Here is a 60,948-nt window from a genome sequence, read left to right as displayed (position 1 = left end):
AGCACAGTGTTCTTTCAGTTTAGGAAATGTAATCATTCATTTATTTTCTTATGCGCTTTGTCCAGTTAAGGGTTGTGGGGAAGCTGGAACCTATCCCAGCAATCACTGGGCAGGTCTCCAGTCCATCGCAGGGCCAACACACAGAGACAAAAAACCATTCATGCTCACGCATTCCTAGGGACAATTTCGAGTAACCAGTTAACCCAACATGCATTTCTTTGGACGGTGAAGGAAGCCGGCATACCCAGAGAGAACTCACGCAGATGAAAACTCCACAAAGAAAGAGGATGGTTTGAACCTCCCCCCAGCCAATCCTCAAACCACCTGTTCTTTTACTTATTTACTTCACTCATTGAATGAACTACTTAGAAAATTATATGAAGGGTCTCTGTTCACAATTTGTATTCATATTGCATTGCTATTAATGCACCTTGCACAATCATATGATGTTCCTTCAAGGTTCAAAAAGTATCTGTATTGATATCAGTGAAAAAGTACCATGAACTAATGGGATCATATTGAAAGTAAAAATGTTATTATTGCCCATCCCTAATCCAGACCTTATTGGATCAATGATCACTGATCAGAATTGCAGGAAGAATTAAGACAGCCAGACATAACCACACAATCAGCCATCATTAATGTCATCATGTGCAGAACTGTGGAGGCAACTTCAGACAACAGAACAAATGTTTCTTTTCCAATCAGTCTGAGGAAATATTTATAGTAATTCAAATAATATTAAATAATATTTAAATATTTAAATTTTAAATTTAAATAATATTTAGGAAGAGCAGAAAAAAAAAAAGATATAATTAGGTCAAAGTGTGGTGCATTTGGACACTTTATGCTGCTTTCCCTAAAGATAAAAACTTTTTTTAAAATGGTTCCTCCATGTGATATACTAGATATACTGTTCACGTCTTTAAGCGACAACCTCAATTACACAGTAAAACTCGTGTTTTTATTCTCTCAAAGACCAACAGAAGAAATACAGCTGAACACTAGAAAAGCACAAATAGAAAGAAAATTTATGGAAATAGTGACCAGATAGAGGTAAACCTTTAGACATGCTTATTCTGGATGATACTGAAGTTCTGAGAAACCTAGATCAGCTGAACACTGCCATTTTCTAACACAAAAACCAGGTCCAGAACAGCACAAAAGAGCATTTTAAAGCAATAAAAGTTCTGGTTTATCTGGACTTTTGGAAGAAGGAAATAGCATGAACAAACATGACCGAGTCACAAAATAAACATTAAAGAAATCATCTTTATTGAAAACTATACAGTATAAGCGCTGTTGTGTGGTTCCCTACCGAAGAACTTAAAACTGAGCTGAGAAAACAATGTGAGTGTAAAAAAGTTCTTTTTTTCAGGTAGTTTTTGCAGGAATGCAGCGGGAAAGAATCTCACTGATGTACGTGTTGTTTCTGGCTGCAATCTCCTGCTTCATTCTTCTGAGCTCCACTTTCACCTCCTTCTCAGTCATGCTGCCAATAGGAAGTGACTTTACTCTCTGCAGAAAGTCCTGGATCAGGCTTTCTCCAACCTGCAGAACAGGCAGAACTTCATCTTAAAATGAGCATCCACAACCGCAGGCCACTTTCACAGCAAAACTTTTCTTTAAATAAGTCCTTTAAATCCTGGTAAACACAGAGCACTGCTGCTGTTGTCTGACATCAAATTTAAAACACTGCCATTTTGTTACTATTTTGTGTTTCTGATCTGTTAAACTTCTAGTGAGCGTCTAGTGAGCAGACTGCATGTGAAGTCAGCATTCAGTGTTTATCCTCCTGACTGTGGCAGAAGCATTGTGGAAAACTGAGCCCTACTTGTTTATCTGTTCGACATTTCTTGGCTTCAGGCTCTTCCTCCTGCTCCGACTTCTCCCCTGCAGGTTCCTGGAACTCCTCCAGCTCCTCTGCTTTTTCCTTTGCAACGGCCAGCACTGATGGAGGGAAGCAAGCCAACTCCGCAACATGGATCCCAAAACTCTGGTCGCACACACCTGAAGACAGAGTTGGCTCATTTAGCTGAGAAATTATAGCCACTCACCCCCCCCCCCACTAAAACTCATAATTCAACATCCTGAAAAGTTCATCTTAAGAGAGTAAACCAACATTTGGTATTTTATTTATGTAACTATGGTGCTGCAATAATGATGTGACTCAACTGCTACTGATAGCTTTAACATATGTAACACCACACCATAAAGGATGATAAAAACGGTACACTTTAAAGGGAAAATGCTATGGATAAATTTCACATATCTAAATCAATTATTATAAAATGTGTTGATTAAGAATAATTATATGAACTGCAGAAAAACACTGGTAAATATTCCTGATTTGTTCTTTACAACAGCATTTCTTACTGTGAGATTTACCACTGAAATTTCCACTTTAATGACAAAAAAGTTTGTAATTGATTTTGAGTTGAAGACACATCTCCATCACTTGTTTATTGAATCAAAGCCAATGGATGTACACTCACTGTCCACTTTATTAGGTGTTTTATAACAATTTGTGAAAACAAGCCGTTAATCAGCCAATTATATGGTAGGAACTTAATGCGTTTAGTTATATAGACATAGTCAAGACAACAAAGCACAAACTCAGCATCAGAATGAGGGAGAAAGGCTTGGTTACTAGTACCAGATGGGCTGGTTTGATTATTTCAGGAACTGCGGATCTTCTGAGATTTTTTGAAAAAGAGAAAATATCCATTGAACAGCAGTTATTGGGACCAAAATCTGATGTCAGGGGAGAGTAGGCACACTGGTTGGAGATGAAACAAAAAGAAAGTAACTCAAACAACGAAGAATTCAGAGAGTTTTAAGGCCAAAGAGCTTCCAACCCAGTGCTGGAAAGGTAGACCTGATAAAGTGGTTTATGATTGCATCATGTTTAAAATAATATCATTTGTTTACTTTCAAAAATTGTCTAAAAAAATGGGTTGGATTTTGTTAAGAATCCGATTTATACAGACACTAACTTGTTTACTATCTCAACCGTCTTGTCTCAACGCTTCCTTTCTCCATCTGTTATCTTCTCAAGATTTGACAAGTTGTAGCCAGAAAGAACAGATGCTATAATGACAGTAGTAAGCAGAAATAAAGGGAGAGTAGATGCTGCTCCAATCTGCACAATCAAACGTGAACAGAAGGTTTACCAGACTGTATGATAAGGTAGGTTGGACTGTGGTCCTAAAGTCAGATGATATGGGACATCCCACCGGATGTGTGGTAAAATCATCACTTTCCCTTCAACAATCCCAACTTCCTAACCCTGATAAAACCAGAAAATCTTTAATCTGCACTAAACCTTAAGTGTACCTATAACAAATGACAACATGTGATCTTTAAAGGTGCTACAGGAGGTTAGGTGGAACAGGATTCCTGTCTTCATGTCTGACTTCAGCTCTGCTTTTTATAGTCAGTCCCCAAAACTGGTTCACAAACTCCACAGACTTGGACAAACCTCTTCACTCTGTGCCTGGAAAACTGCCGTGTCCTGTTCATCCTTTTTACCCAGGACTGTGCCCCCACCCACCACTCCAACATCATATTTCTTCAATGACACCACTGTAGTGGGACTCACCACAAATGGCGAGAAGACCCCTTGTAGAGATGAGGTTTAGTTTCTGAGTGGGGTTCAGATAACAGGTCCACATGTCAGGGTGTCGCAGCACGTGGTGTATGCTGGACGCCTACAGAGACAAGCCTTTCCCCCAAAGCAGTGGTCTCCATCAGTCCATGTTTATTTAGAATTGTTGCTGAGCAGAATAATTTTAAAAAATGAACAAATACAGACCTGGACAAAAACAATGGCACCCTTAACTCACTATTTTGTTGCACAACCTTTGTAGGCAATGAATGCATCAAAGAATTTCTATAACTGTCATAACAAGTTTTTGGCCCAGTCCTCATAAGTAACCTGCTCCCGTTGTCTTAGGTTTAAAGCGTTCCTTCCCCAGATGGGATGCTTCAGCTTAGGGGTTGGAGCAAAACTCATAAAAGGGTCCTTCAAAATCTCTTGCTCTGAGCCATTCTTGGGTGATTTGGTTCTTTATCCTGTTGGAAGACCCATGAGTAGCGACAGAGACCGAGTTATCTGACACCAGACACCTCATTTTGCTCCAAAATGCTTTGATAGTCCTGAGACTTGATTGTACCCCGGACAGATGCAAGACAACCTGTCCCAGATGCTCCAAAGCAACCCCAGAGCTAAGTGTCTTCCATGTTTCACAGTAGATCTCTTTTTTGCATCTGTGAACATCGAGCGCATGTGCTTTGTCAAAAAGCTCCAGTTTTTCTAATATGTCCAAAGGACAGTATCCCACAAGCATTGTGGCTTCTCAATACGCAGTTTAGAAATTTCCAAATGAGTTGTTTAAAGATTTGCATCAACAATGGCGTCCTCACTGGCCGTCTCCTATGAAGTCCCCTTTGGTTCAAACAGCTATGAATGGTGCTATCTAACCCAGATATACATGGACCTTGGAGTTCATCTTTAATGTCTATGGAGATTGTTCTGGGCTCTTTGGCTTCCATTCTTATTATCCATGAATTTTTCATCAATTTTCCTCTTGTGACCATGTCCAGAGAGGTTGGTGACAGTCCCACAGATCTTCTTCTGCTTTTGCTCAACTGTAGTCACATAAACATCAGGCTGTGTAGAAATAGCCTTACAGCTTTAACCTTTAGCCTGCTTGTCAGTCACGTTTCTTTCTACTCTCCTGACACAACTCTGTCCTTCGCTTTCTGTGGTCCATGTAAAGCCTGGTACACACCACCATCACTAAACAGCACAGCGACTATCTGTCACCCTTTAAATAAGGAGACTGACTTATTTCAAATTAGATGACACACCGAAGTTTAACATGTCCTTATGGTCCAATTATTTGCAAAATGTTCAAGGGGTGCCGTCATTTTTGTCCAGACATGTTTCATTAGTTAAATAATTGAACTAAAAGAAAATCCTTTAAAAGAAACTATTTTTATTTGCCAGTTCTCAGTTAATTTTCTATTATTAAAGTTAGTAAAATTAAAGTGTTTACAGTTCAGTTCTGTGGGTTTTTGTTCCATAACAAAGTGCCGACAATTTTGTCCACATCTGTACAGTTGTTGTTAATATCATGCTTCCTCCGTTTCCTGCTCATATGCAGTATGTATGCGCGTGTGTGTGCACGCGCGCTTGTGTGTGTGTAAAGGTATATGCAGATAGAAATTAATGTATATATATGCTAATGTAAACTCCTGAGATAGTTTTTTGGATGCGTGCGCCACAATTTACCTTTCAACACTGTTGCTTCTTTTTACCTTGCTTTTAGCATACTCTTAATTGTACATCATGTTCTTACGTCTTAATTACAGCTGCAGCAGTTTGGCTGTAGCCAACAACATTTTGTTGTAAATTTACAATGAGAGTAAAGTCACTTTATCCAAAATCTTAAAAATATCTTTTCCGTTTAAGTGTCAGATAACTGTGGCTTTAGATAGGATCAAATCTGTGTTAATGTTCATATTCAGCTATGAGAAAGAAAGTAAATAAGCTTTCTGTCAGAAAAGGATCAACAAGTTTAAAAAAAAAAAAAACAACAAAAAAAAAAACCCACTTATTTTGCTCAATGAACACACAGGTTTCTGTTTAAAGGCCATTTAAGGGAAGAGTAAATCCAGAAAACAAACTTGTGCTGACCTGGTTTAACTCTGTACAGCATGGTGAGGGTGTTGTGGGACGTCAGGGCCGTGACATGCAGGTTGTGGACGGTGGGCTGCTGTGCTGCCAGCACTGTCAGCTCGTGGAAGTGAGTGGCAAAGAGGCAGAAGCAACCGATTTTGGAGGCGATGTGCTCGCTGATGGCCCAGGCCAGCCCGAAACCATCATATGTGGACGTGCCTCTGCCGAGCTCGTCAATTATGATGAGCGAGTTCTTGGTGGCCGTGCTGTGGAGACAATCCTAAGGATGAGAAAAGCTTTGCGGACGTATTGTGTAAAGAAGACGTGCGTTTACTTACCGCAGGATGGCAGAGGTCTCCAGCATCTCCGACATGAAGGTGGAAACTCCTTTCACCTGACTGTCTCCTGCTCCCACTCTCGCCAGGATGCTGTCAATCACACTTAACTCTGCCTTTTCACATGGCACAAAGCAGCCGATCTGAGCCATCAGAGCGATCACGCCTACCTGCCGGATAAACGTCGACTTCCCACCCATGTTTGGACCTGCAAACAACAGAAACAATTAGTGTGGGGGGGGGGGGGGGGGGGGATCTATCCTCCGTCTCACATCCATTCTCCTTCGCCATCTTTCACCTGTTATGATATAGAAGCTTCTTTCATCTTGGACAAAGGTGATGTCGTTGGGTATGAAGGCGGTGTCTGCATCAGTCTCCATGCAGGGATGTCTGGCCTGCAACAGCTCCATACGCCTGCAGCCGTCGTCTAACAGGCTCGGACGCACGTATGGCACGGGAGCAGAGACGGATGCCACAGCAAAGCTAACCACTGCGTCCAGCTGTGCGATCACATCGCTCAGCGTCTGGAGTGGATCCACGTAACCTGGTGTTGCATAAGCATTAAAAACCTTTAATTGTCACAGGCAGGAGACTGGCAACATGGCAACACGCAGCCTCCAAATTTATGCTTAGTTGATCCTCAGCAGCACCATGTCCTATTTTAAAAGTTCAAAGACTGCACTTTTTACTGACCTTTGTGGGGAAATGTGAAGGAAATGAATTAGTTATGGGCATATAAGGCAACTTCAATGTTAGAATTTATCATGTTACACGTAATTAAGCTTTCACTCATTCTTTCATCGATTAAATCAATGCCATGGTGATGAGACACCATGAGCAGCATGTGATGGGATTCCTCACCTGAGGCAATGTTGATGATCTCTTTGACGATGGCATTCTGAGCCTCCTCGTACTCCTCTCTGCTCTTTGTGTACTCCTCATTCAAAGAGCTCAGCTTACTGCAAACACGTGAAAGGGCACATGAAAGAGGCGGTCGGGCCATCAGCTGACGATTTCTCCAAACGGACTTCAGATGTGGGGAAACAGCAAAGACCGACCTGTTAGTGAAGCGCACGCCGTTCTTCTGAACGTCCAGCATGGTGAATTTCTTGTTGTTCCTTAGACTCTTCTCGTCCTTGCATGTGACTCTCAGGTAGAAACCCAGCACGGCGTTGGACTCCAGCTTCACAGTCTTACCAGCATCCAGACCTGCAAAACAAAAGTTTAGTTTCCTCAAAATGCCACTCAGACAACTTTTTATCATTTTTCATCTGTTTTCTGCCTTTTAGCAGTGTCACTGTAGCACCAGGTACCACATATTCATTAAAAATTTAAACTGAGATAACTTGCGGTATCAAGGCAAATAACTGAAAATAAGAAAAAAAAGATTTTTTAAAGTCATTTCAGTCATGATGACAAAACAACTGTAGCATTAATTAGCTGTTTGTGTAGTTTAATAAAGATGTAATGGTTGTTTTTTTGTTTTTTTTTTAAAAGGTTTTAGGTCAAACAAATAATATCTGCATATCTATTTCCTCCTCAAGATATAATGTACAAGGCCTCAACAATGTGGTAAAAAATCAGTTCAACAAAGACAAATTATTACTTAATATTACTTAAATTAATACTTAATAATTAAGATGAACTTTTATAAAGTTATAAGAATATTCCTAAAACTAAATTCAAACTTAGCACTTTAGCAATAAAGAGAAGTTTTGAAGAAACCATAAATTCAAAACTCTGATTGGGCAAATAGTTTAAAAATTAAAAAATATAAAAGGGATCAGACTGGGCTACAGAGAACTGTCAAGTTTTAATGACCATTTTAACATTAATTTGAAGCTTAAATTCAGGCTACGTATCCCCGACTTCACCACTTTTCTCATTTTATACTTAATAAAAACAACTAAGCTCACACGTTCATGTGATTCAGTACTTTTGACTTCTCTGCTGACTGCTTGGAGACTAATGGTTTTCCACACATAATCACCTAACAAGGTTGTCAGATTCAGGTCCTGACATTTGTTGCCCTTCCACACACACCACACAACAGGATATTGTTGCACTTTCATAACTGAAAAACCTCAGTTTGGTTTCTGTGCTCAGGAGACAACATGTGACACGAGTATGCAAACGAAGAGTTACATGGTGGGCTCTTGTGTGGTTTCCTCCATCTCTATGAACGTGTCTAAAAATGACTTATCCTGTCGGCCTGCACAAGCAGAAGACACCTCTAACTGACCCTTTTCTTTCCCATCGGCTGCTTAAATTCTTTGTAGACTTTATGTAAGGAAGACAGCAGGAGGAAAGTCCATGCAGCGTCCAGTACAACTAATTTGGACATCTGTATTCTCACGTACGGCTCCTGAGATGTCTCCATGAATAAATTACTCAATCTTTGAGTCAGGGAGAGATAAAAACCAGATTTACAGTTTTAAATCCACGTTATAGCACATGGCAACTGTGTTGCAATCAATTTACTGGGGGTTTATTCTTACACAACAGTAAAAAGATGAAACATCAGACAAATTAAACTTAACTTCTCTTCAAAGAATCTACAAATTGTCCTTTTATATGCCCTGTGGTGTGGAAGTGTGTTTATATAATCACCTAGTTCTCTGGCTGCACTGCTCAGCACCGCCTGCATGCTCTTTTCCAGAGCATCCATCTTTTCTCTGAGCTCGCTCAACACCGGATCAAACGATGCCTTAACCAGGAACTCATGGTGGTCGATCTGCATGTAACGCACAACAAACAAGAAAAGATGCGTTAATAACACATTAAACACAACAAGATTCCATTAAAATACAGGCCTGAACACAAATATGGAGGAAAAAATAAGACCTGGTTCATGTCTAATGTGGTTTCAATCATCTCCTGGTATTTGGTGAAGTCTATCTGCAGGTCTTTCAGAGGAGAGCTGAACACTGCCTGCAGCAGAACCAGGTAGCTGCCTGCAGACACAAAGAGACATGGTGATGCAGAAGCTAGCTTTAATAACATTATTTGATTGGTTGCTGATGTATTGACAAAGTTACATGCAGGTTTATTATTTACTCAAGAGTGTAGCATTTAACAGCAACATTTACAGCTTCTTTTTTAACCTGTGATTGAGTTTATTGGTTAGGAGGGTTAGAAAAACAGCAACCTGGGAACTAAATAAATAAATAAAAAGTAGACGGTTCAGATGAAGAGAAAAGCTTTCAGTACTAAAGAACAGCATATGCCCGCATGCAAGGATGCACTCAAACTCACAAGCAGAGTTTTTTTTTGGGTGGAAGTGAGAACATTTGCAAAAAGAAAAATTTAACCTCGAAAGGAGAATTTTTTTTGCAGCCTGCAAAATCTAAATGACTCATTTCTTTTCTTAAGGTGAAATAAAGTAAATGCTATTAGTCTGAATCTTTCCATAGATGGTCCAGAACAATGGCTTACTTAACGCACATTTCAGTAACATGCTCAGGTCTCCAAGTAAAACTGCAGGAATATCGAAGAGGACCACACACAAAAGTAGCAGCTAATATTTGGGAGCGTTTACTGCCTATGTGCTGGTAAGAGCCGCTAAGGAAATGTCCTTCTTATATCCTCCCTAATCTCTTTTCATACCAGATTAAACTAGTGTATAAATGACTGATTAAAATATTTAAGGTTTGCAATTTCTTTCAAGCAGCATATAATCTCGACTCATCCTAATTATCTGATCATTATGACCTGCAATCACTATCAAAGATGCAGGCTAGTGATGAAATCTGCCCCTAGGCCCGAATGAAAAATGCATAATCAGAAAATCATTAATAATTAACCAAAACAATCATCTCTCCAGAAATAACATATATTATTGCTTCTCAAATACAGGACCATCGACCCCTATTTTAACAAGCTGACACCTCAGTCTGGAGACTATGGCAACAGGTTTGTTGGTACCAGAGTATCTCTCCAGGGCTGTGACGAGGGCAAGGATCTGGCTCACAGCCTGGTAGACGCGGTAGCAGTCCTGCAGTGTTGCAGAGTGGCGGTGAAACTTCTTGGCTAGACGATGAAGATCTGGAAAGCGGCGCAGCAAGTCCTCCTGGCAGGTCTGTCTCAGCTCAGAGTCACACACAAAACTCTCCACCAGGTCCAGCCTGTCCTCACACATACATAAGAACGTTAAGACTTGAAAAATCCTTGCAAGTTATTGTTTAATTTTGGGGAAAAAAAAAAAAAAAAAAAAAAGACTTAAGATTACATGAGCCTGAAGTCTGAGCTCTGACCTGCAGACTGAATCAAATCAAGCAAGTCTGACTACATCCTCATCATCACACAGTTACCTCTCTTCAATTTTGGTTTTGTCCATGAGCGGTTGTTTGATCCACTGACTGACCAGTCGCTGACCCTGTGGGGTGCGGCACTTGTTCAACAAACCAGCCAACGAATGAGCTCCGCTTGTGTCGTCGGGTGAACCCTGGAGGAAATAAGTCACACACATCAAAACCTTCAACATGCTAAAATAAACAAACAAAGGAAACCAAAGATCCTCCTTCTACACTTTGCATATGCTCAGCTACGCCTGGGCAATATGACCAAAATCTAATACCCTCATTTTTTTTTATCCCCATAACGATATACATAACGATATCAAATTGTTAGTGTAATTTTGTGTCAGTCATCAGTTATGTGTCAGATGTGCTTGGAAACGGCAGCAGTGATTTCCTTCCATCTGGGGGAACTATGGCCAAATGGCGTTTCACAGGTAAAAGCCTGTTGTGGTGTTACGTCTGGAGTTTATTATGAGCGCTTTCGCCACCACGTGATGCTGCTTTTGCTCATTGACTATTCTTTATTCTTTATCCTGATTCTTGCGCAGGTGATAAAATGAGTTAGTTGTGTCAGAGTCCGTTGTTGGGACTGTGAGCTAGTCTGTTGTCGGTTATACGTCGGTCTTTTTACATCCAAACAACAAAAATTTCCCCTCTTTTATGAACAAGCTCATCAGTTTTGTTTGGCTGGTCATCCTTTAGTGAACTACCCTGCTCTGAAACGCATCTGCTACCGTCTTCCTCCATGTTGGCTTATGTATTGCATCGTGCATGCCGTAAAGCGCATCTTAACATAAAATACTGCAGTAAAGCATCTATCGTCACGTAAACGATAGACCTCATATGAAACTATTGACATTTTCTATCGTCCAAAAGATATATGTTGTCATATCGCCCAGCCCTATGCTTGGCAAAGAATTGCGTTATCTTTGTGTACAGAAAGTCTAATTAAAGGCAAACATCAGAACTCCACAACACATATTGTGATGATGAATCAGTGCTAAATACTAGTTAGTAGAACAGCATGTGTACTTGCTAACACTCACAAATCATTCAGCAACCAATTTACTACATAACTCGCTTATTAATTATTACTTCATTTTAAACAGACATAAACAAATACTCGCATAACAAGCTCTGGATTCATTCATGCCAACTCTTGTACAAAGTTTATTAACTAAATTTATCTTCAATATTAATGAAATATGCAATCAAACCAGTGCTGGCTCAATTTATTAGAGAAAGCTGGGAAATCTTTTTACATGAGTCACTGACCTGAAAGAGGTTAAGAGCTCTGACTGCAGCATTGTCCAGCCTCATGTACTGACCCAGGTCCAGCGTGGCGAGACTAAAGGAGTTGAAGTTGGACTCATCAGAGAGCAGCTCAAGGAAACGCACCACTGCAGCCAAGCATGACATGGCCACCTGTGAAGAATGCCACATTTACAGAGTCAGCTCTTCTACGATGTTGCCACTGTCTGAAAGTACAAACACCCTCAAATAGATATGTTTGATTGAGAATGTAGTTATCAATACAACACATGCAACTGCATACTAAGAGCATTTTTATGTTACCATAAGATCAAACTGAGATTAGAAATAAGTAAACAGTGTTATAATAATCATATTAACTTGACTGCTGGAAGCAGATTTCTCTTTAAAATCAATAATCAATCAACTTTCAGCTGCATTAATAATGTTAAAATGAACAATTCTGGGGAAAAAAAAAGAAAAACAAGGTAGTGCTGCAAACTTCACATTTTGTATTAATATCCTCAGCCGCTTGTTCCTAATGCAAGATAATAACACAAATGAGTGTTTCAAAAACTACACTGGTGAGAATTTCCCATTTTAGACAGATCCAGGAAGTCCAAGATGGGAAGTTGGGGACTTTGCAGATGGAATAAATCCATTGATTTACAAGCAGAAGTTATCAGTTTAAAACTACCAATGTAGTGTTTTCATTGATTGTTATTTTACTTTTTTTTTTTTTAAGAATTTCACTGTCAAAGTTGACGCCTTGCTTGGCATGTATAGCCATGAAAATCACTGTGCCTAGTATGATTTAGCTTAAAAAAAAAAATAAAAAAAATAAAAAAAACTTGGTCAAGGCTTTATGAGACTATAATGTATCTGTAAATAGATGCACTAACAATTTGACACTTATTGATCCTTAAATGGACAAACATAATCAATGTACAACTGTTAAGAGATGATCATGTAAAAATAGTAAAAGTATCCAATTACAGTGAATAAATACTATAAACAACTCAACGTATATTTTAGGTTAAAGTTTTACCATAATATGCTTAAGACAATTTATTATGAAGTTTTAGTAAAACCAGTATTTTATGGCTTGAGATAAGAAAATGTTAAGGCTCTGAATACATGAGATGTAAAAAGCTGGGTCTCATAGTTCTGACAGAGGGAGGTGAGCTGGTGTAAAGAGTTGAGTAACACTGACCAGAACATGCAACTGGTTTGTGAAGCATTTCATCTACTGATGGGGTACAAGGAAGGACTAACTTGTGCATGTTTTGAACCTACAATATTGTTTTGATGGTTTTCACAGGCTGTTGGTGCAAACTTACTGTTGCATTCCTGTCTTGGTGCAGCTGTGGCTTCACATGTAGCTTACCATGAGGAACAATTTCAACAAAAATACATGTTCTTCTTCAGCCTTTTGCCTTTATTGTCATTCAAAACAGTGCCTTTAACAAAGAGCCTCAGACATGGGAAAGTTTTTTTTTTCTTTTTTACTCCATTGGTTACCTGTTTGTCCAGTTCAGGCAGGGTGTTGCTCACAACTGTCTCTCCTCTCTTAGCTCTCAGCAACCTGTTGAGATCCTGAACGATGTCCTTGCTGCTGAACTCTGCTCTCTTTCTGTCAGACACCAGCATGGCACCACGCTGCACCACCTACACAAACAACATAAAACAAAAGAATCAGCACACAATAATGACAACTTACTGTACCTTATTATTGCCTCAAGTTGATGCTCAAAGTAATAAAATGCAAACAGAAACAACACAATCTAGACGGCACCACCAACACATACCTCTCGCAGCTTATTCCCATCAGTGCTGCATTCCCCCTGAGCTAAGAGACACTCTTTAGGGCTGATTTGGACAAGCAGAGACTCTAGATTGGAGAAGATTTCATTGTCTGGAAATTCGCAAACTCCCATCGTCCTCTGGGCTGCATCCACGTAGCCAACCCCAACCACGCGTTGGCCATCAGTTCCTGTGGCAAACCGCACAGCTACGACTCCTGCGCAGCCTTCAGCTCCTGTTCCACTGCCAAACAGAATCTCCTCGAACTGAGTCAAATTCCCAGGGGAGGCCTGAATTTAGAGGAAATGGAAATATAAACATTAAGTTCAGAAAACAATAGGGCTTTGATGATATGCTTTTGCCAAGATTCGATTCAATTACCATTTTTTGGGTGCCGAGTCGATTTAAATTGCGATTCTCACAATTCTTTGATATTGATGAATTTTGTAGATTAAAACCAAAATAAATGTATGAAACTTTTCTTTTTTTTTTTAACTCGTCATTTTCCTTCATTTCAATGAGAAAAAACAACACAGTAGCCAGACCATCATTCTGCTGCTATAAAGACCAAGAAGACAAGTTAAAAGATCAATAAAGACAATAAAAATGGCAAAAAAATTTAGAATGGATTATTTTTATTCATTTGAAAAAAAATCCCAGTTTTTTTAAAACAAAAAATCGATTTTAAAATTGTGAAGCAAAACAAAAAATCCCAATTTTTTATTTTTCGATTCGATTTTCCCACCCCTAGAAAACAAAGTGTTTTCTTTTGTGTAAAAAACATGCATTTCAAACATGCATTTTAGGAATATATAAAAATGGCAACAGGATGGTAGAATCCATTTTTAAGTGTCTTGTGACATCCTAGAAGCATTGCAGGCCCTAACATCTCACAAACAGACCTTGAACTCGATCCTCCAGTCGTGCTCCTTGCTGCTCTTGCTGTGGTTCCTGTAGACTTCCACTCTGTACTGTCTGACCAGGAGCAAGTCTTTCACAAAAGCCTCGAAGTTCAGCTTACTCAGAATAACACTCTCCAGCTTTCGACTCCCTGTTGAAACAAAATTTATGCATTTAATTTAGTGTTTTCTTTATTTATGCAGACTAAAGGCATAGTTGTTGTAATGAGCTTCACTCTGCACCTTCCCAACAAATCTACATATTACCAAGCAACACACGTAAAACTCTGACTAATGCAGAAGTTTGCAAATATTTAACTACAGGATCGAGACATTATCTGAATGCTGAATATTAACTCAGCCAGTGGCTACCTAGCTAAATTCGCTGAAGCTCGCAAAGTGCACAGCTAAGCTGTCGCAGGGCCTTTACCTGATCCCAAATATTTGATGACCCCATTCGTTTTAAAAACCTCCTTTGCAGCGAATATGGCGTCTTTCCCGTGAACCGTGTAATATTCGTTACGGTCAAATATCCTAAAAGTAGTATCAGGTTTCTCCGGCATGGAGAAAATGAAGTTAAGAAAGCCGTGCTCGGCTGCACTATCCATGGAAAGGTTCTGCTTCGGCTGCACCGCCATGCTGGAAAATCCCGCCACCGAGGGAAACAAACAGGAAGATACGTCGTTAGTGTACGTGTTCCCATGGAAACAGTAAGGGTCTAACTACTGCCACCTCAAGTGTTGGAGGCTCTTTTTTAAATTATTTTTTAATTGACAAATTGATGTGAAAATATTTTATTAACATAATGTATTTCCATTTTAATTAGCATTGTTGTGGTTGTTGTTCTTATTATTATTATTAGGGTCCGAGCCATACGAAGTATGGCTCGGACCCTATTGTTGTTGAAATGTTTATTATTATTTTTATTCTCAGCACAACTCGCTCAATTTTGACCCCCTTAGCCCCCGTGAAAAATTGCGAAACTTGGCACACACCTCACGTCCGGTGAAAATAGCAATATTCTGGGGTCCGTATGCACGCCAATGCAAAAATGCCTCGACAGCGCCCCCTAGAAACGCCAAAAATGGAAAATAGAATGGGGTCTCAAAAGTCTACTTTGACGTCGGACGACGAAATTCGGCACACATGTCTACCACCATAAGACGACCTCAATTAACAACCTGTTACCATGGCAACAGGGTGTCCGCCATCTTTGAAAAAAATCATCTCGCCATGAAACACGGTTTACTAATATCTGTGCAGAAATGCATCTGATCTGCACCAAAATGGAAAGCATTCATATTTGGTGGGTTCTTTACCACATTTTAATATGTATTGTGGGGGAGGCACATTTTGGGGGGGACCGATTGTCTACTTTGACCTAGGGCTACGAAATTCGGCACACATGTGTAACATCCGAAAACGAGCTAAAAAGTCAATTGAACAAATGTTGCCATGGTAACGGGCTGTCCGCCATCTTGGCGTTTACGCCCATTTAGCACTGTATGTGCATTGTTTTTAAACAAACTAGTGTGGGATTCGTACCATCGACTTCACATCCACCCGGAAGCTTTGTGATGAGTTCGGGTGGAGGTTTCGGCATGAGAGGACCTGATGGATGCCGCTTGCGGCTTTAATTATTGTTGTTGTTGTTATCATTATCATTATCATTCCATTACAGTCCAATATGAAAGCTAATTCCATAAATAGGAAGACTGGAAGAAGAAAGCAGTTTTAAAATTATCTGGAACATTTAAAGAATTGTAGTCATTGATGTACTTGTACAGATGGAAGATGATTCAGTTACTGATTGACTATTTTTGTAAAAAAAAAAAAAACAAAAAAAAAAAAAAAAAACAGAAAAATCCAGAATGACCCTCCAAGTCTCTGAGTGCAGTGATCTGTTGGCAGGTAAGAAATGTAACTGTGAGGGTTTAGTAGAAGCTGCATCCATGAAATGTTAGAGCAAATCATAGGAACTTGAATAAAGACAGCTGGATTTCAAGTCAATTATTTCTTTTATTCAAGTTCTTATAATTACCATGACCTGGATGACAGAGAAATTACACCAGCAAATGCCAAGAAAAAGACACAAAAGAAATGCATTAAAAAAAATTCCTTATGATAAAATAATTTAAAACTGCAAGTGAATTAACATATTTACTGTAGAAGCTTTACACAATATTCATGTTTTATAATTATGAACAGTGACTACTCTAGCCTATAAGACTGAACCATGCTTTTAGTACATAATTTTCTCTGATCAATTTCAAACAAGATATAGTCATGTTACAATACTTCTAAAAGAAAAAAGTAAAAACTCTAAGACCATCTGTATCATCTTATGCCCTGTCTGTTGTATAATGGAGTACTGTGTGAAACAACATGATTGGCAGGGGGGAAATAATAACTGTTGTTGCAGGTTAGATGGGGATTTTAAAAAGGATTAACACATTTAGTCATTTTTATTAGCTGTGAAGTCCCTGATTTACCATCATGCTGGTGTCATAGTATTAATACTGTGTACAGTGGAGGTGGGGAGCTGCTGACCTCAACTCGGGACTTAGTGAGTCGTTGGAAGGAATACTTCGAAGACCTCCTCAATCCTACCGACACGTCTTCCGATGAGGAAGCAGAGCTGGTCCAAGAGGTCCTGCCTGCAGACCTCCACTGTGAGGTCGTGGACTCTCCTATCTCTGAGGCTGAAGTCGCTGAGGTGTCAAAAAGCTCCTTGGCGGCAAGGCCCCGGGGTTGGATGAGATCCGCCCGGAGTTCCTTAAGGCTCTGGATGCTGTGGGGCTGTCCTGGCTGACACACCTCTGCAGCATTGCGTGGACATCAGGGGCAGTACCGCTGGATTGGCAGACTGGGGTGGTGGTCCCCCTTTTTAAGAAGGGGGACCGGAGGGTGTGTTCCAATTACAGGGGAATCACACTCCTCAGCCTCCCTGGTAAGGTCTATTCAGGGGTCCTGGAGAGGAGGGTCCGCCGGATAGTCGAATCCCGGATTGAGGAGGAGCAGTGTGGTTTTCGTCCTGGTCGCGGAACAGTGAACCAGCTCTATACCCTCTTTGGGGTCCTGGAGGGGGCATGGGAGTTTGCCCAACCAGTCTACATGTGCTTTGTGGACCTGGAGAAGGCATTCGACCGTGTCCCCCGGGGGCTCCTGTGGGGGGTACTCCGGGAGTATGGGGTACCGGATCCCCTTGTACGAGCTGTCCAGTCCCTGTACGACAGGTGTCAGAGCTTGGTTCGCATTGCCGGTAGGAAGTCGGATTTGTTTCCGGTGAGGGTTGGACTCCGCCAAGGCTGCCCTTTATCACCGATTCTGTTCTTAACTTATATGGACAGAATTTCTAGGCGCAGCCGAGGTGTTGAGGGGATCTGACTTGGTGGCCTCAGGATTGGGTCCCTGCTTTTTGCACATGACGTGGTCCTGTTGGCTTCATCTGGTTGTGACCTCCAGCTCTCGCTTGAGCGATTCGCGGCCGAGTGTGAAGCGGCTGGGATGAGAATCAGCACCTCCAAATCTGAGACCACGGTCCTCAGCCGGAATAGGGTGGATTGCCCTCTCCGGGTCGGGAATGAGGTCCTGCCTCAAGTGGAGAAGTTTAAATATCTTGGGGTCTTGTTCACGAGTGAGGGAAGGATGGAGCACGAGATCGACAGATGGATCGGTGCAGCGTCTGCAGTAATGCGGACTCTGTGCCGGTCTGTCGTGGTGAAGAAGGAGCTGAGCCAGAAGGCAAAGCTTTCGATTTACCAGTCGATCTACGTTCCTACCCTCACCTATGGTCATGAGCTGTGAGTCGTGACCGAAAGAACGATATCTCGTATACAGGCGGCTGAAATGGGTTTCCTCCGCAGGGTGGCCGGGCTCACCCTTAGAGATAGGGTGAGGAGCTCGGTCATCCGGGAGGGGCTCAGAGTAGAGCCGCTGCTCCTCCGCATCAAGAGGAACCAGTTGAGGTGGCTCGGGCATCTGGTCAGGATGCCTCCTGGACGCCTCCCTGGTGAGGTGTTCCAGGCACGTCCCTCTGGGAGGAAACCCCGGGGAAGACCCAGGACACGCTGGAGGGATTATATCTCTTGGCTGGCCTGGGAACGCCTCGGGATCCCCCCCGCAGAGTTGGCAAATGTGGCTGGGGAAAGGGAAGTCTGGGCTTCCCTGCTTAGGCTGCTGCCCCCGCGACCTGATCCCGGATAAGCGGCAGAAGATGAAGATGAAGCTGGTGTCATAAGATGATTTGCAGGAACTCAATGCTACAGCAAACCTCTCAAATGCTTTTTCATTGATAGTTTTAAAAAATTACCTTTTTTTTTTTTATACATTTGTTATATAAATCTGTCATAAAACTAAACTATCATCCGCTTTTTCTTTCTCATGCAGTCAAAAGTTAAAAGTGATCTGTTTTTCATGAAGATACCTATGAAATTCAAATAACATTGCTGTAGAAAGCACACATTTAACTACTTCCATGTCTTTTCACTGAAAACAGAGGTAGGCATTTTTTTAAAATTAATATTCTATTTTATTTTTATTTGGAAAAAAAAACAAGAAAATACAACAAAACATTTACAACAAAAAACGCAGGGCAACATTCTGAGCAGAAACATGAATTGGCAACATCCAGTAAACAAACGGTGGGATGAAGCTGATTTGAAATTGGTGGCCATGGTCCCACCCACTTCCATGAGTATCCCACACAGCAATTGATAAAGTCTATTACTCATAAAGCAGAATTGTATCTAGAAACAGTAGAAACGTAATCAAGCAACTGTCAATAAATCAGACTTTATTGGTGAAGCACTTTTCATTCGGGGCATATGAATGAGAAGTTTCAGACAATTTACAAGGTAATATTAAAGTTCAAATAAAAGAAAAATTATATAAAACACAAATTGGTTAGTAAACAAAACAAAATAAAACAAACAAGAATACAGTAATACCAGGGGTAGGCAACTCTGGTCCTTGAGTGCCGCAGTCCTACAAATGTTAGGAGTTTCCCTGCTGCAACACACCTGGTACACATCAGACCTAATTAGCAGACTTGTGCAGAGCTTGACACCAAACTCTGCACAAGTCTGCTAATTAGCTGTTGATTTTAATCAAGTGGGTTGCAGCAGGGAAACTCCTAACATTTGTAGGACTGCGGCACTCGAGGACTAGAGTTGCCTACCCCTGGTAAAACTAAAAAGCATCATTAATAACAGCACTTTTCTGCTCAAATCCACACACTAGCTTAATCCACATTAAAGCCCGGAGTACTAAAGATTTATATATAATGCCAGCCACCCTCTGCTCACTGTCATCAGCAACCAGAGGAGCCTGTTTAGTGGTAGACTGCTGCTTCCAATGTGTAGGTCGTGGGAGGGCAACAACCCAGCAGCAGGACCTCTACCTTCTTCTTTGTGCAAGGAGGAACAAGAGAAGCACTGCCAGAGCCCTGCAAAATGAGCTCCAGCTGGCCCCAAATGTGCATGTGTCTGCTCAAACAGTCCGAAACAGACTCCATGAAGGTGGTATGAGGGCCCGACGTCCACAGGTGGGGGTTGTGCTTACAGCCAAACACCGTGCTGGATGTTTGGCATTTGCCAGAGAACACAAAGATTGGCAAATTCGCCACTGGCGCCCTGAGCTCTTCACAGATGAATACAGGTTCAGAATGAGCACATGTGACAGACGTGACAAAGTCTGGAGACGCCGTGGAGAACGTTCTGCTGCCTGCAACATCTTCCAGCATGACCGGTTTGACAGTGGGTCAGTAATGGTGTGGGGTGGCATTTCTTTGGATGGCTGCACAGCCTTCCATGTGCTCGCCAGAGGCAGCCTGACTGCCATTAGGTACCAAGATGAGATGCTCAGACCCTTTGTGGGACCATATGTTGGTGCGGTTGGCCCTGGGTTCCTCCTAATGCAAGACAATGCTAGACCTCATGTGGCTGGAGTGTGTCAGCAGTTCCTGCAACATGAAGGCATTGATGTTATGGACTGGCCCACCCGTTCCCCAGACCTGAATCCATTTGAGCACATCTGGGACATCATGTCTCGCTCCATCCACCAACACCAAGCTGCACCACAGACTGTCCAGGAGTTGGCGGATGCTTTAGTCCAGGTCTGGGAGGAGATCCCCTAGGAGAACATCCGCCGCCTCATCAGGAGCATGCCCAGGTGTTGTAGGGAGGTCATATAGGCACGTGGAGGCCACACACACTACTGAGCCTCATTTTGACTTGTTTAAAGGACATTACATCAAAGTTGGATCAGCCTGTAGTGTGTTTTTCCACTTTCATTTTGAGAAAAACTCCAAATCCAGACCTCCATGGGTTGATACATTTGATTTCATTGATAGTTTTGTGTGATTTTGTTGTCAGCACATTCAACTATGGAAAGAACAAAGTATTCAATCAAAAATATTTCATTAATTCAGATCTACAACATATTACTTTAGTGTTCTTTTTATTTTTTGAGCAGTGTATATATGAATATTTAAAAAAAAGAAAAAAGAGAGAACGGAAGAAAAACAACTCAGTAATGATGAAACAAACATTTATTCAAGGACATAAACACTGGATACTTTTACAAATCAGTCATGTCTAATCAAGAATAACCTAAATATTTTCATTAGTATGCCATACAAGTAAAGAATAATGACACATCAGCTTTTGATGTCCCCAATGAGAGTTATGGTTCCAATTTTGCCCCCTAATAAATTTTTTTTTGACTCTGTCACTGGGTGGGTCCACAGAGAAGAAATGTAAATAACAAAAAAAAAAAACAACAAAAAAACAGCACATGTGAAATATGGCTAAAGTATTGCTTTATCCTTAATCTCTTAGATAAACATTAACCTAAACTGTAAACAGGGCTTATCCCTTAGTCTTATGGTGTATTGGGGAGCTCCTTCTTTTCATTTCATACCAGAAATTTAAACATAAATGATCACAAAAGAATATTTCTTCCTGCAATTCAATAAAAACTTTGTTGTTGTTGTTGTTTTTAGGCATTCACAGCACTACCATTTATTTTCCTTCCGTTGAGTGCCCCAACATTTGCATGTGACTGTGTAACCTCTTAACAACCTGATTTCCACGGATATGGAGTCAAAATGAGCCTGACTTTCTTAAAAATGAGAATACCATGTGTCTCATGAGCTGTTCGTAAAGAGGTGTAACATAATCGGAACAGATTCATAAGAGATGCGCGTAAAGCGTTAAATGTCAAGTGATGTCCACACCCAGAAAATCCGTTTCGCAGTCAATCTCAAGCAAGTGGAGAGGAGTGTGTGCGTTTGTGTGTGTGTGTGCGAGGAGAGGGTCAGTGATGACCCGGTTGGCGAAAGCCTACTCAGTGTTTTGACGTAGGTTACGCGGCACCCTGACGAATGAGAGACTGATGCGCTTTCACGGGCTTTATAAAAGCAGAGCGCACCAGGAACGGAGACAGCCAAGCAGCCCCCCAATCGGGTAACCTTAGCTTCAAGACCTCCCATCTCTTCTTTTCTTCCATCTTTCAATCTCTTCAAGAGTCAACAGGCCCAGCGACATGAACTCCCACTGCAACGGAAAAGTCAGCGACACTGTGGAGGAGTTCCACTGCAACAACGGCTTCGGCGACCTCATCATAGACACCAAGAAAGCAGCCGTCGTGCACCGCAAGCACAAGACATCACGCAAAGAGGCAGAGGACGAGTCCCGCTTACCTGCGCTGGAGGCCGCCTACACCAACATCCTGCGGCAGCTCGGAGAGGACACGGACCGGGAGGGGCTGCTGCGCACGCCGTTGCGCGCCGCCAAGGCCATCCAGTTCCTCACCAAGGGCTACCATGAGACCATAGAAGGTGAGTTAACAGTCATTTTTGGTATGATCATTCAGGACAGGTAGCAGATGGGAATAAAGTTCATTTAGAGGCAGTTATATCATTTTTAATGATCAGAAATTAACTAATTCAAATAAAATATTTTGACCCAAGACCTTATCCTCTAAAAGATCTATTTGCTGTGAACTGAGAAATTTAAAGTTTCCTTGATATTTATTTTCCCAATTTTCTCACTGGAAAAAGTGCAGATTTTCACACCAGTCCATCAAAAAAAACAAAAACAAACAAAAAAACAACAACAAACAAACAAACAAAAAAACCCATTTATATTCCTGGAAAGTTTTGAGCACATTTATTGCTAAATCCAATAAAGTTAACTTAACCATATAAATACAAAAGGAATTAATTAAAGAATATGTTTGGTTGTACCCAACAGACATCTTAAACAATGCCATATTTGATGAAGACCACGATGAGATGGTGATTGTGAAGGACATAGATGTGTTTTCTCTGTGTGAACATCACTTGGTGCCCTTTTTTGGAAAGGTAAGTTTGTATTTGTGTGTCTGTGTTTGTGTTTATCTACCATTCCAGCAAGGTTTAAAGCTGGTCCAGTTTGACAGTAAATATCAATGCAACAAGTTGCTGAAATGCTGCATTTGTGTAAGCTAAATGTATCCTCATGTATCTCATCCTTTCCTCTGTTTATGTGACCTATGCACTCATTGAACTGTCTTCTCTGTCCAGGTTCACATCGGCTATATTCCAAACAAAAAAGTGGTGGGACTAAGCAAGCTGGCAAGGTAACGCAAAATGCATGCACCCTCACAGACTCACCATACTCTACTGTCACTGAGGCTATGCTTGGGGCATTAGTGCCGGGCGACTGGGTTCTTCTGTTATCTTAGTGCATTGACCTGGAGGCTTACAGTCTGAGCCCATAGGCCATTATCTTATTCCTATCAGCAAGCACATTCACAGAAACAAGTCTAAACTTCATGGCTTTAGAGCCATGAGAAAATCCCTTCAGACCTGTGGGAATCACTGGTTATTATCACAGCCTCTTTGTCTGTATCCTTCTCTCCATTTCCTAAAATATCGCGGCACATCAGAACATATAAGCCAGAATAGCTGCAACAGTCATCAGGTCTTTAGATGAGCTTGCATGGCAGATGTAGAGAATTCTGCAGGGTGAATCATTCACAGACGAAGGTTGTACAGTCTATACAGTTTAATGGCCTGGGGTCAGGCACTGATGCCAGTCTGTGTTTATCAAAAGATTAATCATTATTACACCTGATTTGTAATCAGTCCTCTCCTCTTTTTTTGTTTTCTGGTTTCTGCAGGATTGTGGAAATCTTTAGTCGAAGGCTTCAAGGTAGGCAGCCAGTAAAGAAAAACAAAGTCTGACTGTGCAGAAAATTAAAGCTAAATCCAGGGAAATCCACTATGTGACATTAACGTGTTGAATTATTTTCTTTCTTTCAGTTCAAGAGCGTCTAACCAAGCAGATTGCTATGGGAATATCTGAGGCTTTGCAGCCAAAAGGTGTTGCAGTGGTTATAGAAGCAGCGTAAGTACTCACACACACAAACCACTGTGGTTCAGCAAAGTGATCAAAACTTATACAAACAGATTCATTTTATAAGGATAAAACACTCATGCCTGTTGCAGTCTTCTCTGCCACAGCCTTTCTAACATCACACTTTCATAGTTTGTCAAAAGAATTTGATGTGGAAAAATTTGTGGCGTTCCTCTTTAAGTTCATTATCCTCAGTCCAGGGAGTTTCTCAAAAGAACTGAAAAGCAGCAGCTACAAGTCTGACACATGGGTGTGTTTACAGGCACATGTGCATGGTAATGCGTGGTGTCCAGAAGATGAACAGCCGCACGGTGACAAGCACCATGCTGGGAGCTTACTTGGAGGACCCCAAGACCCGGGAGGAGTTCCTGACTCTGACAATGCGTGTCTAACAAGCCTCAAGCCCCATGTGCTCCTGAGCCCTTTGCATGCAGCAGCCTGTGCAGAAAGCTGTGGAGTGACTGTGGGTCTGCATGTGACTATACATTTAAAACACATAGACTAAAATCAGAAGGCATAAAGTTGCTCCAATACCTCCAGGTTTTATCTAACCTCCGTACACTGAAGCCTGAAGGATTTCAGTCCTGTGGCTGAAATCCACTATTTGAAATCACTGTGAACACAACACATACATTTTTGGTGCCTTTTGGTAGATATTTTACAGTCTTACACGGCAATATTGTTGTTATGAAGTATGACATCTAAGTGCAATATTGTAATGTGACAAAACTTAAGATTTTCATTTTCCGTTGTTTTATTTTGTGTGCGTGCGTGTTCTTTTCCTGATGGGACTTCCACTTGTGCTTTCTGTGTGTTATAATTGTATGTAGATCTACTAATTCAACAAACTATGTGTCATTTATAAATGCATTTTTAAAATCTTTATATGACATTTTAAGTTAAAAAAAAAAAAGTAAATTAATAAATATAACCAGTTCAAAGAGTTTAGCTAATGAATGTAGATTATCATTGGCTATGCTATAAGTATTTTGAAGAGCCTAATAAAAGTTACATCAACAAATGTTGATTGTTTTTCTTTGGAATATGTCAGTATTACTCTATGGTTGTATATTGAAGAAGGCACTTGTACTATTATGAATTCTGTCATTTAAAAAAGCATCTCTGGTAGAAAGACTGTTTTCCAGTCAGAATTAAGTGGTCCTGTTTATGTAACAGAGACAGAAGCATATACAGATTACACACATTACTGTTACTGTGTAAAAAGCAGGTATTCTGAGGAATAACATGGAAAATTTATAGGTGATGTTTTCAGATAAGCTTGAAATATTTTGTTGTGACACACATTTCTTTTCCTTGGCATTGCATTAAATACCTAGGCCATTATAAAGAACGACAGGTGTGTGGAATTTAGTATAACTCTAACCCTAACCCTGAACCAGCACAATATGGTCCAAGGTCTGTGGTGGTGCAGCTCGCACATGTGCCTCCACATGAGAGAACAATGACCCAGGCACCACTGGTGACAGGACTAGTGACAGGACTATTCTTAGAATTGTAAACAATGCCCAGGAAATGTATGAAAAGTGACAGTATTTCATTATTTGATGTCCTGTTTTTGTAAAAAATTGCCCATATCTATGGATGCATTCAAGAGATAACATATGCATCAAGAAGAATTGAATATATGTCTGAAAAAATACCATTTTAAAGTAATTTTGATATGCTACCTAAATCCTAGCAGCAAAGAAACAGCCCAGATACTTAAAAAGATATATACTTGGCTTTTGGTTTGTGCAAAATGACCAGACATGCAATTCAAGGCTGCAAAAGTTAAATTCATAATGAAACAACTTTAGGAAAACTTTCAGAGACAACAAATCAGATTCAACAAATCAACCTACTTAGATTTTCCTTTTTATTTTGTAACCTAAAACAAGCATTTTGACATTTAAACTTAACCACGCACATTGGTTTTGATGCACATAATCGTTTGTTATTGCCATTCTCAGCACACAAAGAAATCTTTCTGGTTGTTTGTAATACCACAGTGCTGCACAAATGTTGTCACTGCATATATTATTAGTATTAGAATAGAACTCTCAGCTCATAAGCAACACTTTAAAATAAATTTTTTAGTTTTTCTGAAAAAAAAAGCATAGATAGATAGATAGAATTTTAGTTTCTCTAGAGATGCACTGTGGCGTATGGTACATATGCAGAAGACCCTTAGGTCCTGTTGGGATCCGGCTTGGTCATGTGGATTGAGAATCAACAGCTCTGACTGTAGACTTCTTTCCATCAAACAGGCCCCAAAACAACCTCAGTGCCTTTTACCTAGATTTCAACACATGGACATTACATAACTTTGTTTATGGCGTTTGGTGTGTCTTTCAAATTGACTGATGGCTTCTACTAGACTACTAATGTTAAATCAAAATTTTGTGTGGCTATTTGTGACAAGGTCCATATGTATGTTCATACAATAAAAAATGCAAAAGTTTAGCATAGAACTACGGGGCAGCTAAATACAGGCATGTAGTTTTAGGAATGTCCCTGAAGGCACCAAAAACAGGAGCAAAAAGGTAAGTGTTGTGAAAAGATGAATCCTGTTTTAAAAACCAGCAACTTCTTCAGTTGTTTATAACTGAAGCACATTTCTGATTTAAGAATGCTTACTGGGCTTGATTCAGTTACATTTCTTGCACCCACTCATTTAACAGCTGCTTGGTCCAGTAAATTACCTGTTTAGCCAGAAACTGATGCTACTTTTGTGTTTTGGCACGAGAGTATAAACCAAAATGATAACTTTAATTCCTAATTGACTTTTTAAATTTGGAATTAGGTGTTTACATTGCCATTGTTCACCAGGCTTAAGCAGAAATAACTTTTCCTGAGAATTAAAACTTCCATGTAAACGTGGCCAATAGAGATATGAGAACAAGTGTGTGTACATGTGATCAAAAGCCTGAGGCAGAGCAAGCCCTTTAAATATCAAAGGAGGAAGCCTGTCAGGAGACAGCCTGTGAACTATAACCCCCCCTCTCTGACAGCAGGTTGACTAAGAGAGAGGGGGGGGGTCATAGCTGAAGGTGCAGCAGGCAGTTTCCAAATATGATTATGTCAGAGTAAACCAATTATTACAGCATACAAATTAAATATTTATATGTTTTGCGTAAGAGGCTAAAATCATACTTGTTTATGCCTGCAGGCAGAGCTGGATAATGACCCTGTCAAATCTCCTCACATCAGAAGCTTTAATTCACTCAAACATATGATATATTATACACACAAATCAATCAGTTAAAAACAAAATAATCCAACAAAGTACTGAATTTAAAATGCACTAAATATCTGAAAGCTATGATTTAGAAATGGGTGATAACATGTGGCGTGGTCTGATGACAACACTGTTCGCCTGTGTGCTACCATTGGACTAGTTCCCGCAGTTTTTTTTTTATAATAATCTATAATAAGAGGACAAAACCATCTCCACTTCCCTCTCTTTCACAGTCTGTTTGCCCACTCAGAGCTGTTTTATGATCAGCACAATGTCACACAGATGTCTGTTTGTAGTTCTTGGTGTCCAAAACTTTCTTTCCACACATGGCACAGATCCCTGCAGAGACAATAAAAAAAAAGGCATGAGACAATAAATAAAAACATAAAAAATGCAATCAGGAAGCTGAACATGTTTCTAATTTGCTTGAGTTGTAAAAGCATGCACTATGTTTTGGGAATACTAACTGTGACAACTGATTTTGCAACACTATGCTGTAGAATTTGACTTGATTTTTGTCTGTGCATCTGCCTACTATGGCTAGAAGAACAGTAAACAATGAGAGGCATGACACTACAATTCATATACAAACAATAAAACACATCAGTAAAACTGAAAACTCTATAGTTTAAAGATTAGGAAAAGCTTGTTTCACTAAAATTTTACTGAACCACCTGAAACCATGGTCATCATGCACTGCACTTTAGTGTTCATTTAAATATACTTTTTATTGTATGAGGAAAGAGCAGCTTTAACTGGACTCATTTCCTGCAGCTGAGACAGTTTGTTTCAAGGTTCAGCAAGATATCCCTATTAAAAATATAGAATGAAACCAGCAGTCTTCAAGGAAGAGGGTAATGGAATTGAAATCATGTTTATACTGGTGTCCCAGAGTGCACTACAGTTTGCTGATAAAATATCAGTGCCACATCACATGCAGATGGGAAAGAGTGGAAATAAAGGATCTGAGACCCATGCAGTAAAACCCGAATAGCCAAATTCTCTGTATTCATATGACCTCTGATTCATTGCACTCTTTGATGGCACTTATTTGCTTGGACTGCTATTTTTCTGCTGTTTCTTTAAGAAAACATAAAAGCAAGACTGCACCAACAACAAAAGCAAAGCAGTCTCAGCCTAAGCTGCAACCCTATTTTGAGCACCATTCACTGAAAAGTATGTGTGACTGAGAGTGTAACTTCTGGAAAGAAAGCAACTACTGTAATTTATGAAAAGCTGTAAACATGCAGCCCCCCCCCCCCCCCCCCCCCCCCCGCCCCCCTCCCAAGTAGAAAGGCACATTCTAATCTCCTTGTTGAACATGTAATTCATCAGGATTTCAGTGCAGTGTGCAGATCAGTGTGTGTGAGAGATTATACCTTTCTTGTAAGCACAACCCTGGCAGTAGTGTGAACCAGGCTGATGAACCGAGCTCTTGCAGATCCTGCAGATAGCAAAGCCTGTTTTGCTGTAAGGGTCAAACCTGAGAAGGACAATCATTACACACTTACAACTACAGATGCAGCAGTGTTGTGCAGCAATAAATTCTTCACAGCTCCAGCTGATAAAAATAATAATTTGGTATCATATTCAACAACCAAAAAAGTAGATCAGAATCCACGATTGTATGACTTCCTTTACATGAAAACAGAAGCCAATTTAATTATATGAAGATGCTTACCTGGCCTTCTTAGATGTCAACATCTTGTTCTCATTTAGCTTCCGTCCTCCACTCTCTAAAAAAGGAATCACATTCAAAGTATTATCATTTCATCATTACACATATGGCATAAACCCGAAAAATTTAAGAATGTAATGAGTGATAACAATATGAAACTGGTGTTTCTTTACAAAGAAAGCTAGACTTGCACTTGGCAAACATAATAAAAAATGCAAGACATATTTTAGCTGAATCTGTTCCAATGAGCAGATAATATTGACATTTCCACATATAACTTCATATGAGGAGCAACATTGCAAGTTTAGACTGAAAATGCTGGCTATGATGGAACATTCAACCTGAAATATGAGTGTGAATTTTGTAGCCCAAACAAACAGTGTGTGTACAACACAATTAGTATCCAATTCAATGTGATATCAGGTAACTAATCTTTAGTCTTAGTGTTAAGCAGCTCAGAGGAGGTTGAAATAAGCAATAGTGCATTGTTCAACCCCTTCACACCCTGGGTCATTTCCCTGCGGAAACTGTTCATATGTAGAAAAGTAGTACTGTTGAGCACCTGATTTTAAACATTTGCTTTATGATTGCATGGATGAACAGACATCTTATGATCTTTTATTCCCTTTCCTCTCATAAGGCACCGCACTATTACTCTAAAAAAAAGTATGTATACATGTTCATTTCTCTGCATGCCCTTACCTTATTTGTAAAATAGCTGTATTTCTATTTCTATATTATTATTCAGCACCTTATCACCGAAACAAGTTCCTAGTCTGTGAATTGTTCAAAGACAATGGCAATAAGTCTTTCTGATTCTGATTACCCCTTAGGTGCAAAGACAGCAAATAAAACAGTAGACTCAGCCTCAGGTTTAGATCAAACAACCCTATTTGCACTTAAACACTAGTGGCATAGTTAAATGCGCAACAATTGCTATATATATCTTTTTGACGACAAATGAATCAGTGAAATGAATTCACTGAATCAGTGGCCTTAGCTCACCTGTTGTATTCCTTGCTCCATCCTTCCAGGTGTCGGGAGTAATTACCTTTCCAAGTTTCTTCTCGCCTGTAACGCCATGTAAAACAAAACATTTAGACAGTTAATAATGCACTCAACTAAAATAAAATCTGACTGCTACAGTTATTGGGACAACAAAATAATAATTCGCTTCGTGTTATGTTAGCAAGTCTCAAAGAGTCTCAAGAGTAGTTAATAGCAAGAAAATGTATTATCTAAAAATATATATTTTAGCGTTCATAGACAAGTGTCATACGTACATTTTTCACAAACCATCTTTCAGCTGTGTAAATTATAAAACCAACACGAACAAACGACGTTCGCTAGCTTGCTAGCAGAAGATTGCTCGGAAAATGTAAACTTCCGGTTGTGACTGGAATTTCAAATCCGACATTTCATTGGATCATCGTGCAGTTATTCGTCACTGAAGAGCTCAGTAAAACCTCCTGTGATTGGCTAAAATATATCATTTAGACAAAGTAACTAAAAATTTATACATCTTAATTGTTCGCATTTTTAAGAACAATAAGAAAAAAATCTGTAAACAGGTCAGAAAGTTTTCCTCTACGCGCTACTTATACATTAAAAAGCAGCTAACTGAACCCAAATCGTAAATGTCATAAATAATGCAAATATAACTGCAAGGCAAAGCAACGCAAGTTGATTTGGATTATGCATTTTAAACAAGACTAATAAAGGAGAATTACATTAAACAATAAAATCGTTACAGATGTTGCAAAGAACGATGTAAAAAAACAGTAAAAGGTAGCAACAAATAACAACAAAAAAACGAAATAATTAAAGATTAGAATGATTGAAATCAAGATAAGTTATCGAATCAATAATTCAATTAATGGTTGAAGAGAAAATATTTTTTTTTTAAAAGAAAGAGAAAGAAAACGTTTGAGTAGTATGAAGTATGAAAGTATGAAAGAAAAATGGAATTGACTAAGTGATGATTTCAAATTATGTAATAACATTTTTCAGTTAAAAAATGTACAATATTTTTTTGGGATGCATATAAAAAAAAGGCAATTCACTATTTATTTTGCTGCTTTATATTTTGACATTTGGCTGATGACTTTCAATATGTAAATTGTATATAGCCATAAAACTGTGAAAATTCAAGGCTCTAAATAAGGAGAAGTATTTAAATAAGCCTTGGGCTTCCGTCTGCTCTTTCTCAAACAAGGTATAATGTTACACAAATGACCATCCTTGTTTTGTATTCTAGATGTGTTTGAGATAAATAAAATAAATATACAAATTTAAAAAGTGAAAAGAAAACGTTTCAATTGGGAGATGAAAATGTGTTTGTGCGCTTTTATTTTGAAACTAATACGGAAGTCACTCCATGTTTACGGAAGCGCGCGGGCGGAGCGATTCATCCATGGGACCAGTTCACTGTTCAAAACTGCTGCTACGTACATTCTTAAACTTGTTTTAGAGTTGTTTTGTCCCTCGTGGCATTCTTTCGTTGTGTATAGGTGAAGTTGTCATCATGTGGGACCATGAAATCAGGGCTATGGCGTCCACTCACGCCATAATCGCCGGTTCGGTATTCATGGCCACCGTCCTGCCTACAGTGTTCGTCCCAGGCTTCTCGGTGTACGGCATGCACCTGCTGTGGATCTATTTGGTGTCTGGTGCGGTCATAGCGGTCAGTGTCGCCGTCTTCTGGCTGCTCGGCATCACACCGCCCACCAAGAAGCACACGCTGGGATACAAGGTAGTATATGACAAAATAAATGTGAAAGCATGGTGTGTTTTGGTTGACACCATGCGTTTAGCTGCATCTTGAATTATGCCATTAAATAAAAATAAATGTGGAGAAACAACGTTTGGTCATTTATACGCAATTTTATAAAAGGTGTGTGACCAAATGTCATTGACTTGCTTTGACTTATTAATACTGCTTTAACGTTTAATTATGAATACACACAGGGTAACTTTAAAAAGCGTGCTTAATATCTATTCAAATGAAATATCAAAGGCCTTATTCTGTTCAGTAAATGAAAAGTCTTATTTTGTATTCTATCACATAGTGCCAACTATAATTTCCATATGCTATAGTTTCCATATGTAAAAAGTACTTTATCTAGCCACATAAAGGAATTAATTAGTCACGTCAAGAATAACCCCAATTATACAAAATATAAGTTGAAAATATAAACTATAGCAAATTAAACATTAATTAAATGACTTCAAAAACAGACAATTTGGAAGAGACATAATTTAAAAAAAAAAAAAAAAAAAAGAGTTAATAAATAAAACATAGAAAAAACAACAACATATTGATCAGCAGCAAACACCTATTTCCTATGTAAAGATGTAATGTAGATGTGGCCAACTCCAGTCTTGGAGAGCCACAGTCCTGTAAGTGTTGGGAGGGTCCCTGCTGCAACACACCTGACTCAAATCAGTGGCTAATTAGCTGACCTGAGTTTGACGTCAAGCTCTGTATAAGTCTGCCAATTAGCCACTGATGTGTATCAGGTGTGTTGTAGCAGGGAAACTCCCAACACCTGCATGACTGCGGCTCTGCAGAGTTGGAGTTGACCACCCCTGATGTGGTGATATAACACAGTTCTTACCAGAGAATGAATTCTTTTTCCACCTGTCTTATAATTCCTGCTCATGAATTTAGCTGTGGTGGTTTATCTGGCTGCTTCTGCATTTTGGAGTATTAAATTCCCCACAATGTAATACAGAGTTCTAGTTTTTCATCCAGTAGGTAGACCACATTTATCAGCTAAAAGCCTCCTTCAAAAAAAGGGATAAAACCAGGGACCAGTCATATTGCTCTCCTGTAAAATCTATGAGTTGCTTGAAAAAGTTCATTATGGTGACACCATGTGCTTGTCTAAAGTAATTTATTGGATCTTAAAGATTCTCTACCACAAGCAGAAAAAAAGAAGAAAAATATCTAGAAAATAAAGTATGAAAGAAAAATGATTGAGCTTCATGTTGACAACTGTTGCATCCTAAAGGATTTTAACTGCCACATTTTAATCAAGTATTTTTTTGTGACTAAGATCACTTTAAGTGCATTATATACGCTTCTGTTCTTTATTTCAGGGTTTCCTATTTAAGGAAACCCCTTTGTAATTGGAATGCAGAGAATGTGTTGTCAGTATTAGACCTTTGACTTTCCATCACCTTTCATCCAACCAGTTATTTATTCAGAAATTTAACTTTTTGAACCCAAACAATCACTCATTTTTGGGTCTCTTAAGACCTGATTTTTTTTTCTCAACTGTTTTGCTCTTATTTATTTATATATTCTTTATCATAATAATTTTTGTTTTTGCTATCTTTTTTTTTCCAGCTGTCGAGGCTGTTCCGCTCATGTCTGTATTTCTTCCTGTCCTGCCTGTTCTTCCATACAGTAGTTGTTCTCTATGGAGCTCCGCTGATTGAGTGAGTAACTATTGTTAATCACAATACCAAAGCTGTCTGTGTTTGACAAAAACAGAAAAGATGGCATAAGAAGAGGATTTGTTGCAGTTTTATGTATTTATTTACTTTGGTTGCAAAGATCCAGTCGTCACAGTGACAGCCACAGTCTCAGAAAAGCTCCACACCTATTGATTGAATGAAAAACTGATATATGTAGGTTTTAAAAAAAATCACATTTTGCTAATTAAATCTTTTTTCTTTACTTTATTGAAGAACTTTTCATAGTGTATATTTGAAGAAGTGCTTTTCATCCAGTATGAGCAGTTCTGTGTGTGACATCTCACTGACACTGTTATGTTTTTCAGATCTGCCTTGGAGACATTTTCACTTGCTGTGTTGCTGACATCACTGACCACTCTGAGGTGTCTCTGCGTTCTTGGCCCCAATGTCCAGGCCTGGATACGAGTGTTCAGTCGACATGGGTAGGTCTGAATGTGGTGTGGTTTTTTGTTCCAGCTGTCTGTCCCACTATTACATTTCCACATATTCTTCTTCTCTGTCTTGCTCCACAGAGCTATGTCTGTGTGGGATACCTGTCTCCAGATTACAGTGGCTTGTCCACTAGTAGGAGCCTGGGTGGGCGCATTCCCAATTCCCCTGGACTGGGACAGGCCTTGGCAGGTCAGAAGCAGAGACAGAAACATTCTCATTTATATGAATTGTGTACAGTGATACGGTTGCACCCATGCTGGGCTTCTTCTAAAAACAATTTGTGGTTAGGCGCACTAAACCTCTCAGCATTTTTCAATGACCCTTCTTTGGATCAAGTACATGGGCTTTTAGCAAATTCCTCCTTTAAGCTTTATTAACATAACCAACCCTTTATAAATCGTGGATTATACAACAAAAAAATGCATGTTTCGCTCCATTTTGGCTCTGGTAAAATGTGAACATATACGATGTGGAAATCCCAAACGATCAAACATGATGAGAAGTGCAGGGACTTTTATCGACGCAAGGTCAGGTGTTTAAATTTGCAGCTAGATTTTTCATAGCCTTAAGAAAGTAAAATATAAATGTTGCTCATCTATTATTGCTTTTACAGGGACAGACTTTAACTTTTCAAGTGTCTTTGGTCATTTTGACACTTTTTTTTTGTAACAGATGTTAAAAGTAAATTTTTTTTTGACAAGCTGTGAAATTTTAGAAATTTACTGTTCAAATAGTAAAAACATGGGCCGCAAAATTGACTTATTTTTCTCTATGTCAACATGTAGTTAAGATCAGTGAATATTAAGGCCACAGATGGCCTTACTGGTGAGGTCATCAAAAAAGAAAATAAAACATTTAGCCAATTTATTTAAAAAAAAAAAAAAAAAAAAAAAAAAAAAGAGAACAAGAAAAAGCGAAAGAAAGAAATACAGGTGTTTTTTCAACCTAAGTGTTAATATTAATAAACAAGCAGAATCCAACATTCAGTATCATAACATGAATCACATTGTTTTCTTGTCTAATCTGATCTGCTTTTGGTAAAACATTAGACATAAATCAGAGCCAAACTGGTTATGTTTTTTGTTACCAGGGCCAAATTAAAGTTTAGAAAACAAAAGTAATCATCTGGAATTATCAGCGAATATAATTTCTGAACTGCGTGTTTGAGTTGAGTTTAAACCAGAATATGGTGGATCAAAGCTGCTGAACAAATGATACAATATTATGACACCATTTTAAATTTGCCTATATATTTTCAGGATTATGTCTTACATAAATGTATCTTTTAAAAAAAGATGGTTATACGCTTTGACTAACCAATAGCAGCATGATACCTCTGTTTTTTTTTTACTTACGTAAGAAGAAGTGAATGAATCAGAGACTATATGAGGTGTGTGTCTTTAAACTGCTGCTATATACTCTGGTATGTGAAGGCTTTATAAATATGCATAGACTGTGACTGTGTAAAGCACTTGGTGTTGCTTTTTGCATGAAAAGTGCTTTATTAATAAAATGTTCTTTTTTTTCCTAACTATTCTGTAAGATTGGAAGTGTGTTTATATAAAACTAGTGCTGGATGGTTAAATAGTTTTTCAACGTGAGGTTTTCAAGTAAATGTGATGGTTCCAGAGTTTTTAGATGAAATAAAAGAAAACCGGGCTGCATGAAAGCCTTTTGGCAGACAGTTTAATGAGCATGATTCATGAATCGTGAAGAAAGGGGGGGGGGGGGGGGGGGGGGGGGGGGGGGGGGGGGGGCAGCAGTGTAGATTTATACAAAGCTTTAATCTGCTTTTAGTCTATTTTTTAAAATAATTTAAGAGTTTTGGTGTTTAAAAACAAAACTAAAGGAGGCTGAATTGTTATTCCAGAGGCAATGGTCTAAGAAGTGACTCAGGACAAATGCAAATGTATTTTTCCACCAGTAGTCCCCTTTTAAATCAGCTAAATATCAGAGTAGGGACACACTCACAGTTATACCTCAGTTCTTCTGTTGGCGCTTTATGAAGTATTGCTTCACATTTGTTGTTGATCGTATAGGTTTGGCCTGTTTCCTGCAGTCTGGGCGCCATGATCGGCTACCTGACCGGGCTCGTCGCTGCTCCGGCGTGGATCCACTATCATCGCAAACAGCTCACATACAAGTGCAAGTGATAAAGATGCGGTTTAACGCCTCTTTTTATGTGAATGTATACGCGATGTCTTGAATCAACTTTTTACATATTATTTATTGAGGCTGTTCACACTGTTTGCAGCCTATAGATGATTTTGTAACAACTAAAGACTCTTTTTTTTTTTTTTTTTTTTTTTTTTTTGTATGAGCGAGAGATGAACTGAAGTGTTTGCTGACATGAATAAAACATTACTTCATTAACAGTGTGCACTGTGGATTGATTTGATTTAGAAGTTAATGGCAAAACATCCCGACTGAAAGAATCAATCTAGAAAAGCTCAGAACTGTAGGTGGTGCTGTTGGATCACCAGCTGTGTGGGTTTCATGTGAGTAGAAACCAAGATGACAAGCAGCACCTCATTTCTAATGAAATATAAAGTAATCAGTAGCATGGTTGGATGATCATTTATTAAAAAACTTCTAAGACAAAGCAAACTTACCTGGAAACTCACACACACACACACACACACACACACACTATTCACTGATGCAATCCTGCACCTGAAGCTGACTGCTGATGAGTACCGTTCCTTTTTAAACAGCCATTAATCTTAAACAACTCCATTTCAGCACCCCCCCCCCCCCCATCCCGGCCCTCATTCTCATTCCACCTTTTCACATCCTCCGGCAGCCATATTGATTCACTTTCATTTTAGGGACATTCATTTTCCACCTCTCATGCTGCCCACATCTCTTGTTCGCCCTTGCAGCTATCAGCCACTACGAGGCTTAAATTTCCTGCATCACAGACTCAAGTTGTAGAGTCAGTGAGGGATACTCGCTCCAGACAGTTTGGACACTTGTGTGCAGCGGCAGTGATCCCATCAAAGAAAAAAAATGTTAGTCATAGCAGCTGTTTGGAATCCAATCTCTGGTTTTATATGGATTTATGGACAGTCTGTTCATAGCCAAAGGTAAAACTGTCCATTTGCACTGTGCTTAAACGCTTACATAAGACTGTTGCCAGGGAGAGACTGGGAAAACTACCCTGAAGGGGAAAAATGGGAAAATCTTTTAAGAAGCCTACATATGCTTACAACACCAATCAACACCTCCTCTCACGCTTCAACCGCTCTCTCCATCTCACAAAATTCAATCTGACTTCATGCTGTTAACTGCATTAGCCTTGTTCTCCTTTTTTTTTTTTTTTTTTTTTTTTATATTACTCTCTTAGTTTTATTTTCCACCTCAGCTTTGGCACGTCATTGGACCAGTGGTGAGCGGAGGGTGTGATAAAGCCAATTTCACCCTGATCTGAGCCAAATCTCAACCTGATTTCACCTCCAGCAGCACTGCAGTCATGAATGTGCATTTTGAAGAAAACTTCGTAGGAGTCACAGAGATTTTTCTCTTTTTTTTTTTTTTTTTTTTTAGATCTTTCACTTGCTTTTGTGCATATAATCAATATCCTTTGTGGACAGAAAACTAGTGTGCATTGCTTTGTTCGTACACTCAAATTCCACTTGTGCTTGTTTCATCTTCCTGATAAACACAAGGCTGCTCACACACAAAAGCCACTGCTTCACAAATTGCTCTCCTCATTCAGTCTTGGAGAACTTTATTTATTCATTATTTGTTCTCAGGCGACGCTATTGTGGCAGGGTATTGTGAGAAGAGGTGATTTGTCACTCCTTTCCCGTCCTCTTTCCTCAGCCTTTTCTTCAGGGTTGTCGTCAGGCATCTGTTAGCTCTTTGCAGATATTTTGTGGAGGAGAGAGAAAGAGAATTGTGAACTGCATCTTCTGTTGTGGTGGATGGTGTCCAAATTAAACTATCCTGAAGCATTTGTTTAAAGGGGACGATTTGCTAATGTGCCTGAGAAGAGAAAGAAACAAATCTATATGCAGGTCTTTTACATCCCCCTCCAGATCACAACCAGCATGTTAAATGCAAAGTTCCATCTTGAATGAAACATTTGCAGCTGCAGCAGGCAGTTATCAGCATTTAGATTAAAACTACCTGCCCTGGCGACCATCAGCAGATATACAGAGCTAGCTGTGAGTGTAGCTGGTCTAAGTAATGAAAAAGAAATTTAAGCATGATGAAAAGAAGATTGGACTGATGTTCATCTGGAGACCAGAAACATTACAGCAAATGAATGTTAAAGCTGCTTCTGGTCTAGATGTAAAACAACTTTGCCAGGATAAAAGCGATGTTAATTACAGCAGCTAATACTAGTTTACAATTACAGTGTTGTCTGAAATGATTTGGTTTTCAACCCCATTTCCAAATAAGTTAGGATAACATAATGTGTATAAAAATCAAATCCAATAACTTGCAAATCTTATAAAGTAATTTTGACTCTACACTAAATGTTGTGAATTATTATTTCATGAAAAATTGTTGAGTCCCAGCTCAGCTCCCAGTCAGAGCATATTTCTAAATGTTGTCTTTCTTTGCATGATAAAGCTTTAACCTGCATATCTGGATGAAACAGCACCAATGATTGATGGAAGCATTGCATGTCTTCACGATCCATGGCATGATCATGCCAGCATTTCTTAATGGAATACTGCCTGAAGGCCTGAAGATCATAGGTCTCCCCTGTTAACTTTGAGTTGTGCCCCTTTAGTACAATATTCAATTCAATTCAATTCAACTTTATTTATATAGCGTCAAATCACGGCAATGCCATCTCAAGACGCTTTACAGACAGAGGGGAAAACATAATGAAAGCCAATTCATAATAGCCTATATAAGGAAACCAACAGATTGAGTTGAGTCCAACTCAATCTCCCATCCTGAGCAAGCACACTGGCAACAGTGGGAAGGAAAAAACTCCCTTTTAACAGGAAGGAAACCTCCAGCAGAACCCGGCTCAGGACAGGCAGCCATCTGCCTCTGCTGTGTGAGTGGAAGAGGACAGAAAGACAACAGACAACAGGAACTGCTACTCCCGGCCAGGGAGACCTGCTGAGACAGGAGACATACATGTTAATGATGCAACACTGTTATGGGGGGGGGGGGGGGGGGGGGGGGGGGGGGGGGGGGGGGGGGGGGGGGGTAAAAGAGAGAGATAAAGAGAAAAAGAAAGAAGCTCAGTGTATCAGGAAATGTCCCTCAGCAGTCTAAACCTAAAGCAGCATAACTAAGGGATGCTAACCATCCCTAGCTGTAGGACTTATCAAAAAGATAAGTCTTCAGCCTAGTCTTAAAGGTGGGGAGGGTGTCTGCTTCCCTAACACTAACTGGGAGCTTATTCCATAAGAGAGGGGCCTGATAACCAAAGGCTCTGCCTCCTGCTCGGCTCCTTGAGACTCTAGGAACCACAAGTAAGCCTGCAGTCTGCGAACGAAGTACTCTGCTTGGTATATAAGGAACAATGAGGTCTTTGATATATAGTGGTGCCTGGTTGTGGAGGGCTTTATATGTAAGGAGAAGGATTTTAAATTCTATTCTAGATTCAACAGGCAGCCAATGAAGAGAGGCTAAAACTGGAGAAATATGATCTCTCATGCTAGTTCTGGTCAGGACTCTGGCTGCAGAATTCTGGATCAGCTGAAGGCTTTTCAGGGCATATTTAGGACAGCCCAGTAATAGAGAGTTACAGTAATCTAGTCTCGAAGTAACATAAGCGTGAACCAGTTTTTCTGCATCACTCTGAGACAGAATGTCCCTAATTTTGGCTATATTACGTAAATGAAAGAAGGCTGTTTTAGTAACCTGCTTAATATGTGGGCCAAAGGACAGGTCAGGGTCAAATATTACTCCAAGGTTTCTCACTGTAGCACTGGAAGCTAAAGTAATCCCATCCAGGTTCATTACAAAACCGGAAAATTTAGCTCTGAGTTTTTCAGATCCAATGAGAATTACTTCAGTCTTATCTGAGTTTAAGAGGAGAAAATTTCTAGACATCCAAGTCTTTATGTCTATGAGACTTTGTAGCCTTTGTAGCCTATTGGGCTGATTTGTTTCATCTGGTTTAAAGGATGAACCAGATGAAACAAATCAGCCCAATATAGGTTTCTGAGACATTTAGCATAATTTTGTAATAATAACTTTGCTTAAAGCTCGATTGAATACAATTTGATTCCTCCAGGGTCTCTGGATTTTTTTATATCATGTACTGGCGATGGTGGAAGAGTCAAAATCTTCAGTTTCACATTGAAGAGGATTGTGCTGAAATCAGGACACAGTTTGGAGACGCTCAGTAGTTTTAAGCAAACTGCTGAACCTCTGGCCATTTTCACTTCTAAGAGACTCTGCTCTTCTAAGGTGCTCTTTTTTTTTTATACCCAATCTACCAAAGCAAATTTTTGCCAACTTGTTTCTTTGTTTAATCTTTCCCAGCATTTTTTGCCCATGTCTCAACTTTACTGAAATATGTTGCTGCCATTGATATGATCCTATCTTACATTCAAAAGCTAGATGTTTTAAACATCTGTCTGTATTTTGCACAGGGTCCTAACATTTTTGGATTTGGGTTTATAGTTGGTGATGCCTATGTCGCTTGGACCTAATACTATGCGAACCTAATAAAGCCCTGTGTAGCATATTAGTTTCTGAGACATTTAGCATAATTTTGTAATAATAACTTTGCTTAAAGCTCGATTGAATACAATTTGATACATGTGTTCTGCCCTCTAGTAAATATCAGAAAGTAAAGGGCCAAACAAAGACAGGGCCCAGAAAGGGCCAAATAAGGATCGCATTAAAATAAAGGGAACTTTTCATCTTTATATATTTTTTTTATATGGCAGAGCTTATAAGGCTAAGCTGGGTTGCTCAAGAGTTAATGACACAGTCTCGTGGTTGGTCCACCTCTCTGGTCCAACCTGAAATGCCAACGATGGGTAAAATTGGTCAAATACATTGTAAGTAAGTGTAAATGTTCTTGATCAATAAAAATTAGTTTCAGTTGCTTTTTTTTTTTGTCATGTCAGCCACCTTAGCACAATACAATAATGCTCCTCCACATATGAACAATCAATATGAGATCAGTTGAAATTGGTCTTTATTATTTAAAGACCAAAGTATGCTTTTTACTTACAGCAAAGCTAAGCATGTTAAAACGTGCAGGAAAGGGTAAAATGGACAAATATGAATTTTTATGCATTTATCTCCAATTCCAGTGTATTTCAATGTCAAGTTAATCCAAATTTATCTTCACAGTGTAGTGCTATAAGTAAACAAAACAAAAAAGATTGGAATGTTTTTCCTTTCTGATAATGCAAATTATTCAAATCTATTTTCAAAGAAAATAAAATAAAATAAAATAAAAACTAAATAAAAGACAAAATGCAGGCTTATGAGTATCACCAGTTATAAACGTCACACAAACGGAGCTACAAGTTAGACAGACCTCGTGGACATTATGCAGAAAAAGTGCAACAAATAAAGTGAAACAATATGAGGAGTATTGGAATGAATATTGAATGCAAATCAGAATGTGTCTTCTTCTTCTAAGGCGGTAATAAAACTAGTACAACAACAAAGCAGCCAGTGGCAGGTTCTGTTACATCTGCAGCACTGAAGTCAGACCATTTGAGAGATTTTGGCTCAAGACAACATTGCAGAATAAAATCTCTAAATAAAACCCTTTTTCACTTTGAATTTCTACCTCATACTAATAAAAAAAACAAACAAAAGGATGAAAGCAAAACATCAAACTTATAAATAAAAACAAGAAATATTACTCATGTGAGAGATGCAGCAGAAATCAATAACATTAGTTTGGCCTCATCTCATCCTTCTGCTTATGCATTCATGGAAGAAATGTTTGCTCCATATATTGCAGATTTTTTTTTTTATCCGTTCTATTACACATCTGAATTCATATCAATTTACCTGCAGCATTTTTCTTAGATAGGAAACATTCTTCTACCTATTGCATCCCACCTGGGCAGAAATTCAGACTGCCAACCTAAAATCCCAACAAAGTTACAGATTAATTTCCTGGAATGTTTACATCTTGTGGGCATGTGCAAAATAAACATGAAACCTCATGTATATGTACTTTTTTTTTATGAACACAAAATGTCTTCTCTTTATCAGTATGAATGGCAAGTGGTATTTTGTGTCGGTTTTAAAGGGTTTAATGTGATTCTGAATGTGATAACTCAAATACTGAATCAAATTACTGCTGTCAGTGATGAAAAATGTCAACTTTAAAACTTAGATTTTAGGAAAGACTTGAATGCTTTGTGGGAGAATTCTGTAACCTGCTGATTCCTGTTTGCGAGGCCATATCAGATTAGTATGATAAGGAACCTGTGATTAAGTTAGATATGAAAAAGAAAGAAGAACAAATTACTTTGGTAGTGAGAGAGTATGTAAATTGTTTTTATGATTTTGAATTATTTTAAGGGCTTCATTTTTCTTCAACCAACTATAAAATACAAAGTCCTGTTGTTCCTCAGGCAAGGCCGTGTTATCCAATGGGCATTATGGACACCAGGGACCACACCCATTGGGGGGAGCATGTGGGCCCACGTAGGGCATACACCGGTAGTTTGGACATTTAACAAAATGTATATAAAAGCCAGATAGTTACACCACAGTGTCTAGTGTATTGCTATTGTTACCACTGGCTGAGAGATGTTAGAAATGTTGTTTCAGTGTATAATTCACAATTTTTGCAATGTTATGGTGTGGAACGGGGCCCCTGGAACACTCTGGACCCTGTGCACTTTTAAGCTGGCCCTGTCCAGGGGTTAATTTTTTCACATAATTTTACTGAGAAATCTGAGAAGTAGAAAAAGTAACAAGTGATTAGATTTTGGGGTTGAATCGGATCACTGCCTGGATCCAGGAAATATTTTGAAAGGATTCTTTACAATGGGCAGATAAGGATAATTTTTCCCATTAGAGCTTCTAACTAAGACAATGACACTCATGACACACAGAGGTTTTTCTGAATAGTTTTTGTGGGGATCTGAAGTATCTCAGTGCTTCTAGTTTTTAACAGTAAAATACTGACCTTCTGAAATTTCTACAAAAGTAAAAGACAGAAACAGCTTCCTCGCAGGTGGATTCCTTCCAGCAAAAATAATGAAAAAAAAAAAGAGTCAATTTTCAATTTTCTTCTGATATATCACACCCATCCTCCATTTAACAGCCATCACATCGCACCCATCCTCCCCCTTTTCACATCCCACTTGCTTCCTGTATTTTGTCTCCTTTTACCCCACTTCCCTGCATTCACACTCCCTTCACTTGGTGCTTGATTAACAGGTTGAGCGCTCTGTCATAAACATGTTACAGAGGTCTCATGTCTCTCCTGTGTGCTCACAGAGCAACAACAAAAAGAGCCTTTGTTACAGAAGGATGTTTAGATGGGCTGTAGTGACGTAAGGAGGAAGCAGGAGAGAGCGGGAATGGGTTTCTGAAAGATTCTTCAATTTAAAAAAAATAAAGAAAACACCATGATGAGGTTTAATATCAAAGCAAGTCTTCATATAAGACTTTAAAATAGCATGTGTACACAAAATCCTTCTGTTTTTTGTACAATCATACATTACACGCCACTGACTTTAATGACTGCCTGAGTCTCTTCTTGCACTATCAGCAGATTGATACTTTTAATTCCTTACTGGAAGAAAAAAGAAGGCATAATCTCCCTCAATAAAAGATGCTGATGTTGTGGAACACTGAATATTTCCACTTCAGGTCAGTAATGAATTTATTTGAAATGATTTATCTCCATAAGCCAAGAACCACCGTGACAGGAAAATTGGTCAAATGACAGCAGTTCAGTCACTGTGAAAGAAACACTGGCCACATAAAAGTTAAAACACTGAGTCGTGTCACTATAGCAACACTGTGGGACAGCAGACAGTAGATTAGAAATCATAGCTCAATTGTGGATTGAGTATTGTAAGAGCTTTCCAGCGTTCATTTCCCATCTGCAGTCATGTTTCTTTTAATGTTCAACTTCTTTATATCTGTACGTGCTACGCAGCTTTTCTCCACACTGCCTGTTTGACTCCAGCGGTATCTCCAGTTGCTCCCAGGCCAACTGCAGAATAAAATCTCTACAAGTTTTCCTGAATTATCCCAGGACCTTTGTCCAGATGGATGAAGCTCTTCTTAGTTACTATGCTGCGCTGTGATGGGATGGTGACCTGTTCAGGATACAGCCTGCATCTCGCTCAATGGTTGCTGGGTTAGACTCCAGTTTCCCTTCAACCTTTATCAGAGGTGTCCAGCTCCGGTCCTCGAGGGCCAGAATCCTGCAGGTTTTCTATGTATCCCTGCTCAGACACACCTGATTCAAATTAATTAGTAATAGAGCTTAATCAGTTGTGCACGTCATTGGCTGTTTGATCCATTTAGTGGAAGCTAGATGTGTTGGAACAGGAATACATGGGAAACCTGCAGGACAGCGGCCCTCGAGGACCGACTTTGGACACCCCTGCTTTAACTGGACCAAGCGGTTAAGAAAATGAATAAATGAATGTTACTTTGTTTACTCTCTGTAGTTGAGATGTATTTAGAGCTTGCCTGCTCTTTAATTTACTTCATTTTCAAGAGAGATTTAATCTGAATTAGCACACAAATTAACAAAGCTGGTTACAAACAAACACTGTGTACACAACATTTAAAAAATATATGAATGAAATCACAGGAAAGTACTGAAAAGAGGAGCAGATTTCCAAGAATTCTTGGATAGGGATCAACCTGGCTATTTGATTTACTTTCTGACATTGTGGGAAATAGACTAAAGATTGGCAGATCATCCTACATATAAATATGGACAAATCCACTGCATAGATGTTGTGTTTAAGTAACTCGAAAGGGAATTTTGTCAGAAGATGCTGAAGTTGTAAAATCGGGATATTATTAGAGCAGAGTGACAGTCTGGAAATGCAGCACAGGTCGATGAAGTTTTATTAGACTGCTGTTATTCAGGATTTCTGCTGCAGTGATGCTTATGCTTTCCCCCTTTTATATAAAGATGGAGAAAGATGTAAATATGATGAACTTGAGCTTGTGTAGCACCATCACCCATGTGAGTATGTTTGTGCTGTAGTCAGTCAATTTCCAGCCACATTATCTGCATGTCTGCATCCTGCTTTGAGAGCTTAAATTTCATATATAATTTGTCTCGAGCTAATGTGTTTACATGGATTTTAGGAGTCTGGTTTTGATCTGACAAACAAAATAATTAGTTTTTCCCAAATTCTTTGTAAGAACTGGCCCTTTTGGCCACTATGAGACACAGAGCAGGGTGTGAATTGGGGACCCTTTGACCACCACAGCACCATCTGTAAGTAAGCATTAAAGGTTGCACTAATACCAGTTTCAGGTATCAGCTCAACAACAAAATGAAAAAATAGGGCTGTCAAAATCAACACATTAATACAAAGAGATTAATCTATTGAATTAATGCATTATTATTTAGAAGCTTTTTTGGGGCATGCAGGCGTTTTGTCACAGCAGTAAACCGAACCCACCAAAACCCACTTTATCCTCCTTATTTATGAATATTCTGCCAGTTTCAAAGCCCTATATTTAGAGGATGGCCACAGGATGACGCATTTGGTTTCATCACGCATTTCAATCATCACACCTAATATTCTGGTTCATACTCCTAATCAGTGAACTGTAATATGATTTGTGAATGTTACGTGCATCATCAAACTTGTCATCCCTGTTATCTTCAGGTGTTTCCAAGTAGCTGAAGTGGAGATCTGCCTAGCCTGGGATCTATTGGCTGGTTCAAATTCAGATGCTCCAATCAGCACTAAAGGCACCCTTTAAAAGAGCAGCACCTGGAGGCCATCAAGCTCTTCTTTGTTTTGGCTTGTGTTTGTTAATGGCATGGTGGAACAGGTACGTGGGGAGGCATGAGGACCAGGTAAGTTTGGGCGCCCTTTACATTTTCCACATGTAGAAAACATTGTATAGACACACTAGGGCTAGAGGCTGTTGCCACCCCTTGTAAACGTTTTGGTCAAGCTGGTTATTAGATCAGTTAGATAGGAGTTTATTTGGTTTTCATTTGGTTCACAGATACAGTCTGAGTTAGACCTCGTTTTGTTTTGTTTTCTTTGATTTTGGCACAGCCTAAATGTCCCATCCTCTCCCACAGGTTCCATAATCCTGCCATATCCAAAGCTTGTAAATAAACGTGTCAACCCTTTATACTTGTCCTGTCTCCCTCTGTGGTCATCAGGTTGCGCCCCTCCCAGGGGACGTAACAAGTGGGGGCTCATCCGGGATACCTTTTCCGTGGAGCTGTTGACAACCATGGAGTGGACGGGTCATATTACTGATGAATCGGTCATCTGAATATTTTCAACAATGGTTTTTGTCTTACAGGAATTTATTGACCATCCCAGTTTGGAGAGGATTGAGGCATGCCGCAAGGATGACTTGTTGTGTATTGCAGCACATTTTGATATTTCTGTGCCCAAACATGGCCTTGAAAGGGAAATTAAGGAGACACTCTTACTAAACCTTTTAGAATTAAAGGTTCTGGTAGATGACACGCCTCCTGATGTCGGGGTTTTCTCTGACCGTGTTTCTTCACCCAAAGAACCTGATTCTCCTGTGGTGGAGAGCAAAGGTGCTCCCCAGGCCATTACTCCAGGAAACTCGCTGGAGCTCAAAGCCAATCCTGGAACTTTGCCCTGTTTCGAGCCTGTGTCTCCTGAACTCCATAGTTCTAGCATGGATGCCAGGCTCCAGGTTCGTCTGGCTCGCCTCCGGTTAGAGGCTGAGGAAAAGGCAAAAGAGCGTAAAGCTGAATTTGAGCTCAGACTGCAAATTCGCAGATTGGAAATAGAGGCTGAAAAAGAAATTAAACTAAAACAGCTTGATGTGGAAGCCATGAAACTTTCCTTAGCAAAAGCATCAGTTCAAAGCAGTCCAGACTCTGCATCCCTAAACTCCTCACAGGTGTTACCTGAGAAAAGAGGATTTGATGTTAGTAGAAATATTGCCTTGGTGCCAACCTTTCGTGAGACAGAGGTTGACTCTTACTTCAGTGCCTTTGAAAGGATCGCTACGGCACTAGACTGGCCCAAAGATATGTGGTCAATCTTGCTTCAATGTAAGTTAGTCGGTAAAGCACAGGAAGTTGTGTCCTCTCTTTCTGTTGCAGAGAGTTTACAGTATAAAACTCTCAAGGAGTCCATTTTGCGTGCCTATGAACTTGTGCCAGAGGCTTATAGGCAAAAGTTCAGGAACCATAGAAAGTCTGGAAACCAAACATTTGTAGAGTTTGCAAGAGAGAAAAGCGTTCTTTTTGACAAATGGTGTTCTGCTAGTGATGTTAAAAGTGATTTTGAATTACTTCGTCAGTTAATCCTTTTGGAGGATTTTAAGAGTGCATTGCCAGAAAAGATGGTGGTCTTTTTAAATGAACAAAAGGTGACTTCATTGTCAAAGGCAGCTATAATGGCTGATGAGTTTATATTGACTCATAAAAATGTGTTTTTGCCTTCTCACTCCGATAAGATGTCTGTGTCACGTCCCATGAGACCAGAATCCAGACTTTCTCCTGTGGAAAAGGCCAAGGGTCCTCCATCTCCCCCTCGTGAGGCACGTGAGTGCTTCTATTGTCATAAAAGGGGCCATGTCATTGCAGATTGTCTTGCTTTAAGGCGTAAATCTGCTTCTTCCACTGCGCTGCAGCCAAAAGGCATGGGTTTGATTGAGAGCGTAAGTCTGCCAGGCCTGGGGCAAATACAACATGAATCCTGTTTTAAACCCTTCATTTCACAGGGATTTGTCTCGTTAGATGGGGATCCAAACCGTCAGCAGCTTGTGACCATACTCAGAGACACAGGGGGCTCGCAGTCCATTATTCGGAATGGTATTTTACCATTATCCCAGACATCTTCCTGTAACTCAAGTGCAGTTGTTCAGGGTATTGGGATGAAATGTTTCTGCTCCCTTGCATCGTATTCACATACGGTCAGCCCTCGTTAGTGGCTTTTATAAAGTTGCTGTTCTTCCTGTCTTGCCAATTAAAGATGTGGACCTTATTTTGGGTAATGATCTAGCAGGTGGACTGGTTGTGCCTGTCCCAGAGGTGTTGGACAAACCCATCTTGAGCTCAGAGTCTGAAAGACCACAGACCTTTCCTGTGATTTTTCCCACTTGCGTGGTTACAAGAGCTCAGACCAAGAAATATGGTCTTGATCTGTCTGACTCATTTCTGGTCGCACATGATCCCGAAACAGACAGGCCTGACAGCCAGCCTGAGGTAAAGTCTGGCAAAGTAACTGTATCTCCTAGTTCAGGGATTGTTAACCTCCCAGCTTCGAGAGGAGAGTTTCTTGAAGCACAAAACAAGGATGCATCTCTTTCAAAATGCTATGCCTCTGTTCTTTCTCAGGCTGAAGCTAAAGAACAGAGAGTGGCTTATATCCTTGATGATGGTTTGTTGATGCGACGCTGGGCTGGTGGGGACCCAAAGGATGAGTGGGCTGCCGTTTATCAGGTTGTTGTGCCCAAAGTTTTCCGTTCTCAGGTGCTTACGTTGGCTCATGACCATCCTTGGTCAGGACACATGGGGATCACAAAAACGTATGATAGAATCCTCAAACATTTCTTCTGGCCAGGTCTCAAATCAGATGTTGCTTATCATTGCCGCACTTGCCATGTCTGCCAGGTAGCAGGCAAACCAAATCAAGCAATTCCTCCGGCTCCTCTCTCTCCCATACCAGTAATGGGTGAACCATTTGAGAGGGTGATTGCTGACTGTGTGGGACCATTGCCTAAAACCAGATCGGGCAATCAGTTCTTATTGACTATCATGTGTGTTTCTACTAAGTTTCCAGAAGCTGTCCCACTAAGGAAAATAACAGCACCTGTCATCACCAAGGCTCTGGTAAAGTTTTTTTCAACATTTGGTATTCCAAAAGTTATCCAAACAGACCAAGGGACAAATTTTACATCAAAAATCTTTGCTCAAGTTCTTAAAACACTAGGCGTTAATCATGTTACTTCCAGTTCTTACCATCCTGAGAGCCAAGGGGCTTTAGAGAGATTTCATCAGACCTTAAAATCTATGTTGTGCAAGCACTGTCAGTCCTCTGAGAAGGACTGGGATGACAGTCTTCCATTCTTACTGTTTGCTGCACGTGAGGCAGTTCAAGAATCACTCGGCTTTAGTCCAGCAGAACTTGTTTTTGGACATGATGTTAGGGGTCCATTGAAGATTCTTAAAGAGCAGCTATTTGTACCGGAGAAGACTGTGACAAACATTCCTGAGTATGTTGTTAAAATGAGAGAACGACTTCAAAAAGCTTGTTCTCTGGCAAAACATGCTCTGGCCTCTTCCCAGCTAAAAATGAAGAAATGCTACGATAAAAAAGCAGTTGCCCGATCATTTCAGGCAGGTGACAACGTTTTAGTCCTTTTACCTGTCCTCGGCTCTGCTCTGTCAACAAAATTTTCTGGTCCGTACATTGTTGAGAAGAAACTCAGTGAGACCAACTATGTGATTCAAACTCCTGACCGCAGACGAAAAAGTAGGATATTTCACATTAACATGATGAAACTTTACTGCTCACGAGAATCTACTGAAGCGGTTCCCAAATCAGATGTTGCTGAAACCATCTCTCCTGTAGCACCCATATCAGTGGTGGATGATCAAGGTGACAGCTTAATGTGCAAAGTCCTGCCACATGGAGTCAGGCTTCATAATACAGAGATCTTATCTGATATTTCTCAGTATTTGTCCCATCTCCCTGTTGGCCAGAAAGAGGATGTCATGAAGCTCATCTCAGACTTCCCAAAATTCTTTCGTGATGTACCCTCCCAAACCAATGTTGTGTTTCATGATATTACTCTGTCAAATCCAAAACCTATCAAACAGCATGCATATAGGGTAAGCCCAGCAAAAAGGGAACTGATTAAAAAGGAAGTGGACTATCTTGTTGAAAATGGATTGGCAATCCAGAGTGTTAGTCCTTGGAGTTCTCCTTGTTTGTTGGACACAAAATCAGATGGTAGTCCAAGATTTTGTACTGATTTTCGGAAGGTGAATGCTGTTACAGTACCAGATGCACATCCATTACCTCTCATTGATGATTGTATCGATGAAATTGGTCCAGCAACATATGTCAGTAAACTTGACATGCTAAAAGGTTATTGGCAAGTGCCACTAACTGCCAAAGCCTTAGAAATCTCTGCTTTTGTGACTCCTGACCATTTTCTCCAATATACAGTTATGCCATTTGGCTTATGTAATGCTCCTGCAACCTTTCAGAGGCTCGTTAATAAGGTACTTGGTGATGTACCAAATTGCAGAGCATACTTGGACGACATTGTGGTGTATTCTGACAGCTGGGCCAACCATATTTCTGTCTTAAGAGAAGTTTTTGAACGCCTTTCGGCTGCTTCTCTAACATTGAACCTCGCAAAATGCGAGTTTGGAAAAGGTACTATTCTCTATCTTGGTCAGCAAGTGGGTGGAGGACGTGTGTGTCCTGCAGATGTTAAGATATCGACTATTACTGCCTTTCCTGTTCCTAAAAGCAGAAGGGAACTTCGGCGTTTCCTTGGGATGGCTGGATACTACCGCAGATTCTGTAAAAACTTTTCATCTGTAGCTTCTCCACTGACTGCTTTGACTAGCCCGTCCAAGCCTTTCGTTTGGTCAGACGAGTGTAAAAAGTCATTTGACAGTCTCAAGGCTATGCTTTGTTGTTCCCCTATTTTGTCTGCCCCAAACTTTGCTTTGCCATTTAAGCTTGAAGTTGATGCCAGTGCTGTTGGGGCTGGAGCTGTCCTCCTGCAGGAGGATGAGTGTGGAATAGACCACCCAGTGAGCTACTTTTCAAGAAAGTTCAATAACCATCAACTGAAATATTCCACTATCGAGAAAGAGGCTCTTGCATTGCTGTTAGCTTCGCAACATTTTGAAGTTTATGTGGGATCCAGTGTTAAACCTGTTAAGGTTTACACAGATCACAACCCTCTGGTGTTCCTCTCAAGGATGTTCAACCATAATCACCGCCTTATGCGTTGGGCATTGTTCATTCAGGACTACAATCTACAGATCCAACACAAAAAGGGTTCGGATAATGTTCTTGCTGATGCTTTGTCACGTGCGCTATAGGTAGGTAGGCGATTTATAGTACCAAACATTGTTGTTTGGTCTTGTATGGGTGGGGGTGTTACGTGCATCATCAAACTTGTCATCCCTGTTATCTCCAGGTGTTTCCAAGTAGCTGAAGTGGAGATCTGCCTAGCCTGGGATCTATTGGCTGGTTCAAATTCAGATGCTCCAATTAGTACTAAAGGCACCCTTTAAAAGAGCAGCACCTGGAGGCCATCAAGCTCTTCTTTGTTTTGGCTTGTGTTTGTTAATGGCATGGTGGAACAGGTACGTGGGGAGGCATGAGGACCAGGTAAGTTTGGGCGCCCTTTACATTTTCCACATGTAGAAAACATTGTATAGACACACTAGGGCTAGAGGCTGTTGCCACCCCTTGTAAACGTTTTGGTCAAGCTGGTTATTAGATCAGTTAGATAGGAGTTTATTTGGTTTTCATTTGGTTCACAGATACAGTCTGAGTTAGACCTCGTTTTGTTTTATTGTTTTCTTTGATTTTGGCACAGCCTAAATGTCCCATCCTCTCCCACAGGTTCCATAATCCTGCCATATCCAAAGCTTGTAAATAAACGTGTCAACCCTTTATACTTGTCCTGTCTCCCTCTGTGGTCGTCAGGTTGCGCCCCTCCCAGGGGACGTAACAGTGAATAAGTATATCCGTTTTTGTTATCAACAAGTGGTCAAATGCAGGTGTAGTGTCTGTTTTCTGTCAACTCTGCACTCATAATTTTCACACGTATCTCATGCATTCTCTTAATTCTGTATGTCTGCCTGCCATATGCTATTTGCAGTCTACATAATCTAATGCAGGTCTTGTGGTTAAAATCCATATGTACCTGCAACAGTTCATTGTCTATAAGTGAAGTAAGACTAGAGCTCATACGACTTTTATTTTTGGTCTGAGAGATTCTGCAGATCTGTTTTAGCTGCCAGATTTTATGTAAAAAACCATTTTTACTTCAAGTTGGTGTCCTGAGCTCTTTATTACCTCCAAACGATCACATCACCTGCCTGAAGACAGCTCTGTTCTGTCCTAAGTAAGCTGTGGACAAGCAAAGTTTTGATTTCAGTGTTTCCTCAATTTCTCAGCTTCTGAATTTTTGGCAGTTTTCTTCTTAGATCTCAGTCTTGTTTGTGGCAGAAAAACACTCATGTTGTCTGAAGCTAAATATTTCTGACAAAACAACTTTAGCAGCAAGTTTCTGTCTTTCACGTGGAAGGCAAGATAAGGATTGTTAAAGCATACCACGTCATTAGCGTGTACTTGATATATTTTCTGGCGATGTGTCACACCTGTTCTTCAGATATAGTAGCTACATGTCATACTTTCCTTATATTTCCTTCATCCTGGCTTTCACCATTGTAACCCACCATCAGATTGTACACAACTGTCAATGGCTCTGATTTCCTAATCAGTGTTTCACGATCTTGGGCTGAAGTGTGTCTTTCCAAGTTGCGTCTGAAGGCATCAAAACATCAGCACTGATTGCTGATTCTCCTTACGTGTGCTGCTCCTGATTTAAGCAACAGTGTTTCCTCTTCCCACTGCCAAGTCGTTGGAGCTTTCTCATGTGTGTATCCAGCTGTCTTTATAGTTTTCTGGTGCTATTGTGCATAACTTATTATTTCCCTCCATGGATTCATGAATGTGCTGGCCTCATGTATTTCCTGTTTGTTTTCTCATCTTGAGCCTTACCTGTCTTTGTGTTTTTTGGACTGAGGACTCTCTTTGGATTGGAAAAGGATTCTGACCCAAGCTTATTTTCTGTGGGTGGATTTGAGGAGAACACCAGACCTTAGAAAATAGAGTTTTGTTAATTATCCAGCTTGTATTCCAGCTGCTCTCCTGCCACCCGCAGCGCTCCGAGTGTAACCCTGTAAGGATCTTAACATACCTGCCGGTGTTTTCCAACACTGCTGAATTTCTCTACTCTGAAAGACCCAAAACCAGCTTTTACTACTTTAAATACCTGCTTAAGTTATAATCAAATCACATCCAACCAGTCCTAAGGTATCTGAGTTACTGTAGGTCCATTCTGAGAACAGTTAAACTATGATACTATTGTAGTCTTGCTGCATTTGCTTCAGACTTTTTTAAACTGAAGAGGCCATTAAGTGTTCAGCAGCAAAGCATGATGCGACTCTGCTTCATCGCTGTGCAATCAGTACAAAAAGGCACTGGGGGACGTCAAAGTAGCAGCATACTGCACTACAACTGATGATAATCACTTAGTCTATAAAATACTTTCCCATCACACATTTTGAAAAAGGAAATTGATCCAATCCCTTCAGGTCTGAAAGTCTATTAAAGGTAGAAAAGTGGATACGTGTAAAAGGGGGACAAAAGACCATAAGATTTCTGCATATAGTATATGAATAAGAAAATTCCCTTACTGTAATACTTTCTTTTCACTCCTAATTTAACCCAGGGAATCTAAGTTTCTACCCTCACCTATGGTCATGAGCTGTGGGTCGTGACCGAAAGAACAAGATCTCACATACAATCGGCTGAAATGAGTTTCTTCCGCAGGGTGGCTGGGTCTCCCTTAGAGATAGGGTGTGGACCTCAGTCATCCAGGAGGGGCTCAGAGTAGAGCCGCTGCTCCTCCGCATCGAGAGGAACCAGTTGAGGTGGCTCGGGCATCTGGTCAGGATGCCTCCTGGACGCCTCCCTGGTGAGGTGTTCCAGGCACGTCCCTCTGGGAGGAGACCCCGGGGAAGACCCAGTACATGCTGGAGGGACTATATCTCTCGGCTGGCCTGGGAACGCCTTGGAATCCCCCTCTCAGAGTTGGCAAATGTGGCTGGGGAGAGGGAAGTCTGGGCTTCCTTGCTTAGGCTGCTGCCCCCGCGACCCGACCCCGGATAAGCGACAGAAAATGGATGGATGGATAACATAAAATTTATTGACAAACTCCCAAATCTTTTTGTTTTCAAAATCTGAATTTGACCAAACTGATCAATATATTAACTAAAACATTTTTACCACCAGAATGAATCGCTGGACTTGCTGTCATTTTATTTAAAGAAAGTTGAAAACAACCATGAAGCCACTTTGCTTTGTGATGCTGGCCACAACCAACAGAAAATATCAATTTTTTGATGTAAATCAAGTTGGGAGTTCGATTCCAGGCTTCCCCTGACTGTGTGCCAAAGTGTCCTTGGGCAAGAAACTGAACCCTAGGTTGCCCCCTGATGTGCCGGGCTATGAGTGTGTATGTAAGTCGCTCTGGATAAAAGCGTCTGATAAATGTCTGTAGAATGGACTATTACACTACTACCTGCATCCTGGACCTTTGCAATAGCGGCCATATGATCAGGAAGTTCCACACATGGTGAGAGAAAAGGCTCGTTTCCACATTTTTCCCCTCTGTCTTTTTCTGAGCATATTTGTTCACATTGTTCCCAACAAGCTGAAGGCACTGGGGCTCCAAGCAATCTAGGCTGAAAACCTTATAACTGTTTAAAAAGATGCTGGTGTCACCCTGGCAACCAGAAAAATGACAGCTACCTTGAAATGAAAGACTAACAGATATCATTACAACAAGCAAAGAAAACAAGCCTGGTGAAGAGCCTTCACCCAGACACTCAGTGCTGCTCATAAGTATTGATTTTTTTCGTTTTTACCGTGTGAGTTGCAAGCTTGTTGTTGAGAGATTCTTTGATGTGGCAATCGTATAAAAAAAAAAAAAAAAAAAAAAAAAAAAAAAAAAAAAAACTATATGCACAAATGAACCATTTTTTCATTCATTCAATATCCTAACCGCTTAGTCCAATGAAGGGTCGAAGCTGGAGCCTATCCCAGCAGTCTTTTGGCGAAAGGCAGGGTACATCCTGGACAGTTCGCCAGTCCATCGCAGTGAACCATTTATATTTAGTCTTAATTTTCATATCATCCATGAAATTTCCTCTTCTGAAATTTTGAAAGGTTGTAGAGACCAAACATATGGAGCCATAAACTTTATATCAAAATTCAAAACATAGTGGTAGGACCAAGTGAAGGAATCGGGATTAGGGTGTAGAGTCTGGCTCCTTTCACGATGTTTAGGTCATCTCTTCATATTTTATTTTAAAAAATAAACAAACAAACAAAAAAACAACGGGAAAAGATGCTGAAAAAAATCCAGTGCAAGAAACTAAAATTGGTTAAAGGTGATGGAACCAGAAGTGTGAAACTTATTCTTACATTTCAGGAACACTGACAAGCACAGAACTGGCAACTCCCTACGAAGGGAAATTATGATTCAAGATAATTACATAGAATGTCACATTATGAGCATTTTGTCATGCAAAATGTCATAGTCACCATTGGCACAACTTCCTTTAAATGTCAATTGATACAGAAAAAAATGAAACAGGATATTTAAATAGTGTAGAGCACAATCTGCATCTGCTAAAAATGCCCTTCACTAAAGGCAGCTTTTCAGCTGCATTCAACAAAATAAGTAAGTGAGTAAGTAAAGGATTTTTTATGTAGTACCTTTCAAGATAAAAATCACAAAGCACTTCACAACAAAACACAAAACATTAAAACAACATAAAAACATCAAGAAAAAACATAACAACAAATAAAACTAAGTAAAAGCAAGATTAAAAAGATATTTCTTGAGCTGCTTTTTAAAAGAGAGCATCGACTCAGCCGATTGCAGGCTGAGAGGAAAGGAGATCCATAAAGCAGCGGCCACTGCTGCAAAATCACCTTTTGTTTTAATCATGATCAGACATGATAAGTACAACTCCTTGGAGGAGGTGAGATACATTTACTAGTTCAAATGACAAGTTTCTTTGTTCATTTTATAGAGAAAATGAGCCGGTCCGAGAGATGAAGTTGTCTAGCTGAAAATTACTCCCACTCTGGCCTTTGTCTGGACTGTTAACAGAAAGCAGCCAAAACTACCATCTGACGGGCTCTACAAAAATACAGATTGTCCAGACTAGTCCAAGACTCCCCAGTCATCATCTGCTTAGTTTTAGTGAGCACTGGCCTCACACTTCTGGTCCTGGCTAACAGGACGGGGAAGCCAGCATGATCTTCTGCTGTTTAACATGTTGAGTATTCAAAGCTGCTTTTCTGTTCTCTTATTTCTTGAAGTTTTTTTTTTCTTGTTTTGGTTTTGTTTTGAATCAAACAAATGAAAAATTAATTTGTTTATAAATCCCTGAAGGGAAATTATAATGTTATTGGAGGTAGTTTTTCCCAATATTGTTGTTGCTAGTGTTATTATATCATATAAAGTCAATGAATCATATTAATCAGTAATTGTCAGCCAAAGATAAATAATTTCATTTCTTGTTCAAGATGTTGATGGCTGCCGACAGGAATGAACTTCTGTGCCTTTCTGCTTTGTAGTGTACTTGAAGAAGCATCTGAACACACACTGTTGTTTCATCATTGTGTTGTGTAGAGGATGTGATGAATTGCCCAGTGTGTTCAAAAACTTGTGCTCTCTGGAAAATCAACTCCAGAGGCTGAAGAGTTGTCCCCTGGTGCAGAACCAGCCATCTGTTTGTTCCGTTTCTACACCGGCAGATTGAACTGTCTACAACAGACTAACAAAAGATGTGCAAAAATCTGGTGAAGACACAGGGACTTCAGTTTTCTCAGGTAGTAGTCTGCTATGTCCCTTTTGGAGTGTATGGTGACATATTTCAGCTGAACTCTTAACGTGTTTCAGTCCTCTACCACCTTTTTCCAAGATGCAAGCAGTAGTTTTACACATGTTCCTCCTAACGTTTACGATAAAATCTTTTTGTTTGCATTCAAGATGAGGTGACCTGTTCTCTTTACTAGGCTTCTGGTCCTTTGCTGATACACCGCACAACTCTGGGGTGCATTTCTGAAGATGACAGAGTTGCATAGAAATAGTAAATAGAAAGCATCACCCTAACAGTGCTCATTGATTTGTCCAGATGAGAGTAATGGTAGCATCAACTCCAAGCCCATTTGGATAAGCAAACCTTACTGGGTTCATTTGCTTACTGAGGCTCTCATCATGTGGGACATTAGGCCAACAGGACTGTGGTCATTCAGGGAAATTTATGAGAGAGTGTAGCTTTTTTCGTCCCATTCAATAAGTCATAATTAAACTCTAATAAGTGGCTTTAGTTCAGTTTTTCAAGGCACCCTATAAGAATAGTAACAAATATAATTAATCTCTTCTTACTCTTATATGAGATTAGCTTCCTGACCTTTAGCAGCACTGCTGGTATGTGTCAAACTATATCATTGTGTGAACGTGTAGATAAGAATAGCACACTTGCAGTGCAGCTGCGCAGGTTTTGACTGCAACCTCATATGCCATTTCAGTGTACAAACTTAAGCATAATCTCAAGGTACTGCATACTTTCTTTCCACATCATCTATAAACATAATACAACTTGTGATTTTTCTTGCATTTTATTTATATCATGCATGCATTAGGTGATGAGAGGACCCTTGTCTCAACTTGCATATCTTGCCAGTAGCAATTTCCCTGTCTGACAATATGTGCAAAAAAAAAACCCAAAAAAAACCCCAAAACAATGCAAAGGACAAAATACATAAATATCTAAAAGACAAAAGAGAAAAGGCAGCAACTGACACCATCATCAGATGTGATGGTGAGAGGCATGTGACATTACACCAGGGCCCACACACACGAAGACTGTATGAGATGGTACGTAGGCCAAGTGAGCAGCAGCTATCCAGACGGGGTGTTGCCATCGTACTTGTTGATGAGCTGTTGATGACAGTGTTGTACCCTATAGAGGATGTATATGTGCTGCTCATGAATCAGTCAACCGGCAGTGATGGCATCTATTGCAGTATTTACAGCTGTTTTTTTTTTTTTACACAATAACAGGAGAAAAAAAAACAGACTTTAACTCATCCATTTTTACCATTAAAATTTATTCATTTCTACATCTTTTTTTTTTTAAGAAGACAAACATTAAATTGTTATCATTGGTTTGATGTCCTGATAGTGTAGTGGCTCTCAAACTATAACTGGGAAAAATGAATACCTTCACACTCCATAATCTTTAAGGCACAACCAGTGAAATCAGAGGATGGAACTAATGAGTTGTGAATGAATTTTCTGAGTGTGGAAATAAGCATTAGCATGATGGCATTAACTATATCCATATTTATGGCTTAAATTCTATTTATTCTACTTTATTTCAATAAGTTAGATGGTTTTTTTTTTTTTGTTTTGTTTTTTTTTACCAAGTTCAGATTGCCTCCAACCAGTTTAAGAACCACTGAGATAAATGATAAATTCTCACTTAAAGAGTCCTGAGAGGTGGTGGGTTGGATTGAGACTGTGAATGTAAAGGTTTTGTTTGATGCAGCAGCAAGTCAGAGGTGTTTCAGGAAGATCCTGGGTTTTGAGTTGGTCACTTTTTGTTGGGCTGTGCTGCGATGTAAAGAGCCACCAGACAATAGACGACGCCTCCTACTGTTAGAGCCATGGTGGTACGGTACAGTAGCCTGTCTGGAACTCCACGTTTTAAATGAATGGGGACGCCGTCTGATGTCTGTGGAGGAAGTGAGGAAAAAAAAAGAGGAAATTTAAAAATGAACACAAGAGAAAAGCAATTTGCAGTTCTCAATATTTGCTTGCACTTTGTGATCAACATTTATTATGCTCTGAATCAATAGCTACATTTTATAAGTTTTCCGATGTACAATTCACATTGAAAGGTTCCTTTTACAGCACCTCTAAAAAACACTTTTCCTTTCACACACACACACACACACACACGAAGACATACCATAAAAAAAGACCTCTTGCAGTAAAAACGCCAGTAGTCAATATAGTAATTTTCAGTCAATTTAGTGACTGTTTCACTCAGCGGCAGTGTCTTAAGCCGAGAATAATTGTGAGTTGGGCAGAAAACCATTAACACAAAGGAAAGGAATAGCGAATGCTATTTGATAAAAGAAGCTTCTCACGAATGCCAAATTCCAAATACTTCTATGAATTTATAAACAGTGATCCCTAGATGAGGAAAATGACGTATTCCTCTTATAAATAGCACCAATCTTGTTTGTCATTACCTGGAATAACCTCTGGAGGTCTGGAACCCTGTTAGCTCCCATGTACTCCACTGCGGCCCCTGCTTCTGAAACCACCTTGGTGGGAGTAGCGAAGATCATGGTTGAGGACTCTGCAGGCAAACTTTGCTTCAGACCCTGAAAATAGAGAATTAAATGAACTTGTTGCAATAATGCAAAATTAGTGTAATTGTAAGAAAAACTGTCACATTATGAAAATGCCTGTTTTAAATACTCCTCTTTTTTTTTCTCCTTATTGCTCTTTCAAACCCAGTTAAAATCACTATGAACATAACCAAGGTTTTCTTCTGCACTTCATTTTCACCATTTATCACTTGCAAAATTTGCTCAATTTCCATGGTCAGGAATCCAATCATGTGGGTAGGAGACCTTGACAAATCAATAGCAAGCTAATAAAAATAAGTCAAAAATGTGGAGGAACACATAAATGAAAAAGGGAAAAATAACAGAGGAAAGTGGATGCCAAGCAATCAGCGCACCAACACCTTATCAGGTATACCATAGTCAAGAATTTAATTTAAGAAATTTACGTTGGTTTTATCTACTTCTAGCTGGAAGCATCTCATTGCCTCTCTGCAATGCCATTTTTAACTGGAAGGCTTGAGTTACATTTCTGACTGAGAATAATAAGACGACTACCTTGATAACCAGTGGAGGACAAGACATTTTCTAAGGAATATCCACAGAGATTAATGAGTGCTTCTACATGCAGCCAGAACCTTTAGGGTTAGAAAGAAACTTTTAAAAAGACAGAAAAAAATCAACAAATATGAGCTTGTTTGACAAAGAAGTCAATAGTCATTTTAAAGACTCATCAGTGCTGCATAAATACGAGTGATTACATGAGTGCGTCATTGATCGGTGCTTGTAAAGTTATGGCTCCACCTCAGAGCTGTATAAATGTTTGATTAAATCACTGAAAAACAACAGAAGTATATTAATTTTACAAAATGTCATATAAACATTAGGGCATTTTTTTTAAAGCAGTTTCTTTATTTTCTTTATTGAAAACATACAGACTTCTCATGCACACTTTACACATGAAGTGCAAAGTTTATACAGGTCAATCCTCCCCTGCAAAAAAAAGTCAAGCTGGGTTTTTTCTAAGCCAGAAATCTACTTTCCATTAAATAAGCTGTAATGCATTTACACATTTCATGCTTTTTCTTCAACTTGTATAACTGCTGGCACATAAACTAAGGTGCAGGTGGTGTTAGCATAGAGTCTGTGGACGTACAGACTGTGACAGCGGGGAAATAAATTGGGACACAGAAATACAAAGGTGCAAAAACAGATTATTCTTAAATACCTTATACGACATATGTGTTTGTAGTGGGAACTTTTCCTTAATGATTACACTAGAAAGTATTTTTATCTTGCGCAAAGTGTCTTTTATAAGAAGTAAACAGATGGAGCACAAGATCCAAAATTTAAACACAACAAGATTTAAGTCTTGGTTAATACAATTTGTGGAAGTATCTACAGAAGGAGGTTTACCGGTAAGCCGCTAAAGTATTAAATCAGTGTTTATGAAATTATCCTCTCCACCTGCTGCTGTTTGACAGTCTGCTGGTGGAGACTGAGTGCGGTATATGTACGCTGCAAGCTCTGACAAACAAGCTTTCTGCCTAACTGCTGGCACACAAGTGGCCTGCTAAGCACAGCAACTACCTATGATATTTGAGTTAAAAAATAAAGTTAGATTTGAACAATAGTCAAACACATCGATTGATTGTTGTGTCTGTTCGAATAAAGACACCCAATACATATAAATTTAAAGTCTACAACAGAAATGAGTACATTCTTGTGCTTACAGTATTTCCTACTCAGTGAGGTAGCCACAAGGAGATATATATATATATATATATATATATATATATATATATATATATATATATATATATATATATATATATATACATATAAAGAAATTAAAGATAAAGATATAAGAAATGGAAAAAAAAATTATTTACACCCAGAAAAAAAAGGCTCAACTGACATGACTGGTGAAGCGCTACAAGGAGATGGGGATGCACCAATACCGATATCAGTATCGGTACCGGCTCATTACCAAGCTTGTGTACTCGTACTTAGTATTAATAAAAGTGTACCAATACCACAACCGATACCCGATACCACACTAGTCAAGCTAACACAGATGTGTTTGATGACATGCTTCAGATGTGTTTTAAAAGAAATAAAAGCCT

The 60,948-nt window shown here is 39.7% G+C and overlaps 5 protein-coding genes across 5 annotated transcripts in view; 2 read left to right on the top strand and 3 right to left on the bottom strand.

Moving 5' to 3' along the window:
- Positions 1-1,304: 1,304 nt before the first annotated feature.
- msh2 (mutS homolog 2 (E. coli)) lies at positions 1,305-14,907 on the bottom strand (the record flags this gene model as incomplete). Its single annotated transcript, XM_079261496.1, has 16 exons — positions 1,305-1,551; positions 1,835-2,010; positions 5,702-5,949; positions 6,022-6,226; positions 6,317-6,562; positions 6,880-6,977; positions 7,077-7,227; positions 8,629-8,752; positions 8,863-8,972; positions 9,943-10,142; positions 10,329-10,462; positions 11,592-11,741; positions 13,089-13,235; positions 13,376-13,660; positions 14,273-14,421; positions 14,700-14,907. The coding sequence occupies 16 exons, from the start codon at positions 14,905-14,907 to the stop codon at positions 1,375-1,377; spliced, it is 2,808 nt and encodes a 935-aa protein (XP_079117622.1). The 3' UTR covers positions 1,305-1,374.
- A 6,907-nt stretch (positions 14,908-21,814) lies between these two features.
- gch2 (GTP cyclohydrolase 2) lies at positions 21,815-24,062 on the top strand (the record flags this gene model as incomplete). Its single annotated transcript, XM_079261194.1, has 6 exons — positions 21,815-22,109; positions 22,525-22,634; positions 22,836-22,891; positions 23,435-23,466; positions 23,577-23,661; positions 23,933-24,062. 6 exons carry the CDS (start codon positions 21,815-21,817, stop codon positions 24,060-24,062), a joined length of 708 nt encoding a protein of 235 aa, XP_079117320.1.
- A 2,806-nt stretch (positions 24,063-26,868) lies between these two features.
- On the bottom strand, positions 26,869-29,976 carry cript (cysteine-rich PDZ-binding protein). The gene is made up of 5 exons (XM_079260287.1): positions 29,870-29,976; positions 29,592-29,657; positions 28,590-28,644; positions 28,288-28,391; positions 26,869-27,247 (listed from the first exon to the last, which is right to left on the bottom strand). The coding sequence occupies exons 1-5, from the start codon at positions 29,883-29,885 to the stop codon at positions 27,183-27,185; spliced, it is 306 nt and encodes a 101-aa protein (XP_079116413.1). The 5' UTR covers positions 29,886-29,976; the 3' UTR covers positions 26,869-27,182.
- A 1,038-nt stretch (positions 29,977-31,014) lies between these two features.
- Positions 31,015-35,779, top strand: pigf (phosphatidylinositol glycan anchor biosynthesis, class F). The gene is made up of 5 exons (XM_079261350.1): positions 31,015-31,338; positions 32,938-33,029; positions 33,374-33,490; positions 33,581-33,689; positions 35,540-35,779. Exons 1-5 carry the CDS (start codon positions 31,111-31,113, stop codon positions 35,651-35,653), a joined length of 660 nt encoding a protein of 219 aa, XP_079117476.1. The 5' UTR covers positions 31,015-31,110; the 3' UTR covers positions 35,654-35,779.
- A 21,785-nt stretch (positions 35,780-57,564) lies between these two features.
- cox7a2l (cytochrome c oxidase subunit 7A2 like) overlaps positions 57,565-60,948 on the bottom strand; it is a 4,616-nt gene continuing 1,232 nt past the window's right edge. The window contains exons 2-3 of the mRNA XM_079261059.1: positions 58,724-58,858; positions 57,565-58,200 (exon numbers count right to left, since the gene is read on the bottom strand). Coding sequence (XP_079117185.1) covers positions 58,060-58,200; positions 58,724-58,858 — 276 coding nt within the window. The 3' untranslated portion in view covers positions 57,565-58,059. The remainder of the gene's footprint in view (positions 58,201-58,723; positions 58,859-60,948) is intronic.

Source organism: Telmatherina bonti, assembly GCF_933228915.1.
Source record: "Telmatherina bonti genome assembly, chromosome: 21".
Taxonomy (NCBI): domain Eukaryota; kingdom Metazoa; phylum Chordata; class Actinopteri; order Atheriniformes; family Telmatherinidae; genus Telmatherina; species Telmatherina bonti.
This window is presented reverse-complemented; position numbering and strand designations above follow the sequence as displayed.

Bases quoted from the DNA above. Each gene is read 5' to 3' on its own strand.
- cript (XM_079260287.1), bottom strand. The intron at 28,645-29,591 runs GTGAGCTAAGGC...TTCCTTTTTTAG, and splicing joins TGGAGCAAGGAATACAACAG to AGAGTGGAGGACGGAAGCTA. The intron at 28,392-28,589 runs GTAAGCATCTTC...TGTCCTTCTCAG, and splicing joins TTGACATCTAAGAAGGCCAG to GTTTGACCCTTACAGCAAAA.
- pigf (XM_079261350.1), top strand. From the start codon at position 31,111: ATGTGGGACCATGAAATCAGGGCTATGGCGTCCACTCACGCCATAATC. The intron at 31,339-32,937 runs GTAGTATATGAC...TTTTTTTTCCAG, and splicing joins AGCACACGCTGGGATACAAG to CTGTCGAGGCTGTTCCGCTC. The intron at 33,690-35,539 runs GTCAGAAGCAGA...TTGATCGTATAG, and splicing joins ACTGGGACAGGCCTTGGCAG to GTTTGGCCTGTTTCCTGCAG.